Raw genomic sequence first — 67,109 nt, 5'->3', positions numbered from 1 at the left:
TTGGCTGGTATACCCCTTTTTTCCTGGATGAATGATTATAGACTAGTAGTAAAAGAATAATCCTAGCAGAGTCATTACAGAAAACAACCCCTGAAGTGACTTAACTGCCTAAAGATGTGGTAAGATTCACCTCCACCTCGGCCTCAGGCACACTGCAGTGAGGTCCTGTTCAGCCTTCCTGCATTCCAAAGACTGCCTGGATCCTGGTGTTTTGCAGCCAGCCCTGTGGTGTTCTTTTTTCTTTGCCAGATCCTCTCCTTCACTCCTGTCACTCTCCTCAGTGTCACTTCTGGCATCTTGTCTTTTCTGAGAAAAAGAAGGCTTAAATTGTATTTGAAAGGACTAGTCCTGTTTTCATTCATAGCCCTGGGGGCTTAACCTGGCAGCTAAAATAAAAATAAGAGATGTGATCATGTCCCTAAAGCCAGGTCCTGCACTGGGAGGTTGACTTAAGCTGACAGGTGTTAACTCTATTACAGTTTCACCCGATTTTTCTCACTCTCATAATGCTCTTGTACTGTGACTTCTTGAAAATAAGTTAATATTTATTCTACATATAGTTGTTCAGCATATTTTCCTATGCAATTTGAAATGTGAAATAAAGTAATTTGAAGCTGTGAAAGCCAACATAGATTTGTCCAGCAAGAATATGTACTCAGCTCCTTATTTTGCTATTGTCTACAACCTTGATGAGCTATCTGTCTTAGGTTACAATGTAATGTGTAATCAAAGGTATGTATTCTATCACAATCTTCATAAGCTCTTAAAAACAGGCAGGGCAGTGTTCTTTATCTCTTCCATGGCTCATCCCTAACAACTCTCTCTTGGGGATATCTTCTGTTAATGGGCCATGGAGTCTCACTGCATGACTCATAAAATGACATCATCCCATTGTGAAATGCTCCACCAGGGGAGGAACCAAGCATTCCCACCTGGATATAATCTGAGATTTGGAACACTACAGCAGCCTTACCTACTGGATTCCAAGAGGAGAACTACATTACATCCATGGACTTCAGAGGAATATCAGGCCTTTCTACAGGATCATCACTTCCACAGAACCACATCTATCCCTTCAAGAGGACTGCAGTCATCATTTAATTGGAATACTACCACCTGGATAGTATTCCAATTAAACCTGATACCAGTGTGTCAGGTTGTATCCTACTGTCAGTTTAAGCCAGTGGTTTCTGTCTTTATTTTAACTTTCCTATTAAACTGTAGTTCTCACTTGGAAGCTCTCACTGGTTTGTTTTCAAACTAGTAGAGTATCCTCCACCATTTCCTCAGAAAAGCTGCTTTTTCTTGTAATTTAGCTTTGATGTAATTTCCTTTGATGAAGGAGTAACTCAAGAAAGTTGGAGGCATATCACCAGCATGATGGAGGGGGTTTTTTTGATACAGGTCCTTAAAGCTTTCATGAATCTCAGATGTTCCCACAGTGCCACCTCCCTACATTAGCAAGGCAGGCTAGGGAGCTGCCCTCTCTGACATTTCTCCCAGTGATCCCTATACAAACTCTGGCATTCTTCAAGAGCCTGTGGATGGCACCCAAAACTCAGAGATGCAAATACAGTGTGCTGTCTACCCAGCTTACCTGGCTGCTCCTTCCTAACACCATCTTGGACACACCAACAGGTCCCAGTTCTCTGAAATTACATACTGAGAAGACATGAGGCACTGAGAAAGGTCTGGGGGTGGCTCCCATGTCACTAGAACAGAGCTGCAAGCTGGAAGTGAGCTGCTTAGTGAGATAAGGTATCTGTACAACTCCCAACACACTCCTAAGAGTAGAGCTCCTAAAGGAGTTCTTAGGCTGTTTGTGGAACAGCCCCATTTCTCTCCTCCTTTCCTGCAGGCAGGTAGGAGTCACCCTGAACCTCATGCTCTCTCTTGAGTGGTGGTGGCACAAAGGAGACAAAGACTTTCCATACCTCACCACAGAGGATGACATTGAAGATCATCTGGATGATCACATAGGACCAGAAAATGTGTAACAACTGCAGGATCATCAGGAAAGCATTTATGAGACAGATTGTGGGGAACAACAAAACTTTTGTCACTGATTAATAATATATACTGTGGGAAGGAGAGGGAGAGACAAATCACAAGACTCAAGAACTAAAGCAGGCTAAGTATCTTCAGACTTACAAGGATCAGGTGTTTTTCTCTGCAATGACTGGGCTGATGTGTTCCCAGGGCAGAACTGAGCCAGGATGGCACCCCCAGGCTTCATGCTGTTCCCAGAGCAAGCAAGTCCCAGAGGACGTGCAGGTGCTCTGTATCAAAATCACCAACAATGCAATAGGCTTTGCAGACAGGTCAGTTATCAGAAACCTGAAATGCTCCCTTAGAAGAGGCAGGAACTGGCAACATTTCTCCTACAATAAATCTTGAGAGGAAAAATGGACAAAAGTGAAACCATAAAGGGACCTCTCCAGTGCCACTTACATGAAAAGATAATACATGGCTTTTTAAACTGGACTTAGGGAAGAGTTAAGGGTGCAGATGATCAGCTGGGTACATCACTATTTTTAGCAAAAGCCAGAGAAAGTCTGTACCCTCAGTGATGAGAACAGAAAGAAGGACAGCACTGCTTTGGAAATGGAAAGCAGAAAGGACAGAGAGCAGATCAGCACAGGAGAGAAATTATGAGTGGCTGGTATATGTCTTCCTCCACAAGTTACCTATGACATGAATATACTGTATGCTGGGAAACCTTGTTGAACACACCATGTATTTGCTCTGCACTTGTTTTTCCCAGAGCTCTGCTCTTGCTGCTGAGATGTGCTGATCTCAATGGACCCTTAGTCTGATCCAGGACACCTGTTATTTTTTTGTCCTTACATCATGGTACAGCAGCTTGGGATAGTGGGGCTTCACACTTCGTAGTGGAGACAACTGAAGTTGTGCTTGTTCACAGGAAAGTTGCCTCAAGCTTTTATTGCTTTTCTAAGGCAGACATATGACCCCACAATCTGGGACTTGTCATGCAAAGTCAGCCTCATAGGCATCCAGACTAGATGGCAACAGGACCAAAGTTCAAAACTCAGCATCTTCAGTGGTGGTATACAGCAAGGGCAGGGACAATAGGGCAGTGTGTATAGCATGGCCTATTTTTAAAATTCTTCTTGGTATAACAAATTAAATGTTTGGTTTGAAAGAAAACAGAAAGATTAGACTATAATGCTAATGTTGTGGAATGAGTTTATGGAAAGTTAGTCACTATCAGCTTTTCCAGGCAACTTGGCAATGGTAAAAAAAAAAGAACAACTTCAGCCTAGTTGAAGGCTGCAAGAGTTGCCAGATGTGTGTACACAAAAGCCATTTTCCAAGAGAGACACACCTGTGTGTGGCTTCTTGAGAAATCATTGAATATGTGAGTATCCCACCTCCTGAACCCCTCATGGTTTTCTTGTTTTATTTCAGACACTTTAAATTTACTGTGCTGCTTTTTCTATGCTATTTGTGTCTTAATAGGCCTTTGAGTTTTAAGGCCTTTTTAAGTCTGCTAAGAATTTCTTGGGAAATTCTAATCTGAATGGTTTGCACCCTCCTTCTCTCACAGGAACTGGTGTTTATAACATTAGGAGTGGGAATAGAGGGACAGAGGCTGTGGCTCTAGATTAATTAATAGAATTAATTCCTTAATATAGTTAAAACCCTAGTGTTGTTGTTTTTTTCTTCAGTTCCAATTGAATTAATCTTTGAACTTGTAGTCTGTTCTCTGTCTTTCCTCCCTCAGTATGGAGGGTCACCTCTCCAGAAGCTCAAACAGCACATAACACCCACATTCAGAGGACAGCAAAATGTTACTCATATTAATGGGAAGATGACAAGCCAGATGATGAAAACCACAGCAAAAACCTTGAATACTGCTTCACAGACCTGCTTCAATTTCAGGTATCTTGACAAGCTATAGAGAAACAAATTTCTGTATATCCCTTGTGCCTGTGTTCTCTTTCTAGGGGCTGAGGGATTTCCCACATTCTGCGAGGATGACCAGGCTTGTGGGGATGTGTCCTAGACTGTTTGCATCAAATTACCTTTTCCCAGTAGAACTAGCAGTTCCTAAATGCTCTGTCACTAACTTACACTGTCTGACACTGGCACGTGTCATGTATAGCAACATGCAATTGGGAGAGTGACTTTTTACACTGGGAGAGATTTAGATTAGATGTTAGGAAGAAATTATTTCCTCAAAGGGTGGGGAGGCCCTGGCAGGTTAGCCAGAGAATCTGTGGCTGCCCCATCCTTGGGGTAGGTTGAATGGGTCTTGGAGAAATCTGATCCAGTGGAAGGTGTCCCTGCCTGTGACAGGGGGTTGGAACGAGATGGGCTTTGATGTCTTTTCCTACCCAAACCATTCTGTGATTGAGTCCATGATCTCCAGGTGAGGGTAATGCACCTCTAAAATACAATCAGAGGCATCATGGACCAGCATGACCATCGTCCCAAACTGTATCATGTTGACACAGCAGAGGACAAAGATCAGCGTGATGGGGGTGATGTGGTGGATAATCTGTTGCTTAAAGCAAGAGAAGAGAGATTGTCAGTGTTACCTTGCCCTGGCAGCATCTGTTCCTGCATGCTGCTGCTTCACTGGGATGTGACAAAAAGCCCCACAAATCATCAGTGCTCCCCCCACACCACAGCTCTCTGAGGTCCTGCACAATCTCAAGAAGAGAATTTGGTCCTTTTCGCCCAATTTATGGAAACCCACATAAATACCCGTGAGATACACGTAGGTGCAAACATGCTGGAAGACAGATTTTAATGAGTTTCTGTCAATCAATCTGCCCTTCCAAAAATGCCCATATTTTCTTCCAGATGCCTCCTCTGTGTACTGAAGGCCTTCTGTAATGACAGCAGATTGCCCTTGGCCTGAGGCAGGTCCTCCCCAGGGCTGTGATGAAGGTGCTCTTCAGTCCCCAGCTGCAGCAGTCACACACACATTGACAGACCCTCATCAGGGCACAGCCCTGTGCTGCAGGCAGCAGCTGAGAGCTGGGAAAGGCTGTGGTGCCATTTCCCCAGTGCCCATCCCTGAGCAGCCATGGGCAGCCAGCCCCAGCACCCCCCAGCCCAGCAGCCTCATGTGCCTTCTCCTCTGCACCCCAGGAGCTGGGAGCAGGATGGGGCCACAGGATGGGGGCTGACTGGACCACCTGGCAGTGGCTGTGCTGCTGTCACTGCCCTTCCTCTTCACATCCAAGGGCAGGGGAGCCACCAGTGAGCAGTGGAAGGCTCCAGGAGGTAGAACCAGCCCAATCTGAGTGGAAAAGGCTGTAAGACAAGTGGCAGGCAGTGTGACAGCCCTGCCTAGCCCTGGGTTCAGGAGAGGGGAAGAGTCTTCCCCTTCATTCAGCCCATGTTTGGGACAGCAGGTGTTGATATTGCCTAAATTTTCCTGTTCCCACTGACTGAACCATTCGCTGATGCACTGACAGGGTGAGTCCAAAGCCAGGATCAGCTCTGGTCTGTCTGCAAAGGCACTGGGAGCAGCTGGGGTCTCCCCTCTTCAGGGGTTCAGGCACCTCATCTCTATCCCTGCTTTGAGATGTCAGATGTCCTGACCACCCTTTGTGGCCACAGAGAGCCACTTCCAAACAGACTTGGGTGACTGAGAAAGTGAGAAGTGGTGCCTGCTCTGGGCAGAGCTCTCCCTAGGCTGTCCTGGGAGCACGTGTGAGGAGCTCATCAAGCAGGTGTCAGACTGTTTGTATAATGCATAATGTGAGGACAAGGGATCAGAGGGGTGTGGAAATAAGACAGGTGGATATAATGAGTTATAAGTATAAAGCTTTTTGTCATAAGGTTGTGCTGTCTCCATACTTGTTTTTCAAAACTAAACTGGAAAAAACCTTAGGTAAACCCGGTAAGTGCTGCAAGCAAGAGACTGAACAAGAATCTTTCTTATTTCTCTTCCAATATGAATTATCTTGTGATTTCATGTATTTGCTGCTCACCTGTTGTGGAAATTTCAATCAGCACACAGTGTGGTCCCAAAACCAAGACCTTGTGCACAGAGTGGATAGTAGTAAGAACCCAGCACCTTTTAATCACATGCAAAGACCACGGGAAGAGGTATTGCAAGAATTCAGTGTGCCCATGCTAGATCTAATCTGGCTCTGAGCTCTGGAGAAAGTGGCTGGCAAAATGCATTTATCAGTAATGAATGCACAGGATCTGCAGAGTCTTTGGAGCAGTGGGCAGGGTCATGGTCAGGACAGGGTCTGCTCTTGTCTGAGATGCAGAAACTATGTGTGGGTGTCTGTGGGCAGCAGGGATCTAAGACAAGGGATCTAAGACAAGAACAGAAGGGTAACATCACTGACACCTAGCCAGCTCCACCCAGGGAAAAGGGAACTGCTGACTCAGGGCTGGGGATGATGCTGCTCCATACCCCTGAATTTGTCCTTTGGCTTTGCACCCTTAGTCATGACCACACATTGTCTTTGAGCTCTTTAGAGTGGCCTGGGACCACCAGCCTCATTTGCAATGAACAAAGAACCTTTGAAAGGTGTCACTTCACAGCATGACCCTTCTCACATACTTACATCACACAGAAGAGCCAGTCCAGAGAAGAAAGAGGTGAAATAAAATGTAAATCTCCAACTAAAACATAAAACAAGGAATTAAGACCTCCTCCAGAATTGATAGAATTCCCAAGGCTGTGCCCAGGACATCCACAGGGCAGCCTGTGCTTGTTTGGGCAGAGATTTGCAGGATCTCAGCTCTGTGGGCACATGGAAGCATGTGCTGGGTCTCCACTGCCCAGCCAGGCTCTGCTGAGATCCATGCTTTGCCCAGATTCCTTGGGCATTCCATCAGTGCTAAAAAGGATGCAGTAACACTATCAAGATGCCTCTCCCTGTCTCCTTTTTTTGTCTGGATGTTTGTAGATCACCTGTCAAATGCTTATACACCCCAGACAGTGGAAGCCACCCAATTTTTCTCAGTGATGACACAGGAGTCCTGGGGGATTTATTACTACAGAAATGCTGCAGTAGGAGGCACTGAACAAGCTTTCAGGTGGAGAATATATTTAAACATAGTAACATGATTAAATTATATCTATGAATTATATAATATCATTGAATATTATATATATAAATTTTAACATTAATAATTTTTTTCAGAGGGGGGAAGAGGAGAAGATCTCTTACCTGATGGGGGTTATTATCTGCATACAGCATTAAACCTCGAGGTGAAAACCAGGGATAACTTGTCTTGATCAAGACACTTGGTAACTCCTCTCTCCACCCTCACTCCACATGTTACTGAGATATGGAGGAAGATTTAATATGAGGAATTTGGAAAAGATTTAATATGAGGAATTGAGGAAAAGGAAAGCTGTGAAGATTTTGGTACTTTGTTGTGTTGTTCAGTTTTAACCTCCCTCTTTCATGGCTTGCACTGCCTCCTAATTGCACTTCATGGATTCATTTCTGCCCAACCATCCATGCTGACAATATATTAAAATTTTAATTTTGTATCAAGACCGTCTTTGAAAAGAAGTTTAGCACATTTTACAAGTGACTTTGGTATTCAAAATCCCTCTGAGCATCTGAGATTTAAGCCTGTTCTCCATCAAGGCCAGTAGACTCTTTTGAGGCATATTTAACTTTTCAAAGGTAAAAATGGGAGGGAGGGAAGGAGGGAGGGAGGGAGGGAAGGAGGGAGGGAGGGAGGGAGGGAAGGAGGGAGGGAGGGGGGGAGCTGTCAGTGCTGCAGCAGGGCTCTGTCTGTGTGTGCAGTAATAGACCCAGCCTGGGGGACACAGGCTCTGCTCCCAGCCACAGCAGCTCCCCTGGGAGTGTGTTGGGGTAGGGACAGGCAGAGGGCAGTGATGATGTGCACAGCTCTTGGAGGTCTCCAGCACCAGAACCTGACCCAGCTACCCTTCCTCTTCAGAACTGCTTCAGCCTGGGGTGGTCCAGGGCTCACTGGTGCCTGGACCAGTGTCCACCTTCCTGACCAGCAGGTCACTTTGCTTGGCCAGTGAAACCAGCTCCTCCTGGAAAACAGAACAGGAGGAAGGACTGAGCCTTTTGGAAGCTGTGAGGAGGAGGAGCTCTGCTCCCAGGGCCTGCTTCTGCCTGTCCACCTTTGCCCAAAGTACACCTTTCTTTGAGAAAACTGTATCAACCCTGTTTGCATTTGTGAACTCCCAGATTGTTTTGGCCTTTTTAAACTCCAATTCAGACATATTTAAATGTAGGTTCAGAAGAAAGTATAGCCTCTCCCTAGTTAAGTTTTGCCAGCTGTACACAATGGGATCCAATGTCTGGCTATAAAAGTCTAAATACATTTTTTTCCACCTCTGATACCATTTTGGCTTATAATTATCAGCTACTGATGGAAAACCTGAAGACAAAAGAAGTCTCCGCTTGTAAAGATAAAGAAACAGACAGGTGGTTCACTCCATAATGCCAGTAAACCATTCAGCTGTTGAAGTGGCACAGTCACAGGCTCAAAGGCATTAATTCCATCATCCTTATTTTCTGCATGAATTCCAATAATATGACAAGAGTTAAGGTTTATAAACTGTGATTAAAATTAATGTAAAGATGAGCTCGTGAGCATTTTGTAATTAATCTGACAAAGCTTCATAGTGATTAAAGTAAATTATTTTTTAAAAACCGTGTATCAGTGTGAGTCATGATTCAGGCCCAGAGGCTGGTGGTGGATGGAGCTAAATCCAGCTGGAGACTGGTGGCCAATGGTTTTCCCCAGGACTCAGTTTTGGGGCCAGTCCCATTTAATATCTTCATCAATGATCTGGAAGAGGAAATGGAGGGAGCCCTCAGTCATTTCACAGATGACACCAAGCTGGGTGAGATGCTGATCTGCTGGAGGGCAGGGATGCTCAGCAGAGGCAATTTGACAGGCTGGATCAAAGGACCAGGCTCTGCCCTTGGGGCAGAGTGGCTGGGAAGCTGCCTGGTGGAGAAGGACCTGGTGGTCCTGGTGAACAGCAGCTGAACATGAGCCCAGGTGTGCCCAGGTCTCCAGGAAGGCCAGTGGCACCTGGCCTGTACCAGCCACAATGTGGCCAGAGCAGTGCCTGTCCCCTGTGCTGGGCACTGCTGAGGCATTACAAATCCTGGGTTCAGTTTTAGGCCCCTCATGACAAGAAAATCATTGAAGGGCTGGAGCATGTCCAGAGAAGGGCAGCAGAGCTGGGGAAGGGGCTGGAGCACAAGGCTGATAAGGAGCAGCTGTGGGGGGCTCAGCCTGGAGAAAAGGAGGCTCAGGGGAACCTTCTCAATCTCTACAACTCACTGACAGGAGGGTGGACAAGATGAGATGGCCTCAAGTTGTGCCAGAGGAGGTTTAGATTGGAAAACTTCAAGCCCTGGCACAGGCTGCCCAGGACAGTGGTGGAGTCCCCATTCCCAAAGACATTTAAAACGTGTAGATGTGGTATGTGGGGACATGCTGGTGGCTTTGGCTCCTCCAGGAGAGACCCTCTGTTCAATTTTAGGTTTGCTGACCACAGCTTAGACACTTCATGTCCTCCCCTCTTCCCTGCTGCAGTCCTGCTCTGCCTGGTGGGAAGCATGCCAGCAGCTCTGTCCACAGCAGCACACAGCCCTGCTTTAACTGACTGGCTTCCACATTTCCCAGTGTGAGGGCTGGTCTGTACCTCCCCACGTGTCAGCCTTTGCTCCTGGAAAAGGGGCTCAAAGCCCTGTCTGACTCCATCTCATGGGATGAGCAATGTGGATCTGCTTCATTTCCACACACAAGCATCTGAGATGCTGGCTCAGGCTGGGGTGACATGCCTGCAGCTGGGACACTGCAGTGCATCCTCATCCCTGACAGAACTGGGCTCCTCTGGTGTCAGGAGGGGAGAGCAGGGCAGAGCTGGGCAGAGTGGTGAGAGCAAAGAGGTCCTGCAGCAGCTCTAGGAGCTCTGGGGTAGGGAGCTCACAAAGCACCTCCAGGAGCATCCTCGAGGAGCAGGCTGAACCCTGGCTCAGCCAGGGGCTCCCAGCACTGACATAAATCCCTTATTTGTCTTGGACTGTCTCCAGAGGAATCCACTCCCAGCTAAGGTGTGTCTGAGAGATGGACTTGTCTTTTCACACCTACAGGTACAGGAGAGATGGAGGGCAGAGGACAGAGCTGCCACAGAAATACCATACAGCATGAAAAGAAGAGAAATTTGTTATTCTTTGGGACAATCCCATGTTTACTTTGTAGTGGTCAGGAGGCAGGTAAGGATTGTTCTGCAAAACACTGGTGGCAACCAGCAGAGGAGAAATGTGAGGCACTGCACTCACATTTCAAAGATGCTTCAGACAGAGATCAATAACAGGGCACCAGGGATGCAGAGCAGGAGGTGCTCAGGTTGCAGGTGGTGTATGTCTGCAGACTCCTTCAAGTCTTCCAGGTTGCTCCAGTGGCAGCCAGTATTCATGGTGCCAGAACCCCTCTGACACTCCCATTCTGGTCAAGAAGGTGGGCACAGAAACCAGCAAGCAGGTATTAGTAGGGCATAAAGCTCACTGCTAAATCAGGAGTCCCAACTCAACAGCTCATCACTCACTGTCCCCACTTCTTGCTCACTGCCATGAGCATGTCAGACTAGTTGAAATATCATCACTTGTTTTGACCTGCTCGTGAGCTTGGAGGTGGGGTAAAATGTCCTAGTACAGAGAGTAATTTAGACGGTGTCAAGGAGGTGGCTGATTTCAATTTCACAGATGACACCTACCTGGTGACACTATCAACAGGGGCATCTCTCTTGCCCCCTCTTTCTCTCAGGCTTTTTCTGCTGTGGCTGCACAGCCCTCATCTCTTAATCACTCTGACACTCGCAGAGGGTGTGGATGGAGGCCCCAGGGGAGACTGTCTACATCCATTAAAATCTTCTGGCATCTTCAAGGCCCCATCAATCTCAGTTTTAGTTCCTTCATCTTGGGCAGCAACATCCCATATCTTGTTTGCATAGTGGATCACCATGCACTGAGCACAAAGCTGAGGCACTGCTCCCCAGGGTGGTTCTGGAGTGCTCACACACAGCCCAGCACTGGAGGACACCTTCCCTCGTGCCCACCCTTCCTCTGCTCTGCTCAGCTTCCACCGAGTCTTGGGACTTGGTTTTTCTTTCACCCATTGCCTGTGGAGGTTTTTCTTTCACCCATTGGCTGTAGAATTGTTCCCATTGACTTACTAAAGAAGCACTGAATGGCTGGGTACTTGAGACAGGGGAGGGAGAACCATTTTGTGTTTTTAGGAGTTTCTCTCAGAGGGATGGACAGATACACCACGAGATTAGCAGCAGGTAAAAAGAGAGGGGGCAGTCACTCCTGGCTTGGGAGGAGGAGGGTCACTGCTACCACTGCCACAGCCCAGCCAGGAGCTGCCTCTTCCTCTGCTGCTAAACCCTGTACCCCTGCCCTGCCAGGGTGCCCTGCCACTTCATCGTGCTGTTTTTGGAGAGTCTCGCTGGAGCAGCGGCACTGACACCGCCAGGGTTGGTGAGCAAAGCCACACAGCCGTGTGGGGATCATCACACCTGCCCTGCTCACAGTGCCCCTGCAGCCACAGGGGATCATCACACCTGCCCTGCTCACAGTGCCCCTGCAGCCATGGGGATCATCACACCTGCCCTGCTCACAGTGCCCCTGCAGCCATGGGGATCATCACACCTGCCCTGCTCACAGTGCCCCTGCAGCCAAATGGGGATCATCACACCTGCCCTGCTCACAGTCCCCCTGCAGCCACAGGGGATCATCACACCTGCCCTGCTCACAGTGCCCCTGCAGCCACAGGGGATCATCACACCTGCCCTGCTCACAGTGCCCCCTGCAGCCACAGGGGATCATCACACCTGCCCTGCTCACAGTGCCCCCTGCAGCCATGGGGGATCATCACACCTGCCCTGCTCACAGTGCCCCTGCAGCCATGGGGATCATCACACCTGCCCTGCTCACAGTGCCCCTGCAGCCATGGGGATCATCACACCTGCCCTGCTCACAGTGCCCCTGCAGCCACAGGGGATCATCACACCTGCCCCCCTGCTGGGAGCCAGCAGCGCCCCTGCTGGCTGTGATGGGAACTGCAGCACAGGGAAAAAGCCCATGGCTGGGAGGGCTGGAACTGGGGTCCTGTTCTGTTTGTTATTAATTCCATAGTTGGTAGTGGTGTTGTTTTGTTTGCCATGTTATACATACTACTAAAGAACTGTTATTCCTATCATAACTTTGTCTGAGAGCCCCTTATTTTCAAAATTATATTAATTCAAAGGGAAGGGGTTTACTTTCTCCATTTCAAGGGTGGGCCCTGTGTTTCCCTAGCAGACACCTGTCTTTCAAACTGAGACAAGCAGCCATTCTGCAACACTATTATGAAGAACCTTCATTATCAGCTGATTTTGCTCTCTGCCTTTCCCTCTGCTTTTTTGGGGCCACCTGCAACAATACACAGTTGCAAATAATCTGTGTTTGTCTCTCATAGCCAACTCGGGTTTCCTCAAACTGGTGAAGGACCTTTCTGAATGCCTTGGAAAGCTGAGCAGGGTCCAGGTTCTCTCCACTACATGTGCTCACCAATTCTTTGGGGTAACTCCAGCAGAATGAGACAACTGCTCCACAGACCATGGGAACTCTTTCCTATTATGTTCATATTTGTTTCCAAAAGCTCTATCACATATAATAGTTGATATATAATATACATCACATATAATACTTTCCACTGCTCTGCATGTCAGACTATAGACTGCTGTAGTTTCTCACATTCCTACTTGGAACCTTCTTAAATTTTTCTGATGACAAGATGATTTGAAACGAAAAACAGCATTCCACAGTTGGTAGTTGAACTCCTCTAAGAATAGGTTTGGCCAATGGGTTTGAAGGTTTGCTGTTACTCAGTTAATCTGTGTGCTAGGTAACATTTTCTCACCTACTGGTATTGGATCTTCTTGGAATATGGCCTCAGTGAGATGTCAGGTATTAGACCCTCTCTCTCTCAGCTGGGAAGGCACACAGGGCAGCTCACTGCATTTCTTGGCTCTAGCCTGACTATCCCAGTTTTCCACTATCATCTCTGAATCCAGCCATCTTGCCAATGTTTCAGAGGCTGGTATTGGCTTCCAATTTTTTTCTCAGGGTATTTCTTGGCCTGCTTTATCACATGCTTACATTCATCTGACAAAGTTATAGGTCCTTTCCCTTGTTTAGATATGACTTCAGCTTTTTGAACAAGGCCTTGCCTTTATTTGTAGGCACTGTGTCTGCTGTACCTGTGAGAATAAGAAAAGCAATGTAGTTCCAAGTGCAGCCATCCAAGAAAAGGTTCCCTTAGGCATACATTTCTGAATGAAATAATGTGAAACTGTGATAATGGAGATCTTTGAAATTTACTGTGTGCAGGAAGAAGGAAACAACTGCGCCAAATTATCCTTAAAATAAGATTCAAAATGGCACCAGATGTCCACATCTACTGGAGTCAGCAGATTCAGGTCAGCCATAATTTTGAGCTAGGGAAGCCTAGGGGCCACACTGTGCCAGCCTTGACTCACCCACCTCACAGCAGCCTTGGCATCATCCATATATGCTCTTTTTCTCATGGCTCAGCTGGAGCTGGATGCCTCATCTCCTAGTTGTCCACTAACAGGTGGGCACACTTCATGTGATGCACATCTCAGCTGTGCATGTGGGAGATAAAAGTGCAGGGGAAAGAGAGGCCCTGCTGTGGTCCCAGTGCTCCATCTGGAGATGGAACGCTCCATTAGAGAGTAAATCCTATGAGGAGAAGCTGAGGGAGCTCAGGGGGCTCAGTCTGGAGAAAAGGAGGCTCAGGGTGATTTTCTCACTCTCTACAACTCCCTGACAGGAGGATGCAGCCAGGTGGGGGCTGGGCTCTGCTCCCAAGGAACAAGTGACAGGAACAGAGGCAATGGACTCCAGCCATGCCAGGGCAGGTATGGGTTGGACATCAAGAAGAATTTTTTCATGGAAAGGTTGCTAAACATTGGAATGGGTTGCCCAGGGAGGTGGTGGAGACACCATCCCTGGTGGTAATTAAAAAGTCACTGGACTCAGTGCTCTGCTCTGATTGATGAAGTGGTGACTGGTCACAGGTTGTACTTGATCATCTCAGGGCCTTCCCAGTCTAATGCATTTGGTGGTTCCAAGATCTGCTCTGGTGGGTTTCTCAGCAGACAAGTGACAGACCTGCTGCAAGCTATCTACAACAGCTGCTCTGTGGGGAGAGCTGTGATGCACCATGTGTGAACAGAGGAGGGGATGGATACACTAAATTCTTAGACACTATCACACTACTCAGAAGCTTCCCAGCCCTGGAGCAAACATAAAGAGAGAAGGTGGAGCAGTTCAGGGTGGAAGCTGAATGCTTCTTCAAGCCTTAGCAAGTTGATGGCAAGCAAACAAATTCAGCAGCTAGTCTGCCTCAATGGCTCATGACTGTTATGCTCAGTTCCTCAGTTAAAGGCAGCACTCAGTAGTTCTTGCTCAAATCCAGGTCTCCTGTATCCTTGATGAATCTTTGACAAGAACCAGATTAGCCTCCTAACAAGCTTATCTCAATCTTCAGGGACACAACAAAGCCCTGAGGATCAAATCCAGCAGGCATTAACACACACTGGCTCCACTGGGCATTGTGCAGACTCTGGGAAGCATTCAGCTCCTCAGAATAGAGGTGGTGTGATTTTATAATAGGGAAAAAAGAATAAAATATATTGATTTTCATTCCCTTGCAAGGCCAAAGCTCCTCCCTGGTGTTGCCATCTTGGACTTGCCACTGTCCTGGCAGTACCAAGTAACCTGGCCTGTCCCCAGGTCTAGTGTAGGGATGTCCCAAATGGTGCTTTGTTCCAGGGATAAACAGTATTACTGACCAGGACACAAACCTGGCAGCTGCAGTTCTTTACTGGCAAGGCTCAGTGTGGCTGTGTCCTGTGTATGCAACACCTTCCCCTGGCAATGACACCCACATGGGTCTCCCTCATCACACATCCACCTGCAAGGTGCAGCCAGCCAGGTTTACCTCCTGGTGGTTAAAGAAGTAGAAAGAGACCAGACAATCAAACCTTTAAAAGTAATTTATAAAGAACATTTACATTCAGTAGTACAAAATGATATATAACTTTCCTGAGCACACCACCTTCAGAGATCACAACATACAGAACTTGTGCTTTCAACTTCCAATTACCACAGAATTACAGAATATTATGTGTTGGAAGGGACCCACAAGGATCATCGAGTCCAACTCTTAAGTGAATGGCCCATACAGAGATCAAACCCACAACCTTGGCATTACTAACACCATGCTCTCACCAGCTGAGCTAAGGTTCCAGAGACACATCATCTTCAGCAAATCAAGATTTAAATGACAATGCAGAAACCTTCTCCCACAGCATGTTATTGCCCTGGAATCACACATGCTGGAATCACTTTTTCCCTCTGAAATGATCCAATTCCAGTTTAGAAATCCAATTACCCAAATGTATTTTGACTGAAACAAAAGATGAGCATACACAAGCTCAGACCAAAGCTTCTCAGTCACATCTCAGGTGACCTGAGTGGAGTGATGATAATCCTCTTGTCTATGATACCACTTTCTTTATAACTTAAACATGTGCACTCCTCCTCAAACATGGTATTTCCTTGGTCCATGCCCCATCCCTGCCCAGTTAGCAGTAGGTACATAAAGAGCAGTGTCTGCATGGCCTCAGTAGTCTAAGTCCCTGAACTCATTCCAGTGAATCTGTTAATACTTGAGTTTCATATAATAAGTAGCCTATAAAACAAATATTCACATAATACTAATTTAAATGTTTTAAGAGATTACACAATCCAAAAGTCTAAGACTACACATAATACAAGATATGGCAGCTGAACAAACTGAATCAGCACTACATCATGACTTCATGGATCACTGCTTTATACTTGCTGTTCTTGATACCCCTAGGCAAAGGCCCTAGAGTTAGAAGGCCATGCTAAAGCATTATTCCATAAGGTTCAGCAGATTTTCTCTGGACCCTTTTTTTCTCTGAGAGCAGGGGAAATGTGTCCCCTTCTTGCCACAAGCTGACTGTAAACATTTCCCACCGTGCCAATCAAACTACGTGAATGCATGAGCACTTTCATCAGTGCTGTATTCCACACTACACAGTTACTTATTACCTCCCTTCTCCTGACTACTTCCTTCCAAGATGGGTTTAGATGATTACTGGACAGCTGAGAAAAAGCAGTCTGGATTTTCCAGCTCTTCCAATGTGATTTGGATGGGTACTCCTCCAGCCTGGGCTTTGGAGTTCCCTCCTCAGGGGCAATAAGTAGGGACTGAGATCCATACCATTACAAAGCTGGTCACTGGCACAAAGAGTGCTTCCTTTGAGAAGAACATGTTTTATCTTATGCCTTTCCAATGCTTTCATTTCATTAGGCTTAGTTTTAATTTTGTAAGTGTATTCAGGGCACCTGTCTTCTCAGAAGAGGTATCCCAGTGGTAAGATTTGTCACTTGTCAGCCATAATAAATACTGGCAATAGGGCAGGGCCTCCAGAGACTGATCCAGGTTCAACAGATTCCTATCAAACATTAGGTGGGTAAAACTTGACACTGCCAGAGTTTATCCACCTTTTTATTTAAAAAGTATTTTTCAGGATTAATACATTTGACAACAATTATGGTACAGTCTTAATACAAGTCAAACCACTTTGATCCCTTGCTATCTCTTTGAGGCTACAACCTATAGTAAGATTACTCAAGAAAGACAGAAATCTTCCTTCAAATATCACTGACTATATACACTTGAGTTTATGGGAAGCAGGAATTCAAGCGACAATACTGCAATTGCAATTTATCTACACTGTGAGCAAAACTGCTTCTGCAGATGGTGGCCTGGTTTGCTGGAGGCCAGAGCAGCAGCACATGAGCAGCTATCTTTCCTTGGCATAGCCATTGGCAAGGTGGGATCTGCTGTCCAGGGGCTCAGACCCGTTCCTCTGGATGTAACCATTGCTTGTGACGTTGCTGAAATACGTAATCCCATTTTTCTCCTTTTCTCTGGTTTTATCTCCTTCTTCATCCTTGTCACTTTCTTCTGTGTCACTTCTCATGTCCTTTTCCATCTGCAGAAACAGGTAAGTGAGAAGTCAGACAAACAGAGCAGCTGCACAAGCAGCAGTGATGGCAGAGCCACAGGCTGACCACCCACCTGCTGCCTCAGCCACTCAGCCTCAGCACAGTCCTGCTCTGTCCCCTCAGCTTCTGCATTGCCCTGGGGAACAGATTCTCCCTGCCTCTGCTTTCAGTCTCACTGGAATCTCATCTGTGATCCTGACACACATTAGGAATTACAGGCTGCAGAGCAGAACAAAACCACAAGTGCCCAAGACTGAGGACAACTGTGCAAGCCTGAGGAGATCCACACTGCTGCCAGGTCATCAGCAAGAGGCAGAGAGATGGGGGAGGCAGCTAACCAAGCTCTTCCACACCATCCAAAAGGGACAAGGAGCTAACTTCTGCCTACAAGGCCTGGGTGGTTGCAGTCACAGCACTGCTCAGGACAGGCTAGAAACATGTTTCCCAAAGGCTCAACACAGCCACTACACTCCAGCTACATTCAGTGTTATGGTCAAGCTTTTCCTCTTGCTGTTTATTGACTGAGAGACCTCTAACTCACTTCTGAAAGTGTTTATTAACTGCCTTAAAAGGAAGGCAAAAAAGAAATTATTGGATAAAATGACAGTTTAGAAAAAGCAGCTCAGCACTTCCTGGCTCATAAGGCTGTCTCTACCATGCCATAGAAAATGCCAATATTGGGGACAAATTCACAGTGTCACACTCCTTGTTGAAAAGAGGGAAAGCTGCAAACCCCTACTGTGACCTGAGCTTTAGAAACTGCTCAGGGGCAAATCAGGTGCTGCCCAGAAATTTAGTCTCCATTTATGGCTGTTCATTTTTCTTGAGATCTCCCAGACCATACTGAGAACTCTTTTTGGGCTCATGCTCTTTCCAGAGATCACTACAACCAGATGCAGACAGGATTTGTAAAAATCTAAACCTGCACTGAATTCAATCTGCCTCCAAGGACAGTATGGGTGGGAGATGTTATCTGCTGTGAACAACCTGCACCTCAGATCACTCTGGAACTGACAGACCAGGAAATATGCAGCATAAGGAGAAACTGTAGTCAATATTTCTAAATATATCAATTTATAGCCAGAGAATGTGGGTGAGGCCTTTAAATCTGGCAAGATTCCCAAAGAAACTGCTGCTCCCTCCATGAGGGAATGAAACTTGTACTTCAGGATCTAGGCTGAGTTCTAATTACTTGGGATTAAGGAACATCATGTGAGAAGGTGGTAAAGATTATCCTACAGACAGAGAAGAAAACCAGACCAGAAAGGCCTGCAAGAAAAACATGAATGGATTGCAGCAAGAGTTTCATGACTCTCAAAAAGTGAATGTTCTGTGTTCTTGCTGATACTGCTTTAGGCTACTAAATACTGTCATTGAAACAGATCTGTTTGGGACAATTTTTTTTTTGCTTTCTACTGCTCAGTACAGAAAGTTCCAAATACATTTTTATATCAAATCTGGCTGATAAATTTTAGATAAAAAAGGAAAAATTCTGGATATGCTTCAGGATTTCCCCCTCAGATGGTTCTTTTCTTTCTAATAAGACTATTTATTACCTCATCATTTTACACTACAATAACTGCAGTGGTAATTCAGCCCCACAAAAACTAGGAAAACAATAACACGCCATATTCAGTTATGTCTTCATTTCTGGCCCTGTTTCCTAATCTGCAAGTAATTTGCTCTGTGCTATCTTAAGGGAAGGCAGATAAAGAAAATGGGAATATGGATAAAGAAGAGCCTTTAATGCTAGCTCAGTTCCTGTAAGACAGAATTCCTCAGCTGGATACTAATAAAACAAATCATCTGGGCTCTGAGGTCAGCTCCCACGAGGTGCTGACTGGTCACCTTTGGACTGAGTCCTTGGCATGGGGCCAGTCATGGCTTTGATTCAGGGAAAAATTGCATGCTGAGCAGCAGTTTGCTCTCACAGCAAATACCACAGGCCAGAAAGAGTGGGATGCGGGATGTGGGATGCATTTCATTTCAGTTTATACAGCTGGAGCTGGAGATACTCATCTCTGGTTGCTCTGTGCCTGTTGAGCAGCACTGCCAGGTGCAGTATGGCATGGATTTTAATTTGGGTATGCCTGTTACCCTCCACTGCTGCAAGAAGAGCACAGGCAGCTGGTTTAGACAGAAATACCTCTGCAGCACAATTGTAATTGAAAATCCTGTACAATAAGGGAAACACTTCTACTACTGATCTCACCAATCATGACAAATTTCCCTTCCTTGATTTCTTAAACTTGTTACAAATGCAAATCATACTGCACAAAGTGTTGGGATTTTTACTCAGATGTCACTGGCTTTGTTCACAGCCCTCTCTCCTGGAGTCCAATCCACATTTTTGTTGAATATAAGCATCAGAAGTGGACCCAATATTGTAGTGACTCATAAACATTTTTTTGGTCAACTTTCCCTAATATTACTGAGTTTCCTTTCTCCTCACTGTTGGTAATATACATATATAATTTCACCAGAACAATAAGGAATCCTCGCCTGCATTTTCAGGCAGTCTAGGTGGACCCTCCCTCCCTGTGTGATGTAAAGGATACTACAAAGTGATGCATACCGTGCCCTGGAGGATGAACTTGTAGACCATGTGAATAATTAGGCAGGACCAGAAGACATGGAGCAGCTGCAGAGTTATCAGGAGAACATTCACAAAGTAGTATCCAAAGAAGGGTTGGAATATCTCCATAGAGTAATAGTAGGTGTTATAAAGCACTCTGCAAAACAGAGGGGATTGCAATGAAACATGTTATTAATAAGGCCACAGTTAAGCCCCAGAAATCTGTAATCACAGAGGAAGTTTCTGATCAGCCACTTCCATCTTTACCTATCACATGTGAGCCAACTATCAGTTCCCCACCCGCAGCAGACAGAACAGAGCCACAGCCCAGGGCCCCTCCTCTGCTGCAGCCTCCAGGGCTCCAGGAGTGCTCATGAGCTCCAAGGCAGGTGCAACAAGTGTGTGGCACTTCAGCCTTCAGGAGCACATGCTCCACAACCAGAAAACCAAGGCCTGTCTCTCAGAAGACAGCTTGCCCATGTCCCCTCACTGCAGCACTCACGTGTAGGGGTAAACGACCAGGCGGCTGATTAGGAAAACAGCTGAGAAGATCATAAAGAGGCTGTCACAAGTTTTTTTCCACTTCATGTAATTGAATATCTTAGTTGGCTGGAAGGAGAAAGAACAATGAAACAGCAGCCAGGACAGCATCAGCACACACTGTGGGGGGTTAATGGGACAGCCTGCATGCAGGTAACCACAGCTCTGCCCAGCTCTCACTGAGTCAGCAGAGCAGCTGGAGGGATCTGTGCAACACCCCAGTGCTTGGCCCATAGATAGAAGCACATTCTGTGGCTGAAGAGCCCCACAGGTGATTTGGCTGTGCCTGGCTCACCTCCAGGAAGCAATCAGAAGCATCATGGATCACCATCACCAGTGTCCCAATGCGGATGTAGTTGGCACAGTATGAAAAACTGATCAGGAATATGGTTGCAGCATGATGGACTATCTGCTCCTTGAAATCCTGATGAGAAGGGGAACAGCAGAGAATAAAATACATAATGCACCTCCTGTCTCAGTGCAAGTGTGGTTCCTGCAGGTAGATATATCATTGCTATACACTGCTATTGCTATATAGATATATATTGCTCTACCTACTGACTAAGAAACTTCCCACTACAGTGTCTCACCCATGTAACTCTTTTATCAAATGCATTCTAGAGATGTAGGCAACCAAGAGACTCAGGAATGAAAAGTTTGTCAACTGAGGATCTCACAACAAAGAACATTCTTTCCCTTCACTAGCCATGATCTGATGCTGCACCCCGTCTGTTGGGACACTGGCACCAGGAACACAAGCAGCTTTACTGGCAGAAAACCATCTCTTTTCCCATCTCTATGATCAGGGCAGCCTAGAAGAGTTACAGAAGAACAATTTTTATGTTTGGATTTTAAGTTTGGATTGAGAACTCTGCAGCACTTTGCACCTTTCTGTGACAAGGTTGGTGTGCTCTACTTCCCAGAGTAGAGAAAGCCACTGATTGGGAAAGAGAATTCCTGTGAATGAGCAAGGAGAGAGTACCACAAAACTTTGAATATAACTATACACATGCACTTAGAGATCACTCTCCTAAGTGTTCAGCTTGTGTCCTGTTTGTACTTGATTCTCTCCTGAGACTCCCACTCACCTTCCTCTTCACGTCGAAGGGCAAAGTGAAGACCAGTGACCAGTAGAAGGAGAGCTCCAGCATGTAATACCAGAACAGGGAGGGCTGGAGAGGCTGAGAGAGAAGGAGAGACAGGGAAATACCCATCAGATACATCAGTGCAAGTGGAAACTCCCTTCAAGGCAAAAGACAACTGTAGTGGATGATGGTGTGGTTGATGCTGACTGGATGCCAGGCAGCCACTAAAGCTGCTCTGTCACTTCCCTGCACAGCTAGACAGAGCAGAGAAAATACAACTAAGGGTTCATGAGTTAAGGACTGGGACAGACTGCTCATCAAATATAATCATGGGCAAAACAGAGTCTAATTAGAGATATGAACTAAGTTCATTGCTAACAAAATCAGAGCACAATCATGAGAAGTGAAATAAAGCCTTAAAAACACCCTTTCCCCTGCCCCTCCCTCCTTCCCAGCTCTGTCTCATACCCCAGTGATGCAAGGAGATAGCAATGGGGGTGATGGTCAGTTCAACACCCATGGCCTCCCCTGCTGCACTGGGCATCCCTCCCATGGGACACAGCTCTTCATCAACTTCTCCAACCTGAGTCCATCCCACAGGAAACAGCCCTCTGCAAACTGGCACAACCCAAGCTCATCCCATGGAAAACAGTCCTTCCCAAACTGCTGGGGTGTGGGTCACTCTTCCATGGACAGCCTTCAAGGACAGGCTGCTCCAGCCTGTGAGCAGGGCTCCTCTCTCCATGGGGAACACAGTCACAGCCTCCTCCAGGCACCCCCTGCTCTGCTGTGGGCTCCTCCTGCAGGGGCTGGGGGTGGATCTCTGCATCCCCCATGGATCTCTGCATCCCCCATGGATCTCTGCATCCCCCATGGATCTCTGCATCCCCCATGGATCTCTGCATCCCCATGGATCCCCATGGGCTGTGCATGGATCTCTGCATCCCCCATGGATCCCCATGGGCTGTGCATGGATCTCTGCATCCCCCATGGATCCCCAGGGGCTGTGCATGGATCTCTGCATCCCCAATGGATCCCCAGGGGCTGTGCATGAATCTCTGCATCCCCTATGGATCCCCAGGGGCTGCAGGGGCACAGCTGCTACACCATGGTCTCACCACAGGCTGCAGAGGAACCTCAGCTCAGGTGCCTGGAGCACCTCCTGCCCCTCCCTCACTGACCTTGGTGTTCTCTCCCACATTCTCCACCTGCTCTTCTCTGGCTGCAAATAAAACGGTGCAATAACTTTTTCTTTTTTATCTTTCTTTTAAAATCTGTTAGCACAGAGGTGTCATGCTACTTCTAATTGGCCCAGCCTTGGCCAGTGGCACATTCAACCTTGGAGCTGCCAGGGATTGGTTCTGCTGGACATGGAGAAAGATTCTGGCAACTTCTTACAGAAGCCACCTCTGTAGACCCCTGCTACCAAAACCAGGCCATGAAAATCCAACAGAACAACCAAATCAACAAAGCTGGCTCCTGCAGCTACAGGGGGAAATACTTCAACTGAACAACACACTCACTCACTAAATGTCATCTGTGCTAAAATGAAATCAATGAATGAAATTCCACTTTACCATACCATGTCAAACATTTAGGGAACCACCATAAGGATCCTGAATATTTTTAGGATTTCTTCAGCACTATTCCGATTCCTAAGCAGACAGTATACAGTTTTAAAAAGTACATAAACCAATTCATTATGGTAGAAAAGGAGTGGCTAAATCAATCATTCCCTTTTAAGACCTGAAGGTGCTTCAGACACCCTGCACACAATTTTCCAGTTTAATCAAACTAATGGGAGGCAAATCCAACCCCAGCAGAAAATGTAATTCACATTCCTTTGGGTAAATTATCTGGGCTTTTACAGGTGGGAAACTGAAAGCATAGACCCACTCAGCAAGATTTTTGCAGTTGTGGCACTATGTGACCTCCTTAAACCTGAATCTATTTGATAAATAATTACTATGACTAAAGGGGCTTTGTAACCATTTCCAAAGGACCATCAAGTACTGTGCTCCCAGATACCAACTGGTTATTTATGGCCTTGATAAATTTTAGGTTGTTTTCCTTTGTAGCACCAGCAGAGGAAGCACAGCTGGATGCCCTGGGGCTTCCAGGGAGCACATGAATATCTCCCTAGCTGGTATGTGCTGGTCACACCCCAGGTTATCCAAACAGAAGCTCTGGATCAGAAGCTATTTTTCCTCCCCCAAAGATGAGACTATTTGGGAAAACTGCTGTTTCTTTTGTTATTGTCTGTAGCAGAGGGCATGGTCTGTTCAGTAGGAATTATAATTATTACATTTGTTGCTCCTGCTAATACACAGGTTTGTACTTGACTTGCTCTTTGCCAGTGGGACATGGCCAGCCCTGGTTTTGGTCTCTTCTGGTTGTTGGAAAATAGGGGTGTGTTGGATTTACATGGGAAGAGCTCGAGCAGGAGGAAGGAACAGCAGAGACAAGATGTGATGAACTGATCACAATCCCCATTCCACATCCTGCTGCACCACTGCAGGGGAGGAGGGGGAGAAGGTGGGAGTGAAGTTAAGTTCAGGAAGAAGGGAGGGGTGCAGGAAGGTGCTTTTAAGATTTGGGTTTATTTCTTATAAAACTATTCTTATTTGATTAACAGTGTATTACAGTAATTTTCCCCCAAGTCAAGCCTGTTTTGCCTGTGATGATAACTGGGTAACTGAATTCTTAGGTCTTCTGTGTCTGAATTTAATTCAATGTCCTCTTTTTGTTACTAATATAATCTGATTTTCCAAAAAAATACAGAAACACAACACAAGATTTATAACAGCAGCTTTCCATCTTATGTGACTCACCTGTTGTGGATATCCTGTCCAGCACTCTCTATGGTCCCAAAGCCAAGGCTTCTGCAACAAAAATGCAATATGCACGTGAGAATATCACAGGAGTTATTTTCTTATCAATTGTCTAATTCCTTTAGTTTATTCCTGCTAGACTTTGCTGTGTTTTATTACAGGCAGAGCTGGTCTTGCTGTCTGGAATCCAACTGCCAAGAGATTTTCACTACAAGAACTTGCATCTGCTTGTGACATTTCCAAATTGTGGCTATTTGCCTGAAATCTCACACACTATTTAGCCATCCCAAATAAAATAGCTTAGAGAAGATCTCTCCCACTGTTTTTCAGTCTTCCACAAGCTTGAGGTGGTGGTGATGTTTTGAGCACATAGAAATAATCTTACAAGTATTTCATTAGGAATATCTGTGATTTAGACTATAACTTAAATGTAGATAGAAGGCTGAAAACTGGTGTGTCAGGTATGTGCCAGGTTTCCTCTAACAGAGAAGGTTATACTGCAGTTTGTTAAGCAATGAACCTCTGAAAAGATCCTCATCTGTTCAAGAGAAACTATGAAACAACTATGGAATACTGTTTACCTAAGATAGAAAAGAATTCCATATCCCCAAATTTCATAATTCCTCTACTCTCACCAAATACAGTTGACTTCTGGGGGCTACTGGAAGATAACTTTCCTTTGCTACTGGCTGTTTCACTGATTCACAGGCAGAGGATTCTGCTATCAGCCCAAAACTATTGATACAGAATTTAAACATTTGCTTTTTTCCTAAAGAAAGGAGTTTCACAAAAACAAGTGCATGTTAAAGAGCTACTCAGAGTACAAAATAAGCAAGAAAGTCAGGAAATCTCACATGTCATGTTATCCTGTCATGTTAGTTTTTGTCCTTTTTAAAGTAGCCATTTTAGTACAATTTAGGTAAGAGAATAATGTACTTGCTACAGGATCTAGAGGTGCTTGGATGGATGGTAGGATGGATGTCTCCCTTTTTTGTGAAAACTGCAAGCTGTGTGTTCAACAAGGACATGGGTTACAAAAGGTGAAAATGGTATTTCATCCATATAATGGACAGATAACATGCTGAAAAATATGATTTTGTCCCTTGCTGCCACAGGGCTCTTGTACAATGCTTAACAGGTCATCCAGACCAAATTTCAATAGCTGGTCTCAAAAAACAGCCTTCTGTTCTGATGTACAGATCCACAGAACAGCAGCTGGGATTCAGATACTTTTACTTCTCAGCCAGCTCATCCTATAATTCTCGTATTTTTGAGTTTCTTAAAATCTGACTTGGAAGTCTGTGTAAGTCCAAAGTCCTACACTTGTTACCATCAGTGGTTACAAAGGAGAGTTTTTGTCTGCTGCCTTGGGATATGCACATTTTCCATCACTTAACTCATCAGACTGTACCAGAAGACTTTTGCAAAGCTCACCTAGGGAACCAGAGGCAGCAGAAGAGTCAGGGGAGCGTTTTAGACAGAGGCAGCAGATGGCCAGTGCCCCCAGCTCAGGGACTGGAGCACACCCTTGGCTCCTGTTACCACTTCTGCCTGGCTAGACAATTCAAATTGCATCATGAGAACTCGCTAGTTATCAAACTGGAGAAAAGGCTGAGGCATGAGCCTGAACCAATCACACTCTGGGTAAGGAAAAGGAAATTAGCAGATAAAATTATAAAATTGCAGCCCATTGCTCCATAGGAAGCTCAATTTCTTTACCTTACAGAGGTATTGGATACAACACACAAACAGGCCCTGCAGCTTCCAGCCTAGGTAAGTGTTCTAGTTCCTACCCTGCAGAAATTTACTTTTACACAATCCCAGATGCCTTCTGCTTTCCAGAAGAAGGAAACATCTTGGATGTGGAGTCTTTAAAATAAGCATGGTCCAGTGTGTCTGTGGTCTCCTGAGTGTGCTATGCAGGGGATACACACCAACCTGGATGGAAAACCTCTAGGAGCAGATCTGAAAAGGAATGTTTGACAGCAAACTCTGCCATTCCTGAAGCATGGCTGGGCAGAACAGCAGGGGACTGCACGTGTACTCACATCATACAGGACAGCCAGGCCAGTGAAGAAAGAAGTGATGTAAAATGTAAATCTCCAGCTACAAACAAACAAAACAAAAGGCATTAGAATCCCATTCATTAACCCCTGAGATGCAAGTCTGTGTATCCTCACACTAATTGAAAGAATAACACTAGTGAGGCAAAGTCACATGTTAGTATGATCAAAAACAGCCACAGCTCTTTGCATGTTACCAGCACATTTCACAGACTTCACAAAGAGCAGTTCCTTTGCTGTAGGGATGGCAGAAGACACAATAATCTTGCTGACTAAAATCCCACAGAGAATAATCCCAAAGTTTACCAGCAGTGGCAAATGCATTCATAAAAATCAAACAATGCCAATCTCTCTCCTAGGCCTTTGGAGATCCAGCCTGCTAAATTTGTTATCATACAGTAACAAACTGCTGTCATGCTTGGTCTGGTGAGGAGCCAGAAATGATTTACCTACATCAAACCCACACAGAAGTACATACAAACTGTTTGCTCAGCTCAGTGGACAGAGGAAGGTCACCTGAATATCCACACATACAGTAAGGGATGAGGGGAATTTCAGAATAAATAAGTTATTAATAAACAAACCACAGGAAATATTCAAATGAGTAAAAATATTTAAACCAGTCCTTTAATGTACAAAAATCTCCATAACAATTCAGATGTAATTGCATTTTGAGAGGCTCCACCTGTCAATGAAACCTCCAGGAATTCCAAGACAAAAATAAACTCTACAAAGCTGCCATGTCACAGCAGAGACATTCTGTCTACATGGTGACAGAGGGTGAGGAAGGACACTATCCTCAGTGGGCTGAGGCAGAAAAGGATTTCCTGTTTCCTATTTACTGTTACTATTTACTCCAAGTCATCAGAGTGCAGGGAGAATGGACATTTCATCCAATAAACACTGCTGCTTTATAACTCCTTATTCACTATTCCTGTAAATATTTGTAACTATATGGACTATTATAAAAAAATAATGCACATCCTTTTCTTGTTTTTGAATTAGGAGTTTTTAGGCAGGGGTTTTGAATTACAAGTGGAGTGTTAAATCATCACATGCTGATGAGCTCAAAGTTGATGCCCACCCTATGGATACACACTTCTAGATAGATGGATAGTACCCTAGGTGTTTAATGATTTCTTTTGACTATGTGGCTTTCCTGGGAGAACCCAATTCCTTAAACAAACAGCAGAGCAGCCTCTTGTAAATAAGCCTTTCCAACCAAGCTGTGGAGAATCCTCCCTTTCTGTGGAAAGCTGAGCCAGAACTGACATTCAGATCTGTCTGACCTGAGATTGATTTTGTGTCTCCACATGACAAGGAGGATTTTCACACAGGTGTTTGCAAGGCAGGTTTTGTTCTTTGCTCACAAGCTCCCACCCCCGTGAGAAGGGTGTTGGTTTGTGACTTTCAGGATGCTGATGTCAAAAGACAGCAGAATCCAATTCAACCTGCAGCCTGTAGCTTCTGAAAGCAACAGTGTGCAAAACAGTTGCAGAAAAGGTGCAACAGAAGCAATCTCCTTAGAGAGGTGAAGAAAAACTATGGGAAAGGCAGCAGAAAGGATGCCTTTTTAGTAGGTACTGATGCAGCAGCAAAGCAGCAAGATGTAAATAGAGGAGAGTTTTCAGGTTCAAATGTGTGTCAAAGCAGAACCACAGTCTAACAAAGTCAGGAAAAGTCAGAAACAAGGACCCAGTAAGAAATAAAGATACAGCAATCAAAGGAGACTTGGGATTGTAAATAAAGAGGAAAAGCAAGAAATGGTTCTGTAACAGAGAAGTAGCAGAGTCACAGCAGAGCCAAGAGGGTCAGGGAAGACCCAAGATGTGCTCTGGACAGGGATGGAGGGCAGGGAGCTGGATCTCTGCACAGGGATGGAGGGCAGGCAGGTAGCTGGATCTCTGCACAGGGATGGAGGGCAGGGAGGGAGCTGGATCTCTGCACAGGGATGGAGGGCAGGCAGGGAGCTGGATCTCTGCACAGGGATGGAGGGCAGGGAGGGAGCTGGATCTCTGCACAGGGATGGAGGGCAGGGAGCTGGATCTCTGCACAGGGATGGAGGGCAGGCAGGGAGCTGGATCTCTACACAGGGATGGAGGGCAGGCAGGGAGCTGGATTTCTGCACAGGGATGGAGGGCAGGGAGGGAGCTGGATCTCTGCACAGGGATGGAGGGCAGGGAGCTGGATTTCTGCACAGGGATGGAGGGCAGGGAGGGAGCTGGATCTCTGCACAGGGATGGAGGGCAGGGAGGGAGCTGGATCTCTGCACAGGGATGGAGGGCAGGGAGCTGGGTCTCTGCACAGGGATGGAGGGCAGGGAGCTGGATCTCTGCACAGGGATGGAGGGCAGGCAGGGAGCTGGATCTCTGCACAGGGATGGAGGGCAGGGAGCTGGATCTCTGCACAGGGATGGAGGGCAGGCAGGGAGCTGGGTCTCTGCACAGGGATGGAGGGCAGGCAGGGAGCTGGGTCTCTGCACAGGGATGGAGGGCAGGGAGGGAGCTGGATCTCTGCACAGGGATGGAGGGCAGGCAGGGAGCTGGGTCTCTGCACAGGGATGGAGGGCAGGGAGCTGGATCTCTGCACAGGGATGGAGGGCAGGCAGGGAGCTGGATCTCTGCACAGGGATGGAGGGCAGGGAGGGAGCTGGATCTCTGCACAGGGATGGAGGGCAGGGAGCTGGGTCTCTGCACAGGGATGGAGGGCAGGCAGGGAGCTGGATCTCTGCACAGGGATGGAGGGCAGGCAGGGAGCTGGATCTCTGCACAGGGATGGAGGGCAGGTAGCTGGATTTCTGCACAGGGATGGAGGGCAGGCAGGGTGCTGGATCTCTGCACAGGGATGGAGGGCAGGGAGGGAGCTGGATCTCTGCACAGGGATGGAGGGCAGGCAGGGAGCTGGATCTCTGCACAGGGATGGAGGGCAGGGAGCTGGATCTCTGCACAGGGATGGAGGGCAGGGAGCTGGATCTCTGCACAGGGATGGAGGGCAGGGAGGGAGCTGGATCTCTGCACAGGGATGGAGGGCAGGGAGCTGGATCTCTGCACAGGGATGGAGGGCAGGGAGGGAGCTGGATCTCTGCACAGGGATGGAGGGCAGGCAGGGAGCTGGATCTCTGCACAGGGATGGAGGGCAGGCAGGGAGCTGGATCTCTGCACAGGGATGGAGGGCAGGGAGCTGGATCTCTGCACAGGGATGGAGGGCAGGCAGGGAGCTGGGTCTCTGCACAGGGATGGAGGGCAGGGCAAGGCAGTGAGCTGTCTGTGGAGCTCAGCTCCAGTGAAATCCTGAGTTCATGGCTCGTGCTCTGCTCACCAGGCCTCGCTGAATTTCTTAGACAGGCTGGGCCGGTCCATGTTCCTCCGGCGCCGGAACCACTTCTCCACCTTCCTCACTGGCAGGTCACATTGCTTGGCTAAACTGAGCAGCTCACCCTGGAAAACAGGTGAGCCAGCATGTTCACATCCAAATTCAAAGGTCAGGCAGGGCAGTATCTCATCTGACCCACCACAGAGCCCAGCTGGAGCCCCTGGCCAGCCAAACCTGGTTCAGGCTAAGGCATCTTTCTGAAAGCAGTTCATTCCTAGTGTAAAGATCTTGGATAGGAGAAAATCTTTCCATTCCACTCTAATCAACTGGTTATAAATGCTAATGTTGAAACTTTTCATTTTTTATGTGAACTTTCCCAGTTTCCTACTGGTCATGTCTCCTCACATGAGTTTGTTGCCAAATCACTTCTTCACTCTGTCTTCAGGTGTGGACACTGCTGAAGGCTCATGAGGAACCTAATCTGTTTTTTTTCCCCAGTTTGTTAACTTTTCTCAGCTCCAGCCTAAATCTTTCCCAGGCTGGGGACCTTTCTCAGAGACAAAACAAGGGAAGGAAGAAAGAAAACACAGACACCTGGTATTGACCACCGAGTCAGGTGAGTGTCTCGTGATATTTGGCAGAGAGCATGTTTTCAAAGAAGTGTTGCCTTCTTTGAACAATGATTCTTTTCTACTTTGTTTTTCATTATCACCCTTATATAAATGCCATGGCTTTTCCATAAATTGTTCCTTCTTGCTGTATTCTTTTGCTGCTTCCTAGCCCCACAGTGACATTCAGGGACCAAATCCCTCAAATCTGTGACTCCAGTAAAGATCACTGCAGCTTAAGTAATATAGTTCTGCAATGAAGTTTATCATGCCTCTCAGCATTCTGATGCAGTAACATGATGGATGTTATGAGCAGAGGCAACATCATTTTCCTACTGGGTATTCTCCTGTTATGGTAAACCTGTTAGGGGTATTCTTCAATATATAACTCACAGAAATCCTGCAATTACCTTCTTTCTTGCCCTTAGTCTGTTAAGAATTTGTTACATGAAAAAAGTTTGTCATGTTTTATATTCCTATTTGGAAGTGTCATCGTGAATAGTCATATGTTTGAAGTAAAGCAATAGTTTTTCATGGAATGCATTTACCTGAATTGGTATCATGTGAGAATAGCCTACACACTTTGAGCATGCTGTCCAAAAAAGTTCATTACCAATTTTCACACGTGCTGCTTTCACATATGCTATTTTTTGAGTTCTGTTCCAGTGGGTAAGACAAATGGAGACATTAATTTACATTCTCCAATTGCTCCATCATGTGGAATTCCTCCCAAGAAATGGCTGCCAACAACTGCAAAATCTCATCTTGTACTGTACAAGTAAAGCTAAAGCTGCCTCTAAGCAGTGGTCTGAGAGCTCATGGGAGAGGAAGGAAGCCAGCAGACTGGCTGAGTGGAGAGAGCCAGGCAGCAGTTCCTGCTCCACCTCAGGCTGCTGTCTCATGGTGAGGATCTGTTCCAGTATCTCAGATCTGCTGGGAGAAAAGCACCACTTCAGTGCAATGGGGGTGCTGTGGGAAAAACCTGGAGCCAAAGCCAGGTCTTGAGTTAGATCTCTGCCATAGAAGTGGTTATACTGAGAAATGTTTGGATTTTGGGGACAGAAACCCAAGTGGAAGGTCAGGGACTACCATACTGACCAGTGTCCCTTAGAACACTTCTTCCCACTGCTGCAGAGATGGGCTGGCTATACTACCCAGATGAATGGCTACATGTTAATTTTAGCCTCTTTCCCTTTATTTCTAATCTGCTACTGCATGTCTTGGGGCTCCTCACGCCCCACTGCAGCACAAACCTGCTGCAACAGCCTTGGCAAAGCAGTGTGTTTGGTGTAGGATTGCTCCTTGGGACTGGAACCCATCCTTGATAAGAGTTCACAGCTATTGCTTGGAGGCTAAGAGAAAGCCTACAAAAACAAGCTGAAAGAAAATCAGATTCCTTTCCCCACCCCAGAGTTCACACCCAGGGACTTCACTGACCAGGATAAACTCTAATATCACTTAGCAATTCACAATCCTGCTAGTGGTTTTTTCCATCAGCAGCAGCCATTATAACTCTGAGTCATTGTGTTGGGTTGATGTGGCCAGAAATGTGTATTCTGCCCCCAGCTGTTGGAGCTGGGTGGGGCAGTGACCCTGATCTCCTGGCACATATTATCTGCTAATGGGCCATCTTTAAACCAGCTGGGCAATCATCTTTATCTTTCCACAGCCCATCCTCCCTCCACGAGATATCTCCTGCTCATGGCCAGTGAGTACCAGTGCATGACTGATAAAATTCCATCATCCCACAGGGAGATGCTCTACCCAGGGGAGGAGCCAAGCCTTTCCTACCCAGATAAAAACTGAGATTTTGGACACCAAGGTACCTTCTTTCCACTGGATTCCAGAGGAAAGCCAGACCTTTCCACATCATCCCTGGAGCTTCAGAGGAAACGGCACCTTCTCCAGGAGCACTGCTCCAGCTGAACCACATCTGCCACTGCAGGAGGATGCAGCCATCATTGACTGACTGATGGGTGTCATCTTGGATTCTGACTCTGGCAGTGTTTTGGGACTGTTCTTTATAATACTGTATTTTTATTTTAATTTTCCTAGTAAAGAACTGTTATTCCTAATTCCCATATCTTTGCCTGAGAGCCCTTTAATTTCAAAATTAGAATAATAATTTGAAAGAAGGGGGGTTTACATTCTCCAGTTTAAAAAAAAAAGCTTCTGCCTTTATTGGCAGACACCTATCGTTCCAACCAAGACAGTCATCTTGCCAATTTCTTGAAAATCATTCTCCTTATCCCTCAGGGGAACACTATCCACCAGTTGTATTTGCAGGTTTCTGAAGCCCCTCACAATCTCTGTGATGATGGCCAGGACTCTGACTTCTTGCAAGGCCAATCTCAAACTCATGGATTGCACAGAATGACAGGACTAGGAGAATCAAGGACAGGGAGATCAAGCAAGACACACTGGCTTAGCTGCAGGGACTATCAATATGGGAGATCAAGGCAGCTGATGTGACTGATTTTTTACAGGGTTTGCCAGTATATGAAAAGAAGCTGTCACAGAATAGCTGGGGATGGAAGGGACCATGGAGATCACCTCATCCAATGGGCCCTGCTCAAACAGAGCCACCCAAAGCCAGGTGTCAAGGATCATGTCCAGAGAACTTTGAGTTCTCACAAGGATATAAATTCCTCAACCTCCCTGAGCACCCTCACCTCACAAGATGTTTTGATGCCTTTGATGTTGAGGCAGAGCCCCTGTGCTGCAGTTTGTGCTGTGTGCAAGGCCAGCAGGGAGCAGGAGCTGTCACTTTTCTTTTGGGAGCAGTTTCCACCCAGGGCTCAGAAGCAGAATTCGGAGCTGATGGCATTGCAGGAGGACCCTCCTGGCCAGCTGCTCTCAGTTACCAGAGCTATAGCATTTCCTTTGCTGAGCTTCTAGTATGAATGACATGGCTAAAGTTGAGGATTCCAAATGGGATTTTCTTGGGCTAAGGACACTAAATCCACAGGAAAACAAAGGAAGAAAGGACTGACCTCTTCAGGATTCTTGCGGCGTGTACTGTAGAACGTTTCCAGCACAGGGTTGGGCTGAGCTTTTGGTCTTTGCTTGTCTCTCACACCCAATTTGGTACTGAGGGGCAGGGCTATGGCTCTGCAAAAGAAAACATAAAGGGTCAGCCAAAAACAGAACAGTGATTTCTGATTTTGCAGCACTGTTAAAACATTATGTAGTACATAACAGCTGCTTCCCACATGTGAATACAAACATGAGTATCATGCTGAGCAGGTAAAATCACAAACTTAGAGAACAAACTCTTGGACTTGTACCCTACTGCTCTGAGCTCTGTACTGTGATACTCAAAATTACATGAGTTTGGCAAATGCTGTCTCTTCCTTTGTCAGCTTCTGAATCACCAATCACGTGTCTCTGGCTTGCTTGCAGCTGATAGGGAGTATCACACTCTAATATATATTATTTATATATATATGAATATAAAATAAAGCCTAATTGTTGCTCCCTGCTTGATCTAGAACATGGAACATACATGGCAAGCACCTGAAGTAAGGCCTTGGCTCAGGATCAAGAGGGAGGCTCTGCCAGAGGTGTAATATTAATGCAGAAGAAATGTCCTGCTGAAACAGGAAGCCACTTGGCCTTTCCTGGAGTAACTCACATCCATGTTTCCTAATATAAATCAAACACAGTTCCAAAATAAGGACATGGCAACTAGAAACCTTGTCACAAGAAATGGATGTTTGCACTAGCTGTGCATCTTCAGTTTTTTACAGCGAAATAAAGCAAAAAAAATTGCATAAATAGAAAGAAGTTACCCAAGGAAAACTGTTCAAAAAATTCCAGTGCTCAAAACTCAACTCCTCCACTACCAACAGCAGCAGGAAACCTCCTCATTGAAGATGTGAAGTGAGATCTTGCATAAATACGGTGCAAACAAGAAACCTGTCAACCAATATTAAAAAAAAAAAAAAGACCCAAATCATCTGAATTTTACTTGAATTTCTCAAAAATCAGCCAATTCTTATTAATTGCTCCCTCTTACATACTGCCACTGTGGAAGTGTCCCTGTGTTACTGCAAGCTGGTGCTGGAGCTGGTTTGGGCTGACAGCACCAACAGAGGCAGCGAGTTCTGAGCCCCACACCCCTGGGCCTGGTCACTCCTGCTGTCCAGGCAAGTCCTCTCATTAGCTCTCCCTAATGATCTGGACACAGAATTAAGATTTTTTTTTTTTTCCACTTTGCCTAAAAAAGCTGCAAAAGTTATTTCACCATGTAGGTGTTTAAAGGTGTTCTGCTTTGAAACAGTATGGGATGTATTTATGGCTGTGATAATCTGGTGTGGTTACCTGTGGTTTCTGCTAGTCACAGAGCTTATAATCCATATCCATGTCTTTAGGGATCCTTTCAGGTCCAGCATCCTTCAGATGGGTCTTTTGGAAGTTTTCTTTTCAATAACCCATTTCTTAATTTAATTAACAAGTATTAAAAGCAATTTAAAAACAAAAGAAACTCTCTACCTAAGGAATTATGTAACTTCTGTTAAACCACAGAACAGGTACACATTTTGCTCACTGATATAACAGCTCATTTTCACTTTCCTTTTGCACAGCCAACCCTGCCTGTGTATCAATTGCTCTTTGTCACCATGGCTGAGAAATTCCTTTGGCATCACTGGCTATAGGAACATTCAAAGATGCACCAACAAAAGTTATGTTTCTACCATAAAAGAAGGGCTAAGTGTGTTTGTTGGTAACACTTAGCTTGCTGGCATGATGCACAGTGATCACAAAAACATGGGTAAGCATTAACTAGATTCTGTGAAATTTAGCAGCACTCTGGCACTGCTGCTGAATGGCAAAGGAATCACTGGGAATTCTGGGTTTTGGTTCTGACTGCTCTCAAGAAATGCTTTAAGTGCATCAAATGATTTTTTTTTTAATATGAAGTGATTGGTTTAATAAGAGTGATAGTGGACCAGTAGGTTTTGTGCTAAGAACAATAACACAGTATTTAAATAATATCCATAACTACACTGAAGTTGGGAAACATCTACCTAAAGCTCTGCACTGGATCTTGGATCTTATATTAAACAGTTCCTTGAAGTGGGCCTGATCTTCCTCTTTCAAAGATCACGCATCCTCTGAAGAGGAAGATGCAATCAATTCTATTGTTGAAAACAACCTTATTGCCACTTTTCATCAGGCCATATTGGGAAATGAAAGGTATGAAATTTTCCAGACACATTAAAGCAAAGAGAATGTTTCTGTCAGGTGCCAATGCAGCTTGCCAACAAATTTATTTTATTGAAAAACTACTTAAAATATCCTGGTAATTTTTAAAATTTTGTTTAATCCCTGACTTCTCTATATTTCCTGCTGATTTCTTATGGCCATGGCATAAAATCTCACTGTAACAGAAACAAACCAGATGCAGCAGATGAAGACAAGATAACCAGTTACAATTACTTTGTTGTTGAGGCTTTGAGAACATCCATGTTTTGTGGAACCAATCCTACTTTCATGAACATCATTGGGATATCAAGGCCTGAAATTCTTCACAAGGGACCTCTGCACGTGTTGGCTCTGTGCTCTGACCCAGTTCTCAGTTCAGTCCTGCTCCAAGCACAACCCTAAGAGGATGATGCTTGCACTGATTTCAACATCAGATATGTTATCTCAGTGACAGGCACAGCCTCATTATTATTTATCAGCTCTCTGCAAGACAAAAGGTAAATCTGAGGACTAAACTGTCCCTCTCAGAGTCAGGGAGATGATGCTCATCACCAACTACTTCATCAGTGAGCATCTCTCACTCCATGATTTACACAGCAGAGGTCTCACCAAGGCACTTTATTCAGTAATCACAGAACAAACTGTCTTGTGCAAAACCTGCTGAAGTTGAAACTAAATGGATTTATCATGAAGGGGTTTAAACTACTATTTCCCCACCTTTCAAAAGTGGGGAAGGGCTATACTCCTTCTGCAGAGGCTTTCAGAGTTAGTGTGAGATGCAATAAATAATTTAACTTTTGGGGTGGATTTTTTACTTATTATTTATATGGGTGCCACTTGCAAATACCTTCAGGCACTAAGAAATGCAGAACCAGTGACAGCAGCAATCTGAACTCCTATGTTTTTGAACTGCACAGTCTCTTTCAGCCTCTTGCTTGCCTTTGGCAGAGGGCTCTCTATGGCTGTGCTGCTGGTGTAGCCTCTGCCTTCTCCTCTTGCAGGAGGATGTTTCACACCAGTTAAACTTTTGATGCAAGGTCTGGGTTCTCTGTGGTGCTGCTGTCCAAACTGAGTCAGGTCCATTTCCAGGTGAATGCTCATCTTTGCACCAAGCCCTGCCTGTAAGACCTTAACAGGAACTGTTTCCAGATCCCTCCAGATTACTGATCAACAACAAAAGTCTCTATGCAAAATAAACTTTAGAAAGGTACATTTCTAAATAAAATACTCAGAAATGGTGTCCGTTCTTTCTTCTGGTTTTGAGTCCAAGTATCTGCTCATCAAGAGTGTCCATTTCTTTAAATGTACAACATATGGCTCACAGCCTGTCACCGCCCTCCCAGAAACAGACCTACTATTTCTGACTGAAATCCTAGTGAAATCTGGGAGCTGTGTGGATTCAAACTCACTGGCAATTCCTTTCAAGACTCAAAAATCCCTGGACAAGTCCAAAATCAGACAGACCAAAAATTGTATGCAAATGAGGTTTTCAATGGCTTTACTACTCCTTAAAGCACTTTAGCTGCCCCATTTGAATAACCATGCAGGCAAGAAACACTTTGCAATATCCCTTCAGAATCACTGCACCCCAAGAACTTGATTTTTACAAAAAATGGTCTTAAACATGACATAACTAGAAGAGAAGACAACATCTTTGCAGGACTATGTCCAGGGAAAACTTCTGTTAAGGTATAAAGGTGCTTAAAATCAAGGTCCCAGTTATGGTTGCAGGACATATCTCCCACTCACAAGTGCAATCTGGAAACATTGAAGGAACAGGGGAGGTTCCCAAGTTCTAGGTCCTCTCTTTTCTCAGGACATCATTAACTGCCTCCCCCATTCCTGCCTCAATACTGTGGCACAGCCCAGCACTGCAGCTCTGATGGGCTTTCCACTCTCCAGCACTTCTCCCCACCCTCCTCAGCACAAAGCAGCTCACGCTGGAGTTGCTCCATGACCTGTGAGCTGTTTCTTCTCCCCCAGGGCTGCACCCACAACCTCCCCAGCTCTCCCAGGCCACACCCAGACACTGCAGCTCCTCTTCCCACGGCCACCACCTCATACCCAGCATAGCTGGCTCTTAGAAGGATGCTGCTGTCTCAGTTTTCCCCAGCCAGTACAAAGGAGAGGAAAATCCATCCTTGAGGAAGCAGGTTTTTGCACAAGTTTAATGCCCAAAAAAAAGGATGAAATAATTGGTCCCAGCATAGTGGCTGATGCAGATACTACAGAAAATCCTCCAGACTTCCCCTGCCTCTTACTATTTACCTGGAGTTCTGACAGCTAAATCACAAGAAGACATTGTAACATGTCTGATATCCCAAAGCAGGCACCACCAGAACTATGTGGAGAGAAAAACTTGGCAGCCAATGCACAGGTGCAAGTAATAGCTGGTGGTGGCTGAGGGTAGAATAAATTGCCAGAGGGCAAGCTACAGCCACCAAACCCAAACCTGATTACTTGTTCCAGCCACTCATTTTGATCTGCAGACCAGCTGCACAAAGATATACAGTTAGGGTTATCTTCACAGAAAATGAGAAATAAAACACACATTTCCTTCTGCAATTCTCAAACTTGTTGTAAATTACTTTAAACAGGGCCAGTGCCACTGATAAGGCAATGGAGAAACAGGGCTGGATCCACACCTCACCTTCCCAGGGGAAGGTTTCTTCTCCAGGAGGAACTGGATGTGAAACAGTAATGATTCAGAATGAGAAAAAGTCATGCTGAAATAAATGACTGCAGAGTTAGGACAAACAAGAATACAGCTCAGAACACCGGCTTGTAATTTGCATAGGTAAAATAGTGCTATGATTATAGGTTTCCTGGACCTGTAAAATGGGCTTCTGATGTTATCTTTTTCAAGGGTGTGACATGCAGCTTTTATTTAATGAAGTTTGTGAATCAAAACAGCTTTAAAATTAATGAGTAGGACCAGGCCTATGGAAACACTCCCAGCTGAGGCAGCACTTGGATGGGAAAGAAAAAATCTTTTTACTTGGCCATCGGCATCTAAAAGGAGATGAAAATGATATTTAGATTGAGTGGGAGTGGTGTGGCAGGAGGTTGGCAAATACAGGGACAGTCACAAGCACAGCATCACTGCAGAAAGGGCCCCTGGAGACCACCCAGCCCAGCTGTGCAGAGTGAGCTGAGCCAGCTGGGTGCCCCTCTCTGCCCATGCAGACTCCTTCCCCCTCTGGGGAAACCATTCCAGTGCTCAAACACCCCCACAGCAGGAGAGTTTTTATATGTGCAGATGGAGCATCATGTGCTCCTGTTTGTGCCCATTGCCTCATGTCCTGTCAGGAGCCTCCACAGCAAGAGCTTGGTCCTGTCCTGCACTGGGGGCCACAGACTGGTCAGAGTTTATGGGCTGGTTCCCACCCATCTGTGCCACTGACCAGCAGAGCTGCCTGGAGGAGCCCAGCCAGGCTTCATCAGCAGTGAAAAATGTGAGTCACTTGTGTTTTAATGGATACCCTGGTTTCCACATGAGTAGGGGTAGCCAAGATGCCTCTGTCCCCAGGACAGTGCAGCATAAAAACCATGGAATTTATGGAATGCACACTGAACATATTGTTTACAAAGAAGATATTTGAGTTTCAATTTTGTGTCATCCTAAAATGATTATTTCAGCAATTCTTCACGCATTTGGTTTTAATAAAATATCCTGACTTACAGCCAGTATTTCTGCAGAAAACATTATTGTAGGAAAGCTCTGAATATGCTTTTCCAAGCTACCCTTGTGATACAGAGAATCTGCAGAAGAAACCTCTTTCTAGTCTACAGGAAAGTCCATTTCCATTTTGTTGTAAGAATTATAAAGTGTTAATTTGTCATTTTCCCCCTTTCTAAACTTAAAACCAATGAAGATTTCAAAAGATTTCCTCTTCAGAGAGCTAGTAAAAATACTGGGTTTTGAATATACTGAAAAACACTTTAAAATGTATTCAAAATCACAAAAGGGGACTTGCTCTGCAGTCTTCACAATGGCTAATGCTGTACAAAAATCTCCATTTTCCACCAGCAAATCATGTCACCGACCACATTAACTACTGACCAAACTGCATAAAGCAATGGCACCAGTTTAGGACTTAAACAAAGCTCAGAGTCAATGGCACCAGCAGGATTTTTTGCTATACCTTTGTTACAATCCCCAAATCTTCTGAAGTGTAATGTGTAAAACGGTTCTGACCAGAAAGACCCTTGAGTCAGACTAACTTCTTGAGCCAGCACTGGAGGATGGGATCACAGAGTTAGCAAAAAGCAGCCCCAAAAGCAGATCAGGTAGCAGAATGAGAGGAGCAGAAATGCTGGCAGCCCATCACTGGGGGCCAGAGGAAGCAGCTACGGATGCACGTCCAGGGCAGGGGAGGGCAGGGGCACTGCTGAGCCCAGCTGGGGTCAGTGCCAGGCAGGGCTGGAGCTGGGGCTGGGGCTCAGCCCAGGCTGAGGGGCCTCACTCAGGTCTGTCTATCAGGTGCAACACTCCAGAACTCTATCAGCCAACATAAAGGATGTTTGGCTGTATGGTGGGGTCTTGTATGATTTCTGCCACACTTCATCCGGAAACAGCAAGTAACATGCAACACACACACACAGGCAAAACACATACACAGACCTCATCTAGACTGATTTGTTTTATGTTTATGAAGTCACAGTGCTTGCAATTAGACCTTAAGGGTAGGGTTTGTGCTCTACATTCACCACACTCCTTTAGCCAGTACACAGGGCTGAAAAGAAAAATGCATCTATGTCAGCAGACTGTGTGACATGGAGCCCTGTGGACCTCTTCAACCATGCACTGGCACAGACAATAAAAGCAGCTTTTGGACCCAAACTGCTCCCACTGTACCTGAGAAACTCAAACAGAATTAAAGAACTCACCTTTCAAAGGCACGACGAACGACTACCAAGATTAAGGCAAAGGGGATGCAGAGCAGGAGGTGACGAGGCTGAGGGTAATGAGTGTCTTCAGACTCCTGCATGTCCTCCCAGGTGATTCCTGGGGGCAGCCAGAACTCGTGCTGCCACAGCCACTCGTACAGAGAGCGAGCCATCCTGCAAGGAGACACCAGGTAAAGTGAGCCCTGACACTGGAAAACCTGTCAGCACAGGCAGCTGGAGCCAAGGAAGGATTACACCCCTGCTGAGGCTGCACCTGGCTGCCAAAGCAGAACAGATGTGGGACACAGCACTGCCCAAGGAACTGACAACCTGCTCACAGATTCTTATCATATGCTTGCTAAATGCTGACTCCTGGCACCAAACCAAAAGAAGGGTGAAATGGAGAAAGGGCCTCAGAATTCAACAGAGTATTAGTGCCAAACTTCTTAGGTTCACAGATACCTCTCTACAGCTGGGTATTGTGGGGATGCAGCAAGTCTGCTCTACTTTTTTATGCATATATTTTCTTATTTTTCAGTTTTTGATATTTTGTATTTATTTGTTTCTATTTACAGATTGCAATTCCATTATCTCTGTGTGTGTATCCATTATACTTATTATTCTGAGACTTCACCTTATAAAAGAAAAAATAAAAAATCAGCTTTTTAGTTTGAATTATTAAGGAAGGTACTTCCAGGTAAGAATTTTTGTGCTAGGTTGATTTTGTGTTGGATTCTTAATGTAATTTTAAAGACCTTACCTGAATGTAGAATCTACATATATATCAGTGAATTTAGCAGCAAAAAGGACAACAGAATGTTGGTATGACCATTCAACACACAAACATTGCTCCTAGATAACTCTACCTCATACACAAACATGAGCTGCACCACCCCCCAGTGAGCAGGCTGCTCATTCTTAGCTGGTAACAACATTCCAAACACAAGAAGTCAAACAGACTTTGTGTAGGCATGGAAGAAGGAAATGGCAATGAAATGCCCATTGAGAAAATCAGAACCATGCACAGGAAATGCCACCTTAGGAGACCAAGGCAAAAAGCATATAATTTAAGTGTCTGGCCCAAGTATTATAAAGCTTCTCTTCAAGCACAGTCCCAAGGCCTAGCCCATTTGCTGCAGGAACTGCCTATCAAATAAAAAATGAATCAGTCATTTTATTTTGAAGGTATCTTTAATTCTGATGCAATTTCTTTGTTGAACTCATTCTGCAATTTTGGAGTCTGAATCACAACCATGGAGTCATGGATTGGGTTAGACAGACCTTGAATCTTGTCCCACCCCTGGACAGGGACACCCCCACTGTCCCCAGTGTCCAGCCTGACCTGGGACACTCCAGGGATCCAGGGGCAGCCACAGCTGCTCTGGGCACCCTGTGCCAGGGCTCCCCACCCTCATGGGGAAGAATTTCTTCCAAATATCTAATCTAGACCTACTGTTTCTCAGTTTGAAGCCATTCCTCCATATCCTGTCACTCCAAGCCCTTGTTAAAAGTATTTCTCCATCTTTCTTGCAGGCTCCCTTCAGGCACTAGAAGGAAATATAATATCTTTTCTTGATTTGGTCTTTGCTATTCACTTCAATGTGTCTTTTGATCTAACTACAACAGGGAAGAACAGGATACTATTTCTTCAAATTTGACTCATTTTTCCTGGCACATGCACAGCCAATTCAGTTTGAGGACAAAGCTGATTAAAACCAAGTGTGTAACTGATAGTAAGTGGATGTAAACTTTCTAATCACTTATAGAAAAATACATATCCCATCTAGAATTTATATATCATACACAGAAAGCAGGAAAACCTTTCCCCTTTTCCACAAAGGAAAAGGAAATAGATCTTATGAAAAATGCATTCTTCTCCTCCACTTTGCATTTCAGTTTTTCATAGTAAAACCCACAGAATAAAAATCCTCCTAAAAATCAAGAGCCTGACATACTGAAGAACTGCAACCAAAAGAAGTGGAAGTATGGCTTCACTAGCACTGAAAAGAACATCCAGATCTTTTACTGTTCAGTTTGACAATGAACAGTTCATTTTGATAATAATCAACAGCATTTTCTTTCTGCTGTAGCTTCTGGGCCTCTGGAAACTGCAGTTGTGATCCCACTTCCAGGCTGCTCTCCATTCCTTCTTCTAGCTCTCCTTCCAGTCAATGCCTGGACAAAAACCACTGGCACACAAAATGGAGATAAACAGGATTTACAGACTCTTCAAATCCTGTTGTAAGAGCCTGACAAGCAGGATGCAATGGTTTTTTGAACTGCCTGCCAAATCTCAAGTCTCTACAGCTCTCTGGGACCTAAAGCACATCCTGCCTGTCCCCACCAAGGCTGTCTGGATGTGGGAACATCTGCTACCAACCCCCTGCTCCTCTGGCAGGGCTGGAGAATCCTTTAGCAAGGATTCCTTCACCTTCAGTGCTCCAGCAAAAACACCTGAAGCCAGGACCAGGGAGGCTGGTGACAGCTCACAGGTGACAGAGCTAGCTGAAGCACACACACACCTGCCATGAAAAGCTTTTCAGACTACTCAGTAAACATGCTGCCCACCAGTAAAGCTCCAGCTGGGTGACACAGTCTGTGCCAAGGGACAGGCTGGCTGTGCTGAACCTCCAAACCTAGGTGAACCATTTTTTCAGGATGTCCTCAATCTTCCTATAGACTGGGTGAACCCAGGGTTCTTCATAAAAATCTACATTTTTACAGCAGAATGTGCCTGTAGAAACAAATGGGCTTAGCCTACGATGAATTCATTATCCTGTCATCACAAGGCAAGGTGACACCATCCAAAACAGCTCCTGCACTTCAGACAGGACTGGACCCAGCCTGGAAGAGCCACATAACCCAAGTGAGGTGCCTGAATTGAAATGAACTTTACAGGCATTGAACACACCAACCCCAAAATGTTGCTAAATTTTCTCAGCTGTTAAAAATCTCAGCTCTAATCAGGAAAAGCATTAAGGAAGCCTAGGAAAAGTCTAGGGAGAAATTACACTTCCTCTTTGGCTCAGCTCTTCAAAAAACATCTCTTCAGTGGTATTCCCACTGTGCAGATAGAAGGCATGCTGGGGAAAGTTATCATCACAACCAGCTTTGCAGATACACAATCCCACATTCTCCCTCAGAACATATACATGGCAACAGCACAAAACCCCACCTGGTAGAGAACAGCAGCTGAACTCCACTGGGGACTCTGTGGGAGAATACCAAACAGATGTCCAATTGGCTTAGGGGGAATATATAGATTCAAAGTGCTAAGGAAGCAAACAGCCATTACCTAATCAACTCTTATGTGCAAAATATAGATAGGCAGGATCACTCTCATGGAATACCCTTTCATCTTTGCAGCTGTCTGTACACATTGCAAAAACACAGAGCAGGGTACAACATGAAGCAACACATGTGTCTTTTGCAATTTATATAGGTCAAGTTCTCAAGTCAAGGCTGCTGGAAAGCTGAAGATAATGGTGTGTCTAAAGGCCCTTTGAGCACCCACAGAAAAGTGTAAGTGGGGTCATTTCTTTCTCAGTTCTTTACACCTCACACAGCATCCACCCTGCACTGTAGCTTTGTAACACACAGACCAAGCTCTTTAGCTCAGGATACAGGTTTAACAGAGAAAACACCCCCTCACACAGAGCTCAGCAAGAACAGAAAGGAAAAACAACAGGGGGAAACACTGGACAGATCAACACAAGGACTTCTTAAACAGCCAACAACATAATAAATGAGGAAAGGACATTTAGGTTGGTTTTAGAAGGTACATGTAAGGATGAAATTAAAACCAGAGAAGTATCACAGTTACACCATGGGGACAGGGAGGACAAGGCTTCAGCACTTCCCAAGCCCATGGTGCAGCAAGAGGAGACAGGAAAGGTGGAATTCACTGAGCTGCTTTGAGGTGACACAGCCAGAAGGTCTTGAAGTAACTCTGCAGCCCAACTGCCCCATCCACTGCATTTACTTTGTTGAATCACACCTTTCCTGGGGTTGCTTGGGTTTTTTAAAATTTTTATGAACATAGTGGTTTTATCTGAATCCTCAGCATTACAAAGGCCTCTGCTGCTGAGCTGCTCCAAGGAGAGCAGGAATTGCTGCATCCCCAGTGCCTGCAGCAGAGCAGCACTGCAGCCTCCCCACCCTGAGCACACAGCACCCTGCACTCAACCCCTGGGGCCAGGTTTACACTTGGTTTCGCTTTCAAAGCAGAACTGCTGCACAAGAAGTAGAGCATCCAGCTACAGAGGTTACTCCTTGTCTCACAAGCAAAATGGATTAGCAGGTTTACCCAGGCAATGTTAACTGTTGCTTGTATCTTCAAAGAGTTACTCTGCTAGTTCACTTATAGACTCCATTCCCAAGCAAAACATTAATATATAGGCACACAAATATTCATGTAAATTTACATGTGTGAATATAGCAGATAAAGGGTGGAGATGACACAGAGAGAAACAGCTTACACATCTTGGAAAGAACTGGCTACAAAGGCCTTGGAGTGCTCAATTACAGCAGGCATGGCCCATTGTCTGCCGGGGGATTATCCAGGTTTGTGGGTGAACCATGCCACAGCTACAAACATCCCTGCAGTGGCTCTGGGCCAAGCCATTTAGGTCAGCCAAGTCTTATTAGCTTAAGTGCAGCATCATGTTAATGAGCTGGCTGAGAGAGCAGTGCAGGGATTCCTGGTACAGCCAGTTTTCCCAGGATGCAATTATCCCAGCAGCACAGCACTGCCACAGGGAAATCACTAATTAATGGAGAACCACACCACCACAAGTCTGCAGTTATGCTGCTTCTCAAGTCAAGTTGCTTTATTTTTCCATGGGGTTAAGGCTAAAGAAAACCAAAAAAAGCCTCTTCAGTCTTGATATGCTAGAGACCAAAGTGGAGAGGCTTGTCCTGTCTTCCCAAGAAACGGGTCAAGAAACAAAGTCCTCCATATAGCTGTAAAGGTTTCTGCTATTTTGAACTGAAGAGACACTGTATTCCTGCCCTACTCTGGTCCATATTGCCCAAATTTGAGTTTCCACTGCCTGTTATGCATTTGAACCTTTAGCTCATTTTACTAAGAAATCAATTAGTCAAGAACTCCATGGGTAAATTCTCTCCTGATAGCTTTTCTAGCCAGTTTCTTGTTTGATACTTCCCATAATCCTGATGTCTTCAACTGAAACTACTTGTTAGATCTACCCAACAGAAGTAACTAGCTTAGACATGAAACTTACTGCGTGTCCTTTAGGCAGAAATAAATAATTTTAACAAGTAAAGCTCTGACTAACACAGCACAGGCTCTCTTTTGAACACCTATATTATATTTAGTATCTTAATCTCCATATCCTCACACTAATGATCACAATACTAATATTACACAATTATAGTTCTAGGACAATTTTTAAAAAATCTTTTATATATTTCTTCTAATATATATCAAGATTTGGTAAAATTCATAGATTCAAAAGTCACTAAAGATTTTGTAAAATTTATGGATAAAATTTGCTCCAAAATTCTTAATTACATGTAGCATTATTTTCAGCATACTGAGACAGAGATTAGAGTCTCCTGCCTGAAGGGAACACATTAAGCCTTTCAAATTTCACTTCAGCTTTGTCTGATATGTTCATTTCCATTTCCTCATCTCTGTTAGCCATCCTAGAGTCATACCTGCTTTCAGGTATCTCCTTACTCATAACAATATTTGCCTTGCCCAAAATCCCTTTTTTAACTGCTTCCCTTGGTTCTTCACCATTTTAAGGCTCTTCTTAGAATGCAAATTTAATCATGGATGGACAGTGTCCAGGGGACTCAGGTGAAATTTATCAATTAAGAAAAATGCCTAAGAAGGTCCTCCCTTGGTAATGAAAAAATATTTAAACCTTTCCATATAGTTCCAGTCCATGAACTGCCTACTGACCTCAGCTCTCCTAGCACACCTCACCCTGTCAAAGTAACATTCCTACAGAACACACCATCCTCCATTTCTCTGAACTTCTTTTGCAGGTTTGCTTGCTCTGGCCATAACAGATTCAGAATCTCCAATCACATGTACAGGTTTTGGTATTAATCTCTTTTTACCTGCAGCTAATTCAGCTTTATTTCTCTAGCTCCCCAGCCTTCTCATCTTTCTCTTGTGACTCTACACACCCTTTTCCCTAAAACTACAGCTTCTGGCAGAACCTCCATTTGTTTTTGCATGAAATAAGATGTTTCAACTCCGACCAGTAGAAAGAGAATTGAAACCACAACCTCCTTACCTTTGTAATCACCAACACTATGTTTTCCAGGCTCACTCTCCTCACCCAGACTCTGTTCTCCATATCCTCTTCTTTGGAAGATAATTGAACATTTACAATTATTTGTGCAGCCTTGTTTCTCCATAAATGTCCAGTTACCCTCAACTTCCTAGCATTCAGATGTTCTCTTCACTTAAATCTACCAGCTGACATTTCCTACCAAATTATTTCATGCTTGCTGTTTACACAAGAATAAATTTTCCAAGTAATGTGCTGCTCTGTTCAAAGGCAAAAATTCTCACATATACCATATTTTGGGAGAGCTCTGTTCCAGAAAAAACATAAAAAGCCCAAGCAAACATTTGAAACTGCAAATAAAAGTTCCACAATAGACAAACTTACTTACCTAGATCTGCAGAGAACACTGTCCTCACCCAGCACAAACCACACACTAACCTGCCATACCTTGTGCTCCCTTACAGCTCCTCCCTGCTGGGCTGCTCTCGAGTCCCTGGCTCCAGCAGACTGCCAGCTCTGACCTGTGCACAGCTCTCAGCTGCACTCTCACCACACCAGAATGCAAATCACACAGCTCTTCCCATTCCACCATCCCTCACTCAGGGGGATGAATGCAACTTCCTGGTTTTGCCCACTGAAAAACAAGCATTAGTTTATTCAGCTAAAAACAAGGCCAGAAAAGACTCTGAATGCCTCTGGCTTCACCATTCCTTTGGTCAGAAGGTGCTCAGAGCAGTGTGCCCAAACCTTTCTTAGCCTCCCTCTTGCTACCCATGTGCTTTCAGAAGCTGTTCTGGGTGCTCTTCACATCCCTCACCCCAGCTCAGCTTTAGCTTTCTTACCTGCATCCTTCTTGCCCAGGCAACACTCCAATATTGTCACTCACCCCCTCCTGATGCTCAGCCTTGTGTTAAGCTCAAACAGTTCCATGCTCATGCTTGTTTGCATGCAGGCTTGTTTACCTTCTACCACTTTTGTTTGTCCATTGTGATGGAAATGTGCTTTGAACTGGCTGTCCTGGAGGATCAGCATCTTTACCTGCCAGGAGAGTCTCCCACTAAATCCTGCTAAAGAGGTCCCTGAAGAAATACAAATCTCCTCTCCTAAAACTTTAAAAACCCCAAGAAGGTACATTCAAATTTTGAAGTACCACAGCTGTTTCTGCCATATTTTTCCTCTAAGAACCTGGAGATACTTTCCTACTAATGATGCAAAAAACCTGGGCTGAACTGCAGCACCCATCAAACTGGTCTGAAACACAATGTGATGTATTAAATTATCAGGGTAAAAACAATAGAGACAAAAGCTGAAGACCTTTGCTGTTTGGCTGGTACCTAGTCCACGGCTGAATTATTAAATGAAGAAACATTCCTGTGTTACTTCCAGGGCAACCTTGTTGTCCTGATACTTGGAAACAACGTTCTGCTACTAAACATTAACTGTAAAAACAGAAAAAAAATCAGCGAACAACCACTGGAGACTGATTGTTTGGGTAATGCCACATCACTAAGCTACAGACCATACCAGAGCTCAGAGAGAACAGACACCACTGGCTCCAAGTAAAGCAACTTGGAACTCAAAAGCACCAGCTCCATCTCCACAAAACACAGACACACTGTCCCAGACCTGTGTGTGTTTCTCAAGAGTGCAAATGTAAGATATAAGAAGGAGGCACCTATAAACCCCAAATGAGCTACTTATCAATTTCTTTGCATTTTTTCCTTCATTCTTTCTCCTGACATCTACTATTTCCTCCAGTGTCACTGCAGAAGCAGCCATCACTGTCTGACATCACTTGATAGAATTGAGGAAGAAAAATCAAATTACTGGCCTCAGGCTACAGTGAGCTAAGAAGTCAGGTTGGAAGATCACTCAGAGAATCAAGAATATTTCTCATCTGTTCTTTCTCTAAATTCACCAGTACCAAAGAAAGAGTCAGGCAATCTCAATGAAACTGTGTCCTTCAGTCTAAGTTAAGGGACAGCAAAAACTGCCAAAAAAGCCTCTAAACAAAACTGCATTTTATCTGCAAAGATTGCACCAACAAGCAGCTCATACACCAACAGAAGCCTTTTGACAGATTTTGGAAGAGAAGGCACAAAAAGGAATCCCACTGTGAGAACACACACTGAATAAGGCTCAAGACTTTGAGCCTGGGCAGCAACAACTTTGTGAGAAACTCTCCAAATTCAAGCTCTGGCCTTACAACCCAGTTTATGAATATGGATGTTGGAGGAGCAAAAAATACTTGCCCAGATGATTAATGACAATACATACCCCTGACACTTTTTCTACTGCCAGCTGAAATCATTCAACTGATTATCACAAACCTTGTTACTCAACAAACACATCAAGCTTCAAAAAGTTTAATTCTAACTTAAAAATTTGGAATAATAAAAAGCAGGTAAAAGGTTCAAGTTTCCAAGTCATACTCAAGTCACATCAAAATACCAACACAGTTAGCAATAAAGCCTCTTTCTTACAAGCTCATGGGACAGTGCAATGCTGCTCCAGTGCATTACCTGCCTCTCCAGCCCTTTCCAAGCACAAACACTCCTCAATAGCCATGCTGCTGTGGTCTGATGGCTCTCTCCTAAGCTATCCTCTAAGAATCACCCTAAGAATCTGGTTCCTTCCAGAACAGCTCCTCCTTTTCTGTCCTTCTGCCTTCAGCCACTCACCAGGTTCCACAGTTTGTGGCAGCCCTTAGCAGCTCTTCACCCTTAATTTCACCTGCAATTTCTACTTCCCTGCAGTTCAAAGTGTCACCATTGCTCCTACTCTGTACAGCCAAGCCCTACAGTGAATCCAGCACTTTGACCCCTCTGTCTCCCCCAACCAGGCCATTTCCACAAAGTTTCTAATTCATCACACCAGCACCTCTGAGCATCCACCTCAGCAAAGCACTGAGCTCCTGAACAACTGATCTTGGGTCAAAAACCAGAGAAGTGATGTGTTAATAAGGAGCCCTAAAGGACATATCCATGCCATCTCTGCACAGACCTTGCAAAGATGAGGCAGCAAAGAGGAATTGGATCATCCTGAATGCCAACACAGATTAGAAAAGTGCTTACCTATCACTCAGGATTAATCCATTGCATGAAGCTGGAGGCATCCTGTATTACAGATATATATATATATGTATATCTGTATATATACAGATATACATCTACACACACAGTGAGTGATTTCTCACACCTCCCTTATGCAGGAAATACATAGGCTTTAATTGCTTTCTATGAGTTGGCTGCAAATTTCAGTATCAACAGTTCCATCAGTTTCCCAAGTATTTGTTGCTGCAAACTCCCCAGTCTTTTCCAAAGCTTAGGGGGGAAAAAATAGGCTAAAATTAAGATTCTTCTGAATTATACTTGTACCTGTAAAACTAGTACATGCTCTCATGATTTTTCATTTCAAAACACAAAACTTAAAACCTTATCTGAGAACATCTACATTCCCAACATTACTACAAAAGTAAAATATGTCAAAAACATTGTGAGAGCAACTGACAGAAAGATTTCCCTTTCTCCAAGATTAAAAGCATTGAGACTCACTTTTCACATGCATTACTGCTTAATGAGTAATGCAATCCACCACACGATGATATTCATTTAAAAACAAATCTGAATATGAATTATTCTTCATTAGCACAGATAACTTAAAAGCTCCATGACAGGAGCAACTTATAAAGCAGAATGTAAAACTCTAGTTGTTTTCATAGGCATTATCCTCTTTTCTTTGCTGAAGCAGTGCCTAACATGAAGAAAACCTGCCTCCAATAGAGCTTTACCTATTACATAAACAAATCACTACAGGACAGTATACTCCTTGTCAAGATTTGAAGCTGCAATCACACTGTGCTATTTATCCAGCAATTCTGACATTATGGGATGGTTTAACTCCATATGCAGCAGGAACCTTTTAATAAATGATCCTGTTGGACACAGGGCTAATTCATAATGCTTAGCCCTGGTGACCCCTTGGTCTTCTGACAAGCACTCCTTAATCTGATCTGCTGCTGCTCTGCTGCTGAGGAACCCCCTGTTTGCTGCAGCCACCAGGGGACCTGAGACAGACTCTGACACCACATTCACTCCTCCCTGGGCCAGTTCCTCTGCAGAGCAGACTCTAACTGACCTCACTGCTCTGCCCTGCCTGAGCCAGCAGCATCTGCTGCAGGATGCAGAGGGTGAGACCAGCCCTGAGCCAAGGGCAGTGCCAGCTCAGCCAGCTGGATCCCCCAGCACACCAGCAGCACCTCTGCCTTCCACAGCACAGCCCTGATTCACCCTGGCTGAGCTCAAAGTTTATTTTTAAAACACCGATACCGAGGGTCACTGTCTCCTTGCTTCAGCTCACCACAAGTAACTTTACAAGAAGAGTCACACAGAAGTGATTATTTGGGGATTTCTGCTTTCGTGCTTTTAATTCAGTATCCTTTCTAAACAGAAAAATTCCTCTGATCTTTTCTTTGAAAACATTAAACACAAACTCTGAGAATTCATCCTTCAAACCCTGCAGAAGGATCTTTCATGTATGTATGAAGACAGATGAACAACAGGGAAGCCATTGTCCCAAAAGTTTATAGCACCTCTAGGATAAAAATAACATTGCTTATTACAAACAAAATCATCTGAATGCAGCCTGTAGTTTACCTGTTTCACAATTTATTTTTCCTCATCTGTTTTGATTCTAAGCCTCAGCATTGGTTGGGCTGGAAGGCATATGCCATACCTGTGGCTACCAGTGCAGCAACCTCACAAAGAAAAGTATTTGAAGAATTTCTTTATTTTTGGAACTGACTTTTAAAACAAAGACACTTGTTCTTATCAAAACCAGTTTCGGTAAAAGGTGAATCAGTCTTGAAGTTTACATAATTACTGCAGTGCTCTCTGAACATATTTCCTATTTTTCCAAATAAAACTCCAGAATTAATTAAAACTAAAGCATATTAGAAAAGGAGTGGGGAACATGCACTGGGTTCTTGACATTGCTATTTAATTCTGGACAAACCTGCTGAGGCATACTCATCAGTAAAGATAAGAAACACTACAAAAATGACCCCCAACAGAACAGCTTTAAATGGGTTTTCAAAACTGGAAAAATGATGGCATTTGTTTTCTTTTTACTTAAGAAGAATCTGCCATAGAGTGCCAGCAGAATTAAATAGGAAACCTTTGATGCAGATATACTAAAGGTGAATACAGGGATAGCAGAGACCCACAGTAAGAGGTCACTGACCCCTCTTCTCAGGTGTACTCCAGCTCAAGGAGCTCCATCAGCTGCAGCTTTTACAGCAGAACCTGCAGTGTGTGCCACCAAACAGTGCTGGAAATGTGTGAACTCTACCTGACACATACTCAGCTGAACTGCTCAATTACTCATTTAACATTAACTGGAAGGAGGATAATTAATTTTACTAGTAAGAAATAATTACAAGATTTTGGCTTCCTTAAGAACATTCTATTTTTAAGTAAGACTTTTAACTTCTGCATTTCCTTTACATGAAAGCATGGCTTTTCTCCTATGTGGTAGAAACCTGAATAGACATTAGAAATACAAGCAGGATATAAAAAACAGAGCACAGTAAATAATTCTGACTCCAGAAATCTTATGACATTTGTTCTTATCAAGAGGCTCTAAATGTGCAAGTAAAGTGGAGTCAGTTCAGAACTGTCCCTCAGTTCAACTGCATCCCCATTGGATTTCACTGTGTACTTGTTATGTCATAGTAATGTCTGGATACATCCAATGAGTCTAAATTTATAAAATAAATATAATTTTTCAGATAATGTGATATAATAACTCAGTTCCCAGCATTTCAAAGAACAAGTACATGTTACTTACACCCTACAGTAAAGAACATCAAGATGGACTATTTGTTCTCACTTGTGCAAGTTAGTTCTTTGATGTTCTATAATCTCCTTTCTTCTAAGTTTGCTTTTACCTGAACAAAGCCCAAGACTGGATGACCACAGTGGGAAAAGAAACAGATGTGTTTACTTTCAGATTGTATCGGTGGGTGGAGAGATTCACTACAGCCCTTAAAATGAAACTGCTGCTCTTTGCAGCATGAAGATTCCCCTGCTGAGACAGGTTCCTTACAACTGAGCCAGTGTAAACCAAGAGCCATCAAAGGCTGGACCCTCCACCCGTTCCTGGCCAGCTCTCCCACTTCACTGCCACCTCCCCACCATGCCTGAAACAGGGAATTGTGAGGCTTCACAGAGAACCAGCTCCAGAAAAAGAACTGGGTTTAAACCAAACTGTTTTAGTTTTAATTTGAGGGTGATTTTACCCCATTCCAGTTCCTCAGTGCATTTCACTTCCTGGCTTCGAAATAATTTGTGCAGGCTCAATGCAAGGTGTAAGGGGAAATGACAAGTGGCCCAGACCTGGCAAAGGAGGCACCTCTCTCTACAGAAATGCAGCTCAAATAATGAAACTGAACCTCGAGTGAGCTCCAAATGCCCATCTGCTACATCATACCTGGAAATGTCTGGATTCATATCATCAAGTCCTTATTGGCCTCTGCAAAAGGAGCCTAAACAAAATAAAATCAAACCAACCAACCAAAAAAAAAACAAACCAAAAAAAAAACCAGAAACAAAAACGAACAAAGAAACAACTCAATCCTCCCAAAAAAACAACCGAAAATCCAAACAAACAAAAAAACCAAAACAGAAAATTAAGCCTAAATATATGATAGATGTAGCCTCAAGCAAATTCTGGGTGTACATACACAACTAAACTGCAGGGACCCTCTGCATCATATCACATCAAACACCATGCCTGTATTTCTCTCCTATTTCTCTCAGGAGTGAGTAGCAAGTTCACAGTACTATCTCCTGCTCATCTTACACCTGAAAAAGTGGTGCACAATAACATTCAAGCTGCATTTCACCCTCTTGGAGAGAAATTTGCTATGAATTAGGATCTGAAGATTCTCTGAGGGATCTTTCATTTACAATAACTGCTTCCAAAGTCTGGACAAATGATGACCTTAGCAGGTGGCAACCCAGTCACTTTGGCCCAGCTGGGAGGACCCTTGATCTGCTGCAAGCACTGGTCACAAACCCAACTCATGTTCTAGTTCTGTGCACAGTGCTCTCCAAAAGGAGAAGTCCCATGAATTTAACCCTGGAACTGCCTTGGAAGAAAATGAGACAAAGCTTAGGTGTGTGCCCAGATGGCTGGAGCCTTGTCACCTGTAGGTGTATTGACTAAACACTCCTTTACCATTATCACTTTTCACAAGCAGAATTAGCAGCTTTGCAGCTTGATTTTTGTGTACTGAGCCCACATAAGCCACTTCCTAGAATAAAGCTAAAATAAGTGAACTACAGGGGCTTTCACTTCCTTCCCTGCCCTGTATTGTTTTCTGCCATAAACATATCAGAAAAGAAAAATTTGGATAGCTCTCTGAACCTGGAAGCAATTTTCCCTCAAAAGCTCTGTAGAGAAGAGTCTAGGGTATTATAAAACCTAGAGTTATAAAACAGCATAAAAATTTGAAAAAATAGTATCAATTTTCTTGTTATGTATCTGAAAGAACAGAAAGCAATTGGACATTCCTGACACCCTTTTGCTTCTTGAGCTCATGAATATCATCAAGGATTCTCATTAGCTGCCTTTCAGAAAAAAAATAGTAATTGCAGGAATGCCTGATTTAGTTATTTTTGTGTTTATTGGATACTGCCAGGTTTATAAAAGATTGGCTGTTGTCAAGATATTGACTTTCCAGAGCTCATGCTTTCCCTTCAGATTAGACATCATTTAGGTTCTGCACTCAAAAGGATGCCAGAAACTGTAAGTGGTGTTTAAAAACCCCATGAAAATGTGCTCCATAAATCTGATGACCTCATGAAGTGAAGAAAAAAAAGCTCCATCATGAGAATTTTTAAAAAGAAGCCTTCTTTAGCTCTATTTTGCCAAAAAGGCATATACCAGGAAACTGAACTTTGAAGCCTGTGATGGTGTCTGCATGAGTACACAACGTAGAGGGTTTGAGCTGAGACAGGCTGGTGTCCCCAAACAGATATGGGAGGCAAGAGCAGATAGTTTAGACACCCTCAAGCACCACTTCACTCTCTTTTGGCAATGCAGGGTCTCCCTAGACACTATCCAAAGACATGGGAAAAGGACACCAACTCAGACAATTTTTATTTTGATTAGAGCTGAAACACAGAATTAGTTCCTTAAGCCCAACATGAAAAGTTGGCAGCATTAATCTAATCTTCACCATGCATGAACAGAGAAGCTGAGTCTCTTGTAGTTACTGGTGGGACAGCAAAATTAAGCACATTTCTGTGGATGTTGGTAGATTATAACAGAAGGACAGGGCAATAATAATTTTTCATTGTAGGTATTTACTCTCCTTCCTGTCTGGAAGCAGTTGTCAATCTCTGAATTCTCAGCTTTATCTCCTTAACATAACTCTGATATGAGATGGGAATTAGATGAAGAAAATTTGTATTATACACAAATTCCAACAGATTTTAACAGCTAATAACCCTCAGCAGCTTTGATTCTCAGTTAAAAGCTCTTCTGGGTTAACATAAGATGCACTTTTCCATTGTAGCAGCTTCTTTGCTGCTCTGAACACAAGCATCTCACAAGTGTACAACTCCCAGCTTAAAAAAAAGCTTTGTCCTTTCTTTTAAACGGAAATACAGAAAAAATTTCTCTGCATTTTCAAGCCTCTTGATAAATCTGAGCCTGTAGATTCATCAATCACTGAGTCTCACAATTCACCCCGGCTGGCTGAAGGAGAGGTTGGTTCCCTCTGAGGACCAACTTCACCACGTGCGTCCTCCCTCACATACCTTCCATCTGACTTTAACAAAACTAATCTCGCAAAACTCCGTATTACAATTTCAAAAGAAGGCATTACCTTTAAATCATGATAAACTGATGGAGATAAAGATGCATTTTCCAATCTGGAGCTAAAATTCACTTGTCAGACTGCAAATTAATACCGGTCTGTTCCAGAAACACTCGCCCTGACTCCTGACTAAACTCTTATCCCACTGCCTTTACCTCCTAAAACCAACCAGCTGGTTGGCTTTAAACAGTTCCAGAAGTGGAATTTGCTATCAAGTATCTGATTTGTGGTTTTCAGGAACTCCAGCCTAAAATTAGGGTTGGTCGGTTTGGTTGGCTGGTTTTCTGTCGTTATCCTACTCGAATTTCGATCATTAAACAAAATTTAATCTTTCTAAAAACAATTCAAACCACAAAAGAAATACCACAGCCTCCTGCCCAGCTTTGCCGTCCTTTTCTCAGGGAACATCTTCCCTCAACTCCACAGTTTTTCATGCGGGATAGAAGCGGCACCCCCGCCCTGGCCCCACCGCGCCCGAGCTCACCTCCGGCCTCCCGCGCCCGGCGGCGCCGGCCCGCGCTGCCCGCGCCCGCCTCGGCCCCTGAGCCCGGGCGGAGCCACCGGCGGCGGCGGGGCCGGCGCTGCCCTGCCCCGATCCGCTCCGCTCCACCCGGCCCGGCCCGGAGCTGTCCCGATCCGCTCCGCCCCGCCCGGCCCTGCCCCGCTCCGCTCCACCCCGGTCCCGCCCTGATTCGCTCCGCTCCGGCGGCGGGGACGGGACGGGACGGGACGGGACGGGACGGGACGGGACGGGACGGGACGGGATGGGATGGGATGGGATGGGATGGGATGGGATGGGATGGGAGGGCGCTGCTCAGCTCCGGCGGCAGGGCCGGCACGACACGGCCCAGCCCTGCCCCTCTCCCCTCCCCGCAGGCCCCGCCCTGCTCTGCCCCGCCCCGCCCCGCCCCACCCTGCCCTGCCTTGCCCCTCCCTGCCCCGCCCTGCTCTGCCCCGCCCTGCTCTGCCCTGCTCTGCCCCACCCTGCCCTGCCTTGCCCCTCCCTGCCCCGCCCTGCTCTGTCCTGCCCTGCCCCGCCCTGCTCTGCCCCACCCTGCCCTGCCCCTCCCTGCTCTGCCCCACCCTGCCCCGCCCTGCTCTGCCCCACCCTGCTCTGCCCCACCCTGCTCTGCCCCACCCTGCCCCGCCCTGCTCTGCCCCTCCCTGCTCTGCCCTGCCCTGCTCTGCCCCACCCTGCTCTGCCCCACCCTGCCCTGCCCCGCCCTGCTCTGCCCCACCCTGCTCTGCCCCTCCCCACCCTGCTCTGCCCCGCCCTGCCCTGCCCCGCCCTGCTCTGCCCCGCCCTGCCCTGCCCCGCCCTGCTCTGCCCCGCCCTGCTCTGCCCTGCCCGGGTCCCGGCTCAGGGCGGCCTCACGGGGAGATCTCGGCACTGGGGACCCAGGGCGCCTTCAGCAAAATTGCAGCTGCTCTTTACACGGAAAAACAGTGGTTAAAGTAATACATAGTATTGCAGTCGAAACAAGGCAACAGTGCTCCTTTTGTGGACCACGGTTTTGCAATCAGCGCATTACAGCTGTGTAGATTTTAAGCCCGGAAAAAAAACACCCTTATGATCTATTCTGTCCTGTGTTACGCAGGCCAAAAAAATTTCCACTCCGTCATTCTTGCTCTGAAGCCTTGGGAGCACAGATGCTGTGCTATAATGCGTTCTTGGAGCACTTAAGCTGCTCCCTTGTCTCACTGAAATGCTGCTCATCAGCTCTTTCTTGCCGGATTTTTCTAAAGCTGGAGTCAGCACGGTTATGATGACTATAGTTATAAATACCTTTGCAGGCAGAAACGTGAGCAATATTAAAAGAAACAGAGGGACTTGCTAGTGGTTTTCTCCCTCACTATTTGAGTCCACCTGCTGCATTCTCACTAGGCAAGTGTATAATCCGGCTGCTGACAAAGGTCTGGCTAGTTAAACAGTCTCTGTTACAGAACAGTTCTCTGCCAGTCTATCAGAGAATACAGTTGCACCAAGTACTGGGGCCCTGGAGTTACAATTCTGTCTGGAAACTCTGGCCATGCCAGAGCCCCAGGGGACCCCGGTGAACCCACAAGCAAGGTCATGCAGTATCTCCTTGTGTGGCATCACTGAAAGCAGCTTAAAACAGTGCTTGATCTGCAGTGCCTGTATTTATAAAGCCAGTTTTTCTGGGGCTGATCCAACCCCCACTGATATGAAAGAAAACTCCCACTGACTTCCAAAGGATTGGGACTGGGCTTTCCAGGAGCAAATGTCTGCTTGTTTCAGTGCATGAAATAGGTGGAACAAAAACATCTAAGACTCCTGGAGCAAAGGAAAATGCTCAGGTGTTGTCTGCCTTTTATTTCCCTTGGGTTTCTGTGACTCTTTTAGTTGCAGAGGTGTGTCCCAAGTGCTCCCAGTCAGGAGGATCCATGTCTGTGTCCTCTCCAGGGGTCCCCAGCACACAGACCCACAGCAGCACCACAGCCTGGCACAGGCCTGCCCTTTGCACAGCAAAGCAGCTCAGAACACAGAACCTGTGAGAAGACCTAACCCTGCATGCCTCAGCAGTCTGTAATCATAAATCATGGTGAGTTTAGAATTACAAGTGCTGAATACTGCTACTCAATCTTTCTGTAGGGTGCTGCCTTCAAGCCATGGAAGATACCATTCTTTTTGGGATCTGTACCTTGACACATCCAAAGGGGTCTGAAGGACAAAGATGGGCACACAGTCTCTTACCTATCAGGTTTGTTCAATACTTCATGAAACAATTAGGATATAAGGTACTCTTAAAAATCACTTATTATTTTAGAATATGGACTGCTGAACCTCTGCTGGGTTAGTATTTATATGACAATATATTTATGAGTATACACAGGTTTATAAACATGTAATAATTTATCCAGCAGATGCCCATTGTGAGCAGGATGATATTGTGTTCAGAGGTCAAACAAATTCTCTAATTAGAGTCCATGAGAATGTCATCCTCTGAAACTCTGTTCAGGGAGTACAAATGAATCTCTGAGCAAGCCTGATGGCCATTTTGACTGTGAGCTCTGGGATGTGATGCTGGCACTGGAAAAGTGGAAGGGTGGCCTTTGCCAATGGGAACAGCACTCAAGTGGGAAAATGAAGTTCCTCCCAGTCTGCAGGACCTGAGGCAAGCAAAATTAGTTCAGACTGGAGAAGAGAAGGCTCAAGATAGACCTCAGAGCACCTTTCAGTCCCTAAAGGGGCTCCAAGGGAGCTTGGGAGGGACTTTGGGCAAGGGCCTGGAGGGACAGGACAAGAGGGAATGGATTCCCACTGCCAGAGGACAGGGTTAGGTGAGATACTGGGAAAAAATTCTTCCCTGTGAGGATGGACTTTAAGGTCCTTTCCAACTCAAGCAATTCTGTGATTCTGTGAAACTCCAAATGCAATTGAGCACTGGTACCCCTGGAATAGGATGGGCCCAGGTCAGGCAGTGGTGAGTGAATGCTTGTGCTTGCTGTGGCTCATGTGACACAGCTGCTGGGCACTGCAGCCCCACTGGTCCATCTGCCCATCAACAAATCTCACCTTGTGTGGATTCTTGCACTTAAGTCACTCTTGAGTTGTGACTCTCATGACACTTCATCCTAATGTCTTATTCATGTGCCTCTCAATCTTAATGAGCATCCCAAAGGTATTATAACTCAAGACCAGGACATAGCATTTTCAAGGGATTAGTCAATCAACTCTTGAAATAGATCCTGTTTATGAAGAAAGGGGGAGGCTTGTCTTCAGGAGATACTGCAATTCTTCGGAGGAATTCCTTGAGAGAGGATGCTGTGAGACAGGGTCTAGCTGGAACTCACAGGGAGTTCATGGAAGAATGTGCAATTATTTACACCTGAAATGTGACCAGACACTGTTGTTAACAGTGATTTTCTTATTATCACTTCATGGCTTTTTGTCAGAGCAGAGTAAGCTGGGAGCCATCAGTAGCAGACAAACTCAGAAACTGATTTCCTGTAGATCATGGTGAGTCCTGTGTTCATGGTCAGGAAATGAAGGTGTCAGGGAGCAGATACTATGGCTGACACATCACTGATGCTTCTGAAAAGAAGCCCAACCATGATTAACTGCACCAAACCTCCCCTCTAGAAATGCTCATGTTCTGAATCAGTAACATTACTCATGCCAACACTCCTAACAGTCTGAGGAATCTTAAAGGTTTCATGTCATCAGCAAAGCCAGGTCATTAAAATAAATTCTCACTGTCTTCACAGAAAGCAGGTATCTCTGTTCCAAGTCTGCTGTCCATTCCTTCTCTATGAATTCCAGCTCCTCCTGGGTGCCTCCACATCTGCTTGCTCATGGCACCAGACATGGCACCATTTTGGCACTGGTTGTGGCCAATGGGGTATTGGGTTTTACATGACTAAAGCAGAAAGAGTCCAGCAGTTCAAAAAACTGTACTGCAGTAATGTAAAGGAATGTATGAGCCAGTGGTGCAGAGCCTGGGTCTGTGAATGCCATCAAAGCCTGCACATTACAGCAGCAAGAGCTTAAATTTACTTCCAGGACCTTTATAAATTACATACTTTTCTAGAGAGCATGCTTGGAGTGCTTTGAACAAATCTCTGCCATCTTAGTTATCCTGAAATGTAGAGTAGCTGGTGGGATTTAAAGAATGTTCTTAATTAGGAAAATTTTAAAATCTTCTAGGTCTCTTTCCATCTACCAATGGTTATTCCTGTAAAAGCAATGTCATCTATGAATTTTCTGGAATAACAGCTCCTCTCTGAGAGTCAACACCATCTCAAGGCATTCCTTCACTGCTTCACACTATTCCCTAGGAAGATAACATGCAGCTTCCTGTTAACACCATTGTATGGATATTTTGGTTTATGTATTTTCCTTTTTCCCTCTTAGATTATCCTGAACTCTGTGCTGTTTAGTTTCTTCATTTGTTCAAGCCTGATGCAGAATTTTTTTGTTTGGAAACATTGGGTCCCCCTTATCTGTCTCTCAGCAGCTGTTTGCTACCTGGGCTCTGCCCTAAATCCTTCAGTGACAGGTGATGCCCATTGACACAGCTCCACTTCCCCTCTTTCCTGACACTCCCATTCCAATATTCTGACACTGGTGTCTGCCCTCACTGTATCATTTGGTATCTGAACCCTAATGTTTAGGATCACAGAAGGATCTCAGATTCTCTGTGCAGAGACAGCATGTCCCATATCCCAGACCCTTTGCTGCTTATTGCAATTCACTTACCTCCTGCTGCTGCTGGTGTCTGGACACTGTCTTACTTGCACATTTTTCCTGCCATGTATCAGCCTGAATTGTTGTCCTTGGATATCCTTATGACCTTGGGTCTGCAGAGAAGGTGGCTTATTGCCTGGTGCCAAAGTTCAGTATCTTGAGCGGAAGGTTCAACTCAGTGAGCATAGCAGAAAGGAGAGAGCTGCAGGCAGCAGGGACACTCAGACACCAGGCCAGCCCCTCCCCCAGCTCTGTGAGCAGGCACATGGGACCAGCTTTGTTCCTATTTTAAGTACAGACTGAAGTATCCAGGAGCCATTTGTCCTCTCCCTGCAGCCTGGCAGGACTTGGGTTACAAGCCTCAAAGACCTTCTATTGAGTGTGCTGCTCCAGGGGATTACAGGAAAGCTGTCCCAGGATCTCTGTCCTTCTTGAAAGGATTTCTGAAGTATCCGACCTGTGGCTAATATTAGACACTGCAACTTCAGCAAGCAATGCTGTGCCCTTTCTGTACTGCTTGGCTCTGCCCATTCCTGCTGTGCTTTCATCCCACAGCACACATTCAGGGTGAATGTCAGGACCTCAGGATTCATGTCACTGGACACTTAAGGGTCCCTTGCTGATATTCTTGTTGAAGAGGGTGAAGTGTCCCAGGCAAGCCTGCTGAAGTGTGAGAATATCCTCCCCTTCCCTTGCACAGCCAGTACAGCAGAACTCAGGATTATATACTGAATAGCTGAGATTATTAGAAACAAAACTGACTTCATTTCCATTATATGCTTTTGAATTTCATCCACAGGTTCTCTGACACTCATATGGAAGCACTGAGATGGATGTGTGCAAGTGGTGTTACTTGAGGCAGCACCAAAAGCAGAGGACACTGGCTGCTGAGTCCTCATCACATCTCTCAGCTCTTCATCAGTTGGTGGCCATGTGCTGTATTTTGGACCCACTTTTCATCATGCCCACCCTGAGGCTCTTGCTCTCAGAGCCATAGCACAGGTGGAACCCTGCAGCCAGCCCTAGGACCTGAACAGACTAGAATATTTCAGTTGGAGGGGAGCTAAACAATCATCTCATCCAACTGCCTGAGCCCTATGGGGCTGACCAAAAGTTAAAGCTTGTTCTTAAGGTCACTGTCCAAATCCTCTCTAGCACTGACAAGCTGGGGGTATTGACTGCTTCTCAAGAGAGCTCATTCCAGGGTTTGACCACCCTCGTCATAAGGAACTGCTCCCATATATCCAGTCTAAACCTTCCCTGGAACAGCTTTGGACCATTTCCAGGAGTGCTGTCCCTGAATCTCAGGGGGAAGAGCTCACCAACTCCCTCTCCATATCCCCTCCTTAGGAAGCTGCAGAGAACAACAGTGTCATCCCTCAGCCTCCAAAGGACACAAGACCCCTCAGCTGCTCCTCAAGAGCATGCCATCCAGCCCAACCAGCCTGGGTCCCCTCCTCTGGATTCTGAGGACCTTCACATCCTTTTTAAATTGTGTGCCCAAATTTATGGGATTGCATATGGGGGAACACAAAGCAGGAATGCAGTTATTACAGCTATAGTCAATTGTTTCAAGATGTGCAATGCCAACATTCATTTGCAGTGAGTGGCCCCTTGCAGAGGGGAAAGGATGGTCCTAAAATGTACTGGCTACCAACTTGTTTTCAAATGTAATTCAAAGCATAGGTTTTAGCTCATAAATCCCGTGCCATTTGCAATCCTTGCTGTTATAGACTGAAGGCACTCAAGAAAAGGGAATTTGTCTCTGTTGTGGTTTGACACTGGTTAAGATACCAGGCCCCCATGAAAATGATAATGAAGCACTCATGAGTTGAGATCAGGATCAGGAGAAAACACTCTAAGGGCAAAACCAAATCTTAAAGGCATAAAGTAAATTTAATATTAACAGAGTCAGAGGAAGATAATGAGGAGTGAAAGAAGACTTTCAGTTCATCACTTGAGATCTTTCTTCAGTCTGCTTAGGGAGAGGTGTCTTTTCTCTGCTATGCCACGGGGCCTTTGCTGTGGGAAACAGTTCTCTGCAAAGGTGGCTCAGCACAGTTCTAAATTCACAAGCAGCAGTTCCACCCAATTTGCTGTAACATGAGTCGCTCCCACGGGCAAAAGAGTCTTCCCAAAACTGCCATGTCATGGGTCACTAGTCCATGGGGTGCAGTCTTCTAAGGTTGGGCTGCTCTAATTTGGAAGCAACAGCCCTCTCTCTCTGTTTGGCTGTCCCACCAGACCACAGCTTTTTTAGCACCCACCAGCTCCAGCAAAGCATCTTTCCTCATAGGTTGCAGGTGGATCTCTTCATCCCTGTCTTCATGTGTTACAAGGGGACAGTTTGTTTCCCCATAGTCCTCACCACAGCTTGGAGAGGACTCTCAGTTCTGACACTTGGAACACATCATCATCATCATCATCATCATCATCCTCCTCCTCCTCCTCCTCTTTCTTTCCACTGTCCTTAGTGCACCGTGTTGTCTCTTTCCACGTCTTCACTTCTTCCTCTTTCTTTAGGAGGAAAAAGCTGCTGCTTGTAAGTACCATTGTCAACAAATCCCACCAATTCAAAGATTTCTGGCAGAGCTGACAGGCTGATTTTGACTAGTTCTGCATTGGGAAATCACTCACCCAACTCTGCTGCCATTGGGCACTGATGGCCACTGCAGCACAGGCACTGGTGGCCACTGCAGCACAGGCACTGGTGGCCACTAAGGCACAGGCACTGGTGGCCACTGAGGCACAGGCACCACTCAGCTCCTCTCCTCATGCAGGGCTGAGAAGGGGAAGCTGCCACCACCACCCTGTCCCTCTGCCTGCAGCATGCCTGTGGGAATCCAGGATATTCCCCTGGCTTCTCCAGAGTTGGGCAGGGGGCTCAGAGGCCTTGGCACAGTGCCCAAGACCCCTGTGGGTTTGATTGCAGTCCCTGGGAAAAATTACCATCATTACAGGAAGAATTACAAGTCACAAAAAATAACTAGAGCATAAATTAGATTGTTAGAAGGTAGAAAAGTGAATTTGTAAAATTGTTTGTAATAAGGGGTCCAGAGCCAAGATGGAGGAATTTGGGTGTGGTATGTCTTTCTTTCTTCTTCTTTGTGCCATCCATCTTTTGGGTCAGGATGGCACTTCTGGATTGGTTTGGGAGAAAGCTGGACAGTGCAATGTAAGTGTCATGGCTTGGAAAGTAATTGCAGACTTCATGTATGTAGTTTATAGTATAAAAGACAAGACCTGCCCAGAGGGCAGATGCCTCCTACTGACCTGCCAGACAGACCTCTGTAGGTCAGGGAAAGAATTCCTTAGATAAGAAAGGATGAACAACCTTGGAAACCTCAGAAAACAGCTTCTGACTCTTCCTTTGGTGCTCGAGCTGGAAAACAAGAACTCTAAACCACCAAACACTGTGCAGTGAGTGATCTCAGACTCAGAGAGATCACCAGTCTCAGCACAAGGCTGGCAGGGGTGGCCAGGAGGGCAAGTTTGCAGTGGGCTGTGCCAGAATGGTGCCAGGATCACCCTGGCAGTGCTGCCTCAGGCAGGAAACAACTGCTCATGTGCCATTTTGATTTTCTGCTCAAATATGTCATCCCAGAGGCGTTACCAGCCTCTGAGTTTGGCCAGCAGCATGTCCACCTTCAGAGCCATCAGAGATTGGCTCTGTCAGACATGGTGAAGCTTCTCACAGATTCCCACAGAAGCTGCTTTTGTGACCCTTCTCTGATACTAAAATTTAGGCTGTGCCAAATCAGCACAGTCTGTAAGCTCTCTCTGCCTGCTGATCTATCAGACCCGTGTTTGGACATATGGAAGGGTCTGTGTTGTGAGCTTGTGTCATGGCTAAATCCCAGCTGGCAACCAAACACCATGCAGCTGCTCCTCACCCAGCTCCATCATAACCCTGGTGAGAAGAATCAGAAAGAAAAATTAAACCTTATGGGCCGAGAGAAGAACAGTTTAACAATCAAAAAAACCCACAAAAGAACCCCACCAATAATAATAAATCAAATACTAATAATTGTTGTGAAAAGGAGACAGAGGGATAAAATGCAAGAGGAAAAAGTGAAGCCCAATACAGTTTCTCACCAGCCACTGACCAATGCCCAACCCATTCCTGAGCAGCAATCAGCCCCTCCCAGGCAGCTTCTCCCATTCACACACTGGCAGGATGTTTTGTGCTGTGGAATATCCCTCTAGCCAGTCTGGGCCAGCTGGGTCATGCTCCCCTCAGCTTCTTGTGCAGCTCCTGGCTGGCAGAGCATGAGACACTGAGAAATCCTTGACTTGGGGTGAGTGTAACTGAGAAACAACAAAATCACTATGTGATCAACATTTTGTTGTAAATTTGATCTTTCATCCACTTGTGTCGGGTTTCTCCCAGCAGCAAACTCATTTGCACAGAAGAGTCAGTTGGTTGAGTTGTCTTGAGCGTGTCCTGGAAGCAATCTGTCTTTGACATCACCTTGTGCCAGATGCTGGACCCCTCTTTGGTGTGTAGAGGGGCCACAACAAACCAGTAAAGATGCTTCCATTATGAGCTAAATACCAGAACATTCAATCTCAGGCCAGACTGCTGCAGCTGTTGATTAAGAGCCTGTGGTCAGAACATGCCAGAAGGACACATTCTCCCAGCACAGCCCACAGCTCACACTGGGGAGGAGAGGGAGAAGAGAGGCAGTGGCTGCAGCAGGGTCAGGGGTCTGCACCCCTCTCAGAGCCAGGGAACACAGTCCTTGTGTCAGCTTGGGGGGTGACACTGTGACATGGTGTGCTGGGGGCTGGAGACCTCTGGCACACAGCTGTCCTTTGTCCTGCTGGGCCTTGGGCAGCTTTGTGCAGAAGGAGTGAGGAAGTGTGAGCTGGAAGCACTATGGGCTGAACTGGAGGAAGAGTGGTCCTGGACCCCAGAGCAGCACTGCTGCCCCCTGCAACCCTGCAACTGCTTCAGGCCTGATTCAAGAACTCAGTGATGAGTGTGAGAAGCTGAATGAAAGCAGCCAGCAGCTGTTTCAGCAACTGGAACAGCTGGAAAGAGAAAGATCCAACTCTTCTGTCATTGCCAGTCTGCATCAGGCTAGCTTGGAAGCAGATAAGGAGCCCATCCTCCTGAAGGCTGTAAGAAAGCAACTGGCAGGGCTTTGAGCATTCATAGCTCAATACAGCTATGATCCTTTTGATCCAGTGAATGGCCTGAACTGTCTTGTTTCTGGACAATATGTTTGCATCTTTGGAGACACAGGTGAAGGTGGCTGGTATGTAGAACTGCATGATGGCTCAAGAGGATCTGTCCCATCCAATCTTGTTAAAGAAGTTGCAGTGATGGACATCCTGATGGCACCACATCTAATGGAAACCAGCTGATGGTCTCTCCAGAGGCTAATGAATAGAGGGTGCTTATACCTTCTACAGTCTTATATCTTCCTGTTAAATGTTTTCTTAATGATCTGTCTCTATCACCTCCCTGTCATGTGTATATGTGAATGGAAAGGACCAGATGCATTCTGGGCAGGGGTACCAGGACCAGAGAGTAGATTGTGTCAGGGAATCCTTACACGTGTGCTCTTGTAACTGTAGAGTGTCACATTTGTACCTACACTAGTGACATCCTCTCCTTGCCAGCCCAGGACAAAGCACCAGGCTGGGTTACAGCAGCCAGGCAGAACTGTACTGTATGAACTACAGCAGCACAGCAGGAGAGGTCCTGGGCTGTGGATGGAAGTTTTGGCTAGTATTGCCATCCCTCAGCACTGTGGGTCTCTGGGTTACATGGGGGAGGCTGAATCCTGCTTCATCCCCAGAGATTTCAGCTGGGGATGAGATGCCTGCACTGCTTCAGCTGAGTCCCTGCCCTGCACAGGATTCAACCAACACCTCCCTGTCACTGCCTGGGTTCCTTTTTTGTTATGGCTCAGGAATACCAGAGACCAGAGGGAAATATTTACACCTTCTGCAGACATCCATCTCTGGTAAGACAAACCAGAATCAGTCTCTCTCAGAATCAGCCTCTCTCCTATCTCTAGAGAGAGATGAGTGGTGATTATTTCAGTCAGCTAAAATATTAATTCTTGAGTGTGGCTTAGCTGTCCTTCAGGAGATGTCAGAGCTGGAGTCCTGGAACATCTCCAGGGAGGCCAGGGTGGCACCTTGGGCTGGCAGGGTGTGAGTCTAGGTGTGTACCCAGAGGTGCCCAGGGCTGTCCTTGTGAGCAGGGTCTGTGTGCCAGGGCAGGAACTCTGCTGCCTGCCAGAGTCAGCACTCAGCCAGCCCAGGGAGCTTCCCAGAGCTCTTTGGGGAGAAGCTCAGGGTGGAAGAGCAGAGCCCTGTTTTGGTTGAGAGGATGCTACATGGGCTGTTCACAGCTCCACGTCATCCTCAGGACAATTCTGATGGCAGCTTTGAAGAAGAGATTGAATGAAAGGGAAGGAGTCTGTGCATTGTGTTTTTTCCTCTTGGTTCCTGAGGTGGCAGACTGCATTTTGGAGAAGGCACCAAGACCTCAGCTCTCA

The 67,109-nt window shown here is 45.5% G+C and overlaps 1 protein-coding gene across 4 annotated transcripts; it reads right to left on the bottom strand.

The window, feature by feature from the left end:
• Positions 1-15,061: 15,061 nt before the first annotated feature.
• CERS4 (ceramide synthase 4) lies at positions 15,062-61,031 on the bottom strand. Of its 4 annotated transcripts, none has more exons than XM_079328273.1 (11): positions 60,607-61,031; positions 40,236-40,409; positions 33,131-33,248; positions 29,536-29,654; positions 26,203-26,260; positions 24,155-24,205; positions 21,327-21,419; positions 20,534-20,662; positions 20,201-20,307; positions 19,699-19,855; positions 15,062-17,110 (listed from the first exon to the last, which is right to left on the bottom strand). In XM_079328273.1, exons 2-11 carry the CDS (start codon positions 40,406-40,408, stop codon positions 16,919-16,921), a joined length of 1,197 nt encoding a protein of 398 aa, XP_079184399.1. In that variant the 5' UTR covers position 40,409; positions 60,607-61,031; the 3' UTR covers positions 15,062-16,918. The 4 variants fall into 4 exon arrangements, with proteins under 4 accessions (XP_079184399.1, XP_079184400.1, XP_079184402.1 ...); XM_079328274.1 differs by lacking the exon at positions 60,607-61,031 and adding an exon at positions 55,870-55,957; XM_079328276.1 differs by lacking the exon at positions 60,607-61,031 and adding an exon at positions 55,750-55,780.
• Between the last annotated feature and the right edge of the window lie 6,078 nt (positions 61,032-67,109).

This window comes from Erithacus rubecula (assembly GCF_903797595.1).
Source record: "Erithacus rubecula genome assembly, chromosome: 28".
NCBI lineage: Eukaryota > Metazoa > Chordata > Aves > Passeriformes > Muscicapidae > Erithacus > Erithacus rubecula.
The sequence above is the reverse complement of the archived record's forward strand: the minus strand, read 5'-3'. Positions and strand labels throughout refer to the sequence as shown.

Bases quoted from the DNA above. Each gene is read 5' to 3' on its own strand.
- CERS4 (XM_079328273.1), bottom strand. From the start codon at position 40,408: ATGGCTCGCTCTCTGTACGAGTGGCTGTGGCAGCACGAGTTCTGGCTG. The intron at 29,655-33,130 runs GTCAGTCCTTTC...CCTGTTTTCCAG, and splicing joins GCCGCAAGAATCCTGAAGAG to GGTGAGCTGCTCAGTTTAGC. The intron at 24,206-26,202 runs GTGAGTACACGT...TTTTTGTTGCAG, and splicing joins GCCTGGCTGTCCTGTATGAT to AAGCCTTGGCTTTGGGACCA.